The sequence below is a fragment of the Phocoena sinus genome, chromosome 12, assembly GCF_008692025.1.
Source record: "Phocoena sinus isolate mPhoSin1 chromosome 12, mPhoSin1.pri, whole genome shotgun sequence".
Classification (NCBI taxonomy): domain Eukaryota; kingdom Metazoa; phylum Chordata; class Mammalia; order Artiodactyla; family Phocoenidae; genus Phocoena; species Phocoena sinus.
Genome location: NC_045774.1, coordinates 61,187,293 through 61,259,381, shown reverse-complemented (window position 1 = coordinate 61,259,381; position 72,089 = coordinate 61,187,293). Strand labels below are relative to the sequence as shown.

Sequence of the window (72,089 nt, the reverse complement as noted above, 5' to 3'; positions counted from 1 at the left end):
GCAACACATTCCCACTTTTGAAAAATTTATTGGCAAAGGAGATGGATATTAGGTCAATCAGGGCTACTTAGAGTGAGGTGTGAGCATAGTCTACTGAGGAACATGGGCTGAGTTGGGGACAGGATAGACACCAGAATAGCGTTCTGTTAGCAAAGAGAGCAGAGAAATGATGACTATGGTCAAACAAGTGACACAGTCCTTACCCTAATGGATTTTACACTGTTGTAGAAGGCAAACAATAAACAAGCAATTATGACTGTGAACAGCATTAGAAAAAGGAAGTATACAGAGTTATGCTTTGGGAACAGATAGCAAAGGATCTGTCATTGACAAATGGGGTTGGAGAAGTTTACAGAAGACTACCCTGAGGAATGCTCATGACCTGAAGAAAGCAGAGAGAAGACAGAACATGGGAAGACAGGAAGGTCAGCAAGTGGTTTAAATATCCAAAAGCAGATGGCCAGAGGCAAGAGAAACTGATGCAAAGGCTATGTCTTCTGTACATTAGAAAAACTCTCACAAATTGCCAAGGCAATCACCCAGAGAGAAAAATGGGCAACATAGATCATATGTAAATAAATAGAAAAGGCAAATGAAGATATGATATATTATTTGGTCCAATATCAAAGAAATATATTTTGAAGTAAATATTCCATTTTTCATATAGCAAAATAAAAATAGAGGGGTCCCAAATTGAATTGGGGACACCTCTTAATAGAGATAACAAGAAGATGATTCAGTCATTCTGATGTCATTGCTCAAAATTTATTTTTTAATATTAATGTTTGGAATGTATAAAACATGAGATTTCAACATAGACACTTGTCATTTGTAATACTGCTAAATGTTTCTGTTTTGCAAACACAGGAATTCTGATAAATTCTCCTTCACATTATTCCCATCCCAAAAGAAACTTATATGTAAGCTGAATTTTTTATTGTATTATTTAATATGTTGCCAACAGAAAGAGAACTTCTGCTTTCACTAGGCTTCAATGAGAACTGAATTCTCTACTTATAATTTTACATATGTGAAGACTGAAAGAAATCTCCACAGATTAATTTCTGGCTCCAAATACTTCAAATATTGTTTCTCCTACACTATCCTCATACTTCCGGTGCCAGGCACCAAAAGATGCATTCGCACAGCACCTTCATATCACATTGCAGTTGTGAGCCAGCACAGTGAGGAGTGGGAGTATTCCTGGAAGCCATTCCTACCCTAGTCTTGCTAGCAATAACTTAACTGTATACTCATCCCACTAAATCTAAAATAAAATGTGTCCTCAATTCAATTTGGATCCCAAAATGCCTACTTCCCTCCAAAACACAAAGGAAATGTGACAGAAGGTGAATCAAAGTGGACACGGTGGTCCTAGAGTGAATGAGAAAGTATATACAGAAATATTACCATTAACATATCTTATTTTTGCACATTGTGCAAATACATATGATCATGTGACTACACCACTAAGTCCCACCCAGAGCCTTGAAAGGGGCTCAGGCAAATTAGAAGCCCTGAAGATTATTTAAGCTTCGTTCGCTTTCTGGTAGGTAGATCCAGCTCTGACTGTGAGAGGAATGCACATAGAGGAAGACTTTGCAAATATAGGAGAGAGGGTGCAATGATAACTGGAGGTTTCCTTTATAGGAGAGAAGGCTGAAGTAGAGGACACAGGAGCAGGAAAGGAGGTAAAACTGGTCTCAATATAGACAAATTTGTATATGTAGAAACAAGAAGTTGAGGGAGGTCTCAACTTTTATCCTACAATTTCCTGTAGGAAGTAAAAGACAAGGCAATCTGCTGAATGGGGAGCTGGGCCTAAGGAAGAATGGTGAGGTTAGGAATAATTATTTCTGGAACCTGTAAAAGACATGACCAGGGCAATGTGAAAAGTTCATTGAGTAGGACTGAAGTCAAAATAAAGTTGAAGAACATGAACTTGAAATGTCACTGATCTTTAGGGTTGTGTAATAGTCTCCAGCAGCATTCAGCAGCTCAGCTGAGAAACCAAATGTAATGAAAATGTGTTCATTTTTAACCACTCAATATTGATAGACCATCCTTTTAATCATTGTACCCCAATTTCTTTCTTAGAGAACCACTCATTCCTCCCCTCACTTTTAGCCCATGCACTTCTGGGCTCCAGAGTACAGCATGTTCCTTAGACCCAAGCCAGACTGTGTGGTTTTCTGTCACTTACAAGTGAAAAGAGTCCTCATAGAATTTAGAAAAAAAAATAGGAACTGGAAGTAGGATAGTGCAAGTAATGGGGAAAAAAATGGAATAGGCAAAGGTAGGGTAGAAAGTAGACTTTCCATCTTGGGCAGGAAAGTTGGTAATCCCGGATGAGGAGCAGAAAAATATTTACTCTTGTATCTTGGGATTGAGACCATGTGCCTCTTGAAGTTTCCCAGTAAAAGACTTGATAAGAAAAGAGATAAGAGTGTTATTTATTGTGCCTTTCTGTAAGGTCCTACAATGAAAAGATTCACTTAGGCTCAGCTGAAATTGGCCCATCTCAAAGCAGAAAGGAATGAAAATTATGAATATGCTGATGGAAATGATTTCTGCCTGTGGCCTGCAATCTGAGTTGGCTAAAAATCCAGTGAAATGAAACCAGGGGCTGGAAAAGATGAAATGCTTTGCTGTCAGTTAAGGTTCTTGCCAGAAAAGGCAGGGAAGAGTTATTCCAGGAGACAAAATTGGGATGTGTTCCCACTCAACTATCTGCTGTCATGCACTCTAGGAATGACTGACAATGGGAACAACGAACTTAATTGCAAAGTAGAAGCTGGGATGGAGCCTAGGATCAAGAGGCAAATTACTGGTGACTCATACCACAACTATTGTTTAATGTTTTCCCTAGGCAGAGACCAGAATGAAAGCCATTTAGTTGAGAGTCAAGTGCATACGCCTATGTCTGAGACTAACGCAACACCAGCTACTGAGGGACTGAAATTCCCATGCCCAGTTTCATCTTTCAAAAGCTACGCCTTGATATGATGTCTGACTTTGGGTTGCTAGCCCATGAAATCCAGGGAATGAAAGGGAGGTGGTGGGTGGGAAGTCTCCTAAGTTGTTAAGGAAGTTGCTTTGCTTGAACTCTAAATCAACTCCTAGGACCCTGAAACTCTACTAGCTCAAAGTAGAATGTGCCATGATGATATGAATAGATAGCTCATTCTCCCCAGTACCCACTAAGATGTAGCCACGGGAAGCAGTGGATGAGAGTACCTCCTAGAAAACAGAATAGGGACCAAACTGTTTACTAAACATTCTGACCCAGTAGGTCTTGTTTGGGGCTCTGTACTTTTAATAAGCTAAATGGGCTTTTCCCACATACACACAAATATTTGGAATACAGTAATTTAGAGGCAAAAGAATCGAGATACAGGCAAGTTAGGGCACTGACCTTCATTGAGGATTTGTCCTATCTGTTCAAATGGTCACATATGCCCATCTTCAGCTCCTGAGGCCCAGGAAGCCCCAGCAGGAGAGCTGCAGATTAAGGCTTAGGTGATCAACAGGAATCTTGGGGAAATCTTGGACCAGCCGAAATATTTTCCCAAGGAAGCTTGCAGCCACAATTCCAGGAGCATAATATGAATCATGATCAAGGAGCTAAAACAGGAATTTATGGCCAAGCATCAGATTCTAAAAGTACAGTGAATTCATAAATGGAAGAATTAAGAAATATGGTCAGAAGGTAGGAGAATCTAATTCATGAGTTTGCACAAATGCTAGGGTCATAGACACATGAGGTTAAGATCCACTTTTACATGTTATGCCTGTGTGGTCATATGGTTGACCTCTAGCACCAGGGGTTCTATGTGATTTACCACCCAGACATTCATGGGTCATGCGCCTTCCCCCAGTGTCCATCCCCCAGTGTCCATCCCCCAGTGGGAATCAGTGGTATATATTCACACTTGCACAAATTTGGGGCAGCTCAGCAGCTGAGCCTAGGCACCAGGATCCAGAAAAGAGGATTTTCTACAACTACCATTCTATGGGTTTGTGCCCAGTTCACCTCAGTCCCATGAGCACCCAGAATCCACTGGCTTAAGAGAGAAGAGGAGAACAAGCTAGAGGAAGAGAAGAGAAAACCCAGCAGTTGCACTTACTAGAGCAGGCTGCACATTTCCCATCACTGAGTAAAGGGCACCTTGAATAGAGGGAGGGTAATATTTACAGAAGTAGCTGGTTTCTCTAGGGTACAACTGTAGACATACCCATTGACTGCACTTTCATATGGCAACAACATGCATCCTCCACTCACATGGGTTATCTCCAGTCCTCAGCCAATGAGACTGTATGGTTGGCTTACCAGCTGACTTTCTATGCATAGACAACTGATTTTATGGCCCAGACTAATAAATCATGTAAGTATCATGTCAGTAAGTGTCCAGAAAGCATTCCTGAGACCTTCAGGTTCTCCTCGCTGTTAAATAAAATGTGTACCAACAACCAGAACTCCTTCCTATACACAGCAACACATTGCCTGATGTCCCCGTACAGATGACAGATTATGGAGACACTTGCTGTCAAGTCGGATGACCTGATGTGGCCTGAAACACTTCCAGAAATCCTGCATGGTGCTTCAGGAGGAGTCTGGCTGGTCATGAGTATGGGATTGTTCATCTATTTGTCTCTCTTCTCGGCCAGGATATCAAGATTTTTACTCACTCTGGCTCACCCATAAATTTCTCAGCCTCAGATACAGAGTTCATCAATAGCATAAGGAAATCTAGGTGCTAGACTATGTCAGGGGAAGTCTTTCAAAGGGAAGCTGGGCCTGCATATGGGGTAATTGCCCTGTGTCACTACCAAACAGTGAGGGAAGCCCATGGTCTCAGGTGGTTTCTTCTCTTTGGGATACTCTGGTCAGAAACAAAGAGGTCACTGCTGGCTCTACTGTGGCAGAAAACACCGTTTTCACCAAAACTCATTTCTACTTCATCAGGGGTTACACAACTAGACCACATTTCTCAGTCTCCATTGCAAGAAGGTGTATCCAATGTGGCCAAATTTTATCGAATGAAATATGGGGGAGAAGTGATGAATGCCACCTCCAGGCTTGGCCCATAAAATCTCCCAGGTGTCCAGGCATGGTACCTTTATCCAGTCTACTGACTGGATATTGGCACATTGGAATCCACATGCTGAAGATGTAGAGTTTCTATCATCCTGGATTCCTGAATGATTACTTGGAGCCAAACCAGGAACATGTAAATTGAATTGTTATATGAAAAAGAAATAAACTATTGTTGTTCAGATACTGATTTGAGGAGTTTGCTGTCAAAAAAGCTAGCGCTACTTTATTGAATATACCCACTGATGTTCATGTCACATTTGTCGGGCCAGGATAACAACACCCAGGGTTACGGTTAGACCAGGGGAGATGACTGTCCAGAGTGGCCTGAGGAAGCATAGATAAAGAATTTCAATTGTAGTATAAGAAGGAAGCAAAACCAAATGCTAGGAAAGCGTTCCCAAAAGTCAAGGAAGGAAGCCATTCACAACACAGTAAGTAATGGGGATTGAGTCAGGAGGCCTGTGAGCCAGTTGGGTTGCTGGGCATGAAGACAAATAGAGCACATGGTACAGGATTTGGGCAGAGATATGAGGGCAGCAAAGGTCCATTTTCTGTGCAAATCCAGACAACTTCAGCCCTCATCTTTAATAGCCAGCTCTTTATCCATTAGCTTCGTGAAGCCTCTACTCACTGGCCTCATTCCTGCAAACCCCATTTCTCAAGGTTCAATCATTTCCCAAATTCTTTTATTTAACTTTGGTCTGCACCTGCCACACATTGACAGTGTTCTCATGTTCTACTTCCTCACCGTATCCATGCCTTAGATTTCAGTTTTCTCATAAGCTAGTAATTAACTGCTGCGTATATTACTGGGGATAACTGACCCCTTTCTGGAAGAGAAAGGAACTGCTGTTTTCACTCTCATGTTATTCCTAACCCTTTAATGGCATAAATACTACTTTGTGTCAGCCTGGGATTAAGCTGAAAGCACCCAGATGAGCACCCAGGCTGCAGAAGAGGGTAAACATTCATGAAACCCTGCTTCTGAGACAATCAGGACCTCATGACAAGAGCCACATGCCTCTAGGCATTCCATGATCTCTTGGCCAACCTAACATTCCCGAGGAAGGAGGTATTCAGATCTGGGTTAAAAGTCTGAGTAGGAACTTCACCAAAGTTCCTTACTTTGGGAACTTTGCTACCAAAATCTTGCCTGCCTTTCTAGTGGTCACCACGTCTGAATCTCTTCCCAGGAAGAACCGCAACACAAAGAATCATTCTTTGTTAACTGTTTGGATTATTTAGATCTCAAAAGAGCTCTGCTGGTGCTGGCCTCCAGGAGCTGTGTGCCTTCCTGGCCTGATCGGATTTCTGCCCTATATTAAGAAGTTCTCTTAGGAAATTCTCTGAGGATATAAGGGTCAATAATGCTTCATAAGGATCTTTGGTTTTCTGTGCTTCTTGTCTGCAAATAAGAAGCACATGACTTCAGGCCATAATAAGGATATTCATCTTGTGGGGTGGCATCTATGTAAATTATCAGCACACAGGAGTTCTTAGCCTTAGCAATGCTGAACCTAGTATATACCAAAATGAGGATGTGAGGAATGTAGACAGATCACCAGAGCTTAGGGCTAGATCATAGAAGAGTTGAGGAAAAGCTGAGGGCAGGACGAGAGGCCACAGGATAAATCATGAAGTCCAAGCTAGGTTGAGTGGGACAATCAGGTTCTAAAGGAAAAGTCTTCATAAGTGAAGGAGAAATAAGGTGAAGGAAACAAGAATGCATAGGCAAAAGGTTGGATAGATAGTACTACAACATGAAAAAAACCCCTAAGTTTTGGTGTTCACATAGACGTGGGGTTGAATTCTTGTATCTCCACTTTGTAAGTCCTGTCGCCTCTTAAAATTCATCTAACTACTTAAAACCTTGAAGGATTTGTAAAACAGAATGATAATATCTACCTGCTAGAATTATTATAAGAATTAGAGATTATGTATTTATGTAGATATAGTACTTGCATCATTCAGCAGGCATCAAATAAACGACGGACGTCTCTAATGTGATTACTTGGTTGTGGACTTTCTATAGGCTTTAAACAGCAATCACAGTCTTAGCCAGGAGCCAATGACTGAAATCATTCTTTATAACACTGACCTAGCTTTGGCCAACAATGGATCTTTATTTAATACTTAAATCTTTTAGTATTTATTCATTGAACAGAGAAGTGAACTCCTTTTATATATAAAAGGCTGAGCTAGCTGCCAAAAACACAGTACTACCCATACACATACCATAATGTTACCTGTTTTTATGTGGTTATGCACCCTTGTTTTAAACTGCCAGTATTTTAAAGATATGTTACTAAATATAAGTTTTCTTCATTTCTACACAACACTGTACTGATCTGGCTGCCTTTTTTGTTTCCCAAATTATCTTTTTTATTGAATCAACCCTTTGTTCTGGCACCATGTTAATATACCTTTTGGTCTATTTATACATGTCACATCTTGGATTGACTTTTTATTCCAAGTTTCTTCCTGGCAAAGACAATGAGCACAGTGAGCATACTTAATAAATGTTACATAATAACACCTATTAAATGTTCCTTTAAAATCTCAAGCAGCTTTTTATCTTTAGCTTCTACTTTGAGATAATTATATACTTCCCCAAAGCTATTTATAGCACCCATCAGGAAGAACAGCTGAAAAAAAAATGTGTTCCCAGTCCTGCCAAAACTATGGTGAAAGTGCTTTAAACTCCAAATTTCTGTTGCAAGTGTTGAAATGGCATTCAACACATGGATGTCTAATGCTAGCAATTGAAAACTTTTCCCGACCAAAATTTCCCTGATGGAGGTGGTTATTGAATACATTTTGTCCATATCACCATCACCAGTCATTTACCAACAAACTGAGATTACACAAAACAGTTACAAAACACACCTTTTACTTCTGTTATCCGTCCATCTGTATCTGCTCCTCAGCTGCACCAGGAGTCACGTCCTCCTCTACCCCAGCATATTTAGTCAAGACCACAAGATGTAGTCACAGACCAGCCTCATAAACAAGAGGAACATGCCATGACTTGCACATTATAGGGTCAAAAAACTGTATACATATGTGCACTACTCTCAGGGTTGCCAGGTTTAACAAATAAAAATTTAGCATCTCATCCCACTATTAGCATATATCCTGAGAAAACCATAGTTCAAAAAGAGACATGCACCCCAATGTTCACTGCAGCACTATTTACAATAGCCAGGACATGGAAGCAACCGAAGTGTCCATTGACAGATGAATGGATAAAGAAGATGTGGCACATATATACAATGGAATATTACTCAGCCATAAAAAGAAATGAAACTGAGTTATTTGTAGTGAGGTGGATGGACCTAGAGTCTGTCCTACAGAGTGAAGTAAGTCAAAAAGAGAAAAATATCGTATGCTAACACATATATACAGAATCTAAAAAAAATCGTTCTGATGAACCTAGGGGCAGGACAGGAATAAAGACACAGACGTAGAGAATGGACTTGAGGACACGGGGAGGGGGAAGGGTAAGCTGGGATGAAGTGAGAGAGTGGCATGGACATATATACACTACCAAATGTAAAAGAGATAGCTAGAGGGAAGCAGCCGCATAGCACAGGGAGATCAGCTCAGTGCTTCGTGACCACCTAGAGGGGTGGGATGGGGAGGGTGGGAGGGAGACGCAACAGGGAGGGGATATGGGGATATATGTATACATATAGCTGACTCACTTTGTTATACAGCCGAAACTAACACAACATTGTAAAGCAATTATACTCCAATAAAGACGTTGAAAAAAAAATTTTAGCAGTTCTGTCCACTCCACACACTTGTCTCCTAAACTGGCCTAAACTCAGTGTCAGAAAACCTTCTGATTACTTTCTCCTCTAAGTCAAGGAAGCAGGTTTATATAGTAGTGGGCAGGTTACTGGACTTGGAGACTGAAGCCCTGTGTGCTGATCTTAGCACTTGCTACTTCGTTTGGGTAAGTCCATTTTGATTTTAACCATCAACATTCTATTATCAAAAGGTCCATTTCCAGACTTTTGAGAATCGCCCTTCTCTGTGAGCCACCATGCTAGGTGCCGGAGAAATGATAAACAAGCACAGGGCCCTGCCCTCAGGGAGTTTAGTGCCTAGTGGAAAAGAAAGATGAGAACTCCAGGGGGAAAGGTAGGGCTAGAAATCAAGACTGAGCTGATTTTTTTTTTTTTTTGGTTGTCATCACATCTCTGTCAGATTACATTTCTCTATTTGTCTATTTTTCCTTCAATGTGCATCTTGTTTTACTGTAAATGTTTTCACGAGAAGCCTTTTGCCCTGGAGAGAGATCTAACAGAACCTGTTACTTGGCAATAGTAGCCTTCACACAGATGAACATAAAATACTGTGATGTCTTGCAATCCAAGTTAATCACGGCATTTAAGACTACGAATACCTTTGGGTAAGTCATACAAGAAGACTCCATCTTTCTTCCTGTCAGAGGGAAATGTCTTCCGTGCCATTTGCAGTTACTTTGCTCATTAGATAAATCCTGGAAGAGGCGGTGAGAGAACAGTGAAATTCCCTAGGTACTAACAGTTTCCCAAGGAGTCCCCAGCATCCCTGAAGAAAAAGTTCTTCCAGTGTTAAGTCCAGAAAAGCAAAAGTGATAGCAATAGCAATAGTTACCAGAGAAGTTTGGGGTGTGTAGACCCAGCTTAGGCCCCCTCAGAGATTATGTCCGAAATGAGAATAAACTCCTTGCCCGCGCACTGGGAAGCAGTTGCTCCTGGCCTCCTCACATTGACCTGGCTGTGTGCCTTTCTCCACAAGCTCAGCTGTTTTCAGTGGTAAATCTTGAGTGATGAACTAAAAAAAAACTGTTTTCTTAAAAATGTAAACATTCGGCGCAGTGGTTGAGAGTCCGCCTGCCGATGCAGGGTACGAGGGTTCGTGCCCCGGTCCGGGAAGACCCCACGTGCTGCGGAGCGGCTGGGCCCGTGAGCCATGGCCGCTGAGCCTGCGCGTTCGGAGCCTGTGCTCCACAACGGGAGAGGCCACGGCAGTGAGAGGCCCGCGCACCGCAAAAAAAAAAAAAAAGTAAACATTCTATTTTTCTTCTTTCTACTAATAAAAATGTATCTATTTGATTAAGAGCCTTTCCAGGATCATTTATCTGACCTTTGTTTACTTGGTTACTGGTTTTTTCCAAAGCTCGCAAGCTCACTTTCCAGCCCTTCTCTCTGTGACAGTAAAATCCCACTGACTCGAAGTGGTTAAGAGCTCTAAAGCTGAGAGATGTCCAGCTGGGTTTGAATCCTGGTTCTGCCTCCTAACTGCTTCAAGAATTTGGGAAAGTCATTTAATTATTTAAACCTGTTTCCTCATCTGCTTATTAGGGAATACAGCTGACCCTTGAACAGGGGGTTTGGGATCTCCACCCTCCAGGAGGTGGGAAATCCTTGTAGAACTTACAGTCGGCCCTCCGGCTCCTCTGGCAAGAATCCAACCAACCACGGATCCTGTAGTTTCACCGTATTTACTATTACAAAATTTCAAATGTAAGTGTACCTGAACAGATGATCAATAAGATAAATTATACAATTAAATTTTTTTCATCATTTGCAAAAATGCATGACAAACTACGGTAACAAAGTTTTTTGGGTTTTTTTTTTTTTTGTACAAATGATGCAATCAACTAAGGAATTCTAATTACTATACCAATCATGAGTTTATAGGCATGTTAAAACCCTGCCATTTTATGTCAGGCTGAAGGAGTCCTGGTCGGCAGCACAGCAGGAGTGTCAAAGCTGGCAGGAGGACCCCAGGGCCCCTGACTTTATCACCTCCACCTTCTCTTCCAAAGTCTTGGCAACTATAGATAAAACCCGTAGTACTTCAGACAAATCGGTACATAATCGAACCCCAAATGTGCATCAGGGTGAAACTTTCCAAAAGGGGTTGTGAGATCTATGCAATCTAAGAAACTGTCTGGGTATCTAAGCATTCCCAAAATTTCTGCCACAGTCAGCAAGTTTTTGAAAGTTCTGTGACATCAGAATCCAAGTGGGCTTTGGTGTACCCAAGGCTCCCTGGGGCCCAGACAGCTTGACAGTCTCAATTCTGATTTAGCCAAATCTACTTAGTGACTTAAAATCAAGAATAAACTAACCTAGGTTTTGTGTTAATATCCACAACTTTATGTATAGGTTTTTCTGTTATGATTATTTACCTAATGCATAGAGAGGAATCATCATCTAGTATGATGCTTAGTAAGTTGGTCTCACTAGAAACTCAGTTCTGAAGAGGGAAGAGATATGGGAACATATGTATATGTATAACTGATTCACTTCGTTATAAAGCAGAAACTAACACACCATTGTAAAGCAATTATACTCCAATAAAGATGTTAAAAAGAAACTCAGTTCTGTTATCGGGGAATAACAGGGGAATGTGGTCTAGAAAACTCTGAACTGTGGCATTAGGCCTAGATTTGAATCTGAGCTATTACCTGAAAAAGTTACTCAATCTCTTGGGAGCATAGTTTCCTCAGTTGGAAAAAGGAGAAAATACTGTGGATTAAAATAGATAAAGGGTATTTTGACTACAATAATTGGACAAAAAATAGCACCCGTCATCATCATTATTATTTACTATTAGCATATTTTTATGCTGAGAGTTAATACTGTTTTAATTATGCTTTCAAATTTCTTAGAAGAAAGGCATCATCCTTGGCAAGTATCACAAAATTTACATAGAAAGAAAGTTAATTTACATAATCATCTAATCAGTTGATTATTACTTCCTTTTGAGAACTTTCACAATAGCTACAGTGAAATCCAGAGATAAATATTGTGCCCTGTGATTATGTGAATTTGAATATAAGGCAGTCAGAATATGTTTCCCATCCTCTTCAACAAACTTATCTTGGTCATTATATGAATCTCAACACTGAGATTTATGCGACTTAGTTTTTTATACTACCACTACAGCATCATAGAAGGATTTTATTATATTTTATTTTTTAAATTTATATTTTATTAATTATCATTTTTAAAAATTTTCTTGCCACATCATGCAACATGTAGGATCTTAGTTCCCCAACCGAGGATCGAACCTGCGCCCTCCAGCAGTGGAAGCTCAGAGTGTTAACCACTGGACTGCCAGGGAAGTCCCAATTTTATTATACTTTACATTTGGATGTCATCACTGTGACCGTCTTTGGATGTGTCCCTTTCGCCAGGCTACAGTCCCTAGTTATTCCATCAAACACTAATCTAGGTGCTGCTGTGAAGGTATTTCACAGATGTGATTAAAGTCTACAGTCAGTCCACATTAACTAAGAGATTATCCTAGATAATCTGAGTGGGTCTGATTCAACCAGTTGAAAGGTCAAAAGCAGAACTAAAGCTTTTCTGAGGGAAAAGAAATTCCACCTGTGGACAGCAAGCTTCAGTTTGTGCCTGTGATTCCCAGCCTGTCCTGCGTGACAGCCTGTCCTCTGGCCTTTAGATCTGCCCAGCCAGCCCCACAATCATGTAAGCCAATTCTTGCAATAAATCTCTTAATAAATATCTTCTAGTTCTGCTTCCCTGGGTTAAATGCTGAGATAGCCATGAAATTTTTGTTTCTTCTTGCATTAAATCTAATTGACTGCACCTTGACATAGAAGGTAGAAACTTCTCCTAAAGGTTCTCTTTATTATGAATAAGTTGATTGGGGTTAATTATTTTCATGATAGATGTGAAAATGTTTTTAGTTCAACAGGTTCCTCTATTTTGCTATTTCTGTCTCACCTTTCCATTTCAGAAAGAACTATCAGATGTATAATAGATTCAATAACAACCTTCCTTTGTAAATCAACCTTTTATAATTTAAAAATAAATATATTTAGCTATTGCATATAAGTGAAAAAGAAGAGAAAATAAAACCCTCATGTCTAATTGGCAAAAAAGTTGAAACTCACATAAAAATAAATGATATTTCCTTAAGATTTAAAAGTAGGTTTTAGAAAGGCCTTAGATTTTAGAAAAGGAAGTGCAATAAGAAATCATTTCATCAAAATAGAAGCAAACATTGTCACTGCTTTGCCAGTGACAATCTAATTTCAAATGACTTAGCAGGAAAATTTTTATAACTCTCCTAGACAGAATGTCTTAAAACTGTCTCTTAATACTGATAGTCTTTTGCCAAGTTTCATTTCATCCTTAATTACTCTGAGAATTTCTAAAACTAGAATACACATACAGGCTTTAAAAGCTAATTTGAAAATAAAAACCCAAAGGAAGCAAGATTTGAAACTAAACCCAGATTTTAATTTAACAGAAAGTATTATTCATGACAATTTTTTCTAAGATAAATGAAGCAGTCCTTTTAAAAAAACTTCACTTTTAGAAATGTTAAACATTTATTCATTTTCTTATTGGGAGCTCTTTTCCTGGTTGTAATAAGAATATGCACAAATAATCATACATTTTGATTTTGAATATTGCAACCCAAAATTCAAAGTGGTTTTTTCATATAGGTTAGGTACTATTGTAAAATAAATTAATTTAAATTACAAAGGACTAGTACCAATATATATCTAAGAACTGTATTACCATTTACTTGTAATAACAAACATGTGCTTTGACGTTTTCATTTATTATTATAAAAATCGAGTTTTCAATGAAGACTATGGTTGTGAAAATAAATTTGAATTAAACAGTCCTTTAAACATAAACTAAAAATCATGGAAGAGTAAAATGTCAAGCAAGTGAACATTTTTCCTGTGATATATACATAAATATTGTCATGTAAACAAAAGCAAAGATCAAGATTAAGTTAAATATCCTTGTCAGCAACTGAAATACATAGAGTAAAATGGTTATTTTATGTTCTTCATGCTTCCATTGAACACAGCTGGCATAAGCACAGCAATAGGAACTGGATGAATCTTTGCATTCCCCTCATACGCTTTAGGAGGATACATACAATAAAGATACCTCTCTATGAGAAAAGAAAATATTAGAGGAATCAGACTCCTGAAAATCATGACTTTCAAATATTAAGTCACCTTTTTTGCTCTTCTGTGAAACTACATGGTTTATCAGAATTTTGCCAGTTGAAAGACGGTAAAGCTGACACTGGCGTGATCCAGCACTAACACGAGTGGCAGCAAATTAGGCACAATGATACACAGGCTTTCCTCTCAATGCGGATTATCCATGCACCAGGAGATAATGGCTTCCAACACAAAACAAACATTTTTTGGATAAAACAGACAATATTTAAGTGGATATATTTTCCACAGGACTGTTTCTTTGAAGTATGCCCCAGAGACCACTTGAATCAGCATCAGGCCAAATACTCAACAAAATAAAAGTGTGCATTTGTGGGCCCAATCTCAGACCCCCTGGGGGACCTGGGGATCTGTACTGTTAACAAGCCCCCCGGGAATACTTAGACACAAATTCATATGAAAGTTTGAATGTCATTCTTGCAGACTATTGGGGATTTCTGTTGACTCTTTCTTTGACCACAAATATTTCATTATCTCTTTCCTCTTCTTACTTATTCGCCAGAAGGTAAAACAAAACCAAAAACATTTCTGATTTTGTCAGCCAGTGGTGATAACTAGTAGTGGTATTTTTTTTCCCTCAGATAAATATAGAAGAATAGGCAACATACGATACTGCACCTAAATTTTTCAAAGGTACACCACAGTACTTTTTTTTTTAAAGCTTTCAAAATGTATACATGATAAAAACGTTCAAAATGGTTTGTAAACTGTCATCTGATCAAGACGATCCAGTGTAAAGAGAACTGCTATTCAGTGTGGTTGCTGAATTCTCACAAAGGCCCCTCACGGTTGTCTTTCACAAACACTGAGCCTCTTAGCAGGCACCCCAGAGCTCTCACCAAACGATGCACTGCCTACCAGGCAGCACTAAAGTACCTAAGGATTGCTCATAAAAATAGGACAAAGAAAACAAAAGCTCAGTTTCAGCTCCAACCACAAAAGGAGTCTCAAGACCTACTGCCAATATGTAAGATGAATACAGATCATGCTGACTTTCCTCAGAGAAAGTCTAATTTCAAATATACTTATTAATATCTGCCTGAAATCTAGTTTATATTGAAAGTGGAAAGCATGATACACTTCAATGTGCTACTAATATCTACTACAGTGTTTATGTTCTATAAGATCCCTATGGATAAAAGCAATTTTGCCTGTGAATAATATAAATTAGAAACCAAAGAGGTAGGCGAGTATCATCAGAAGATGATCTCAAAACAACATGTTGAATAACATGCTTGAATCCCAAAAGAGAAGTTAGCTGGAAAATGAGTTCCAGTACCATGACAACTGCCTCAAGAGCAGGGTTTCCCAGGTCTTTCATGGTGACATCCACCTTCCAAAGTCCTGATTCCTGATATGGTGCCATATGCTCTTCAGATATTCAATTTTAAGAAACATCTAATGAAGTAAAATGTAAAAAAAATAATACTGGAGATAAAAGAGTGAAGTTGATATCAGCTGGGCTCTTTAAAAATCCCTACTCTCGGGCTTCCCTGGTGGCGCAGTGGTTGAGAGTCCACCTGCCGATGCAGGGGACACGGGTTCGTGCCCCGGTCTGGGAAGATCCCACATGCCGCGGAGTGGCTGGGCCCGTGAGCCATGGCCGCTGAGCCCGCGCGTCCGGAGCCTGTGCTCCGCAACGGGAGAGGCCACAACAGTGAGAGGCCCACGTACCACAAAAAAAAAAAAACTCACATTAGAGTTGGACAAGACCTTGAAGATTCATCTAGTCCAACTCTCTGGTTGTACAACTGAAGAAAAGTGGCTAATTTCCCACTGGTCACAAAGCACTATAATTCTGAAAACATGCTATAAATCCAAAAAGTGTTCAAGGTTAACTTGCCTATTTATAAAGCCCATGATGTAGCCAAGAGGCTACACTTTCAGCACTTATGGCCATAGTCTGAAGCTCCATCCCTGGGGGATGTTTTATAACGTGTTCCCATGATTAGAGAGAGAAGGGCACCAAAGGCCCTGGTTGCACCTGGGGTGGGGGAGAGGCAGAACATCATCAAGAGAAAAATAATTTGAAACCCCAGACCTGCCTTAATGAAAACTTGCTCTAGGCTCAGACCAGGGCTTATCTTCACCTCTTTACAGGAGACACACCTCTGAGCACATTCACATTCTTCAATAGCCAGCTCTGCTCTGGGCAAGCACTGGGGCAACAAAGCTGTTCTGCCCAGAACACTGAGAAACACATCCGGACAACTCGTAACATCTAAACCCACAGGGCAAAGACCTATATACAGCTGTATTTAACTTCTCAGTAATTGTCACTTGTTTTGCAAACCAAAAAATTGCCTTATTTCCTTATACGCTTACTTACCTAAGATTTTTAGTTCCGCTCTAAAAAGGTAGCTATAAATGATTTTATTTTTTCTTTTCTATTTTCCAGACTTTCTGTAATGGTTTCACATTTCTTTTGGTAATACAAAAAATGAAGCTATTTTTAAAAAGAAGGTTTTAGTCTAAAAGAAAATTAAAGGATACACATAGTTCCCTCTTGACTCTGAAACGTCCAAACCTGAACCTGAACAAGGTGTCCGTGTGGTACAGTAGAAATGCAGTCTCCGGACTCGGACAGAGTTTTGGATCCCAGCTCTACCACTAAACTTGGGCAGGGTTTTAGTCTCTCTGAGACTTGCCTTCTTCATCTGCAAAAAGGAAGAAATAATACTTCCCTCACAGGATGCTGTGAGGATAAAATGATGCACAGGGCCTGGCACATGGCAGACGTCTAGTAAATGGTGCCCTTCTTCCCACTGGACTCAGAGAATCCTTGGGTAAAAGGAATCGCCACAGCCCGCACCAGCCACAGCCTCACCGCATCCCATTTAAATTCGCAAGGGTGCTCTATCTCAACTCTGCCCTACCGCTCTAAAGAATCACTACTGTGCTTAGAAAAAGTTCTTCATTTTTATGTTCCCTCCTTTAAAACTGTACATACAGACAAAACATTTTTAAAAAACTATCTTCCTAGAAATAATGCAATGTTTCCTAAAGCACAACATGTCATATATAAAAACAATTCTGAAAAACATGACTGAATTAGTTTGTACATTGTTTCTTAAAGTGCACCAAAGTAAATATTCATGACCTTTAGAATGTCACTAACCCCCTTGGGTTATTTTTTTAAATAAAACTAAGTATTTATCTACTGAGATGTATGTGGCTTTTGGCTCCAATGTGATGGCAAAAAGCAGCAGTGTCTTCCAGAAAAAAATAATTGATAAACTCGACAAAGCATCTTAGCAGCATACAGAATACCTACAATTCACTGTAACTGCAGGCTCAATAAAGCACAATCCTGATTCCTACTAGAAAAACAAAATCAATCAAAGGAACAGAAAACCATCTCCCCACCCTAAATCAAGGATTTCTCTTGAACCCTGGAGGTAACACGTGTGATCACTTCCCTATTGTGTATCCTTGGTAACAGACTTATAACTAATCACCATTCTTTCTTCACACTGCACACACACACACACACACACCCTATGAAAAACAATATAGTTTAAGTGGAGAAGCCACGAGAAAAAAATTCGAAGTCAGATAAAGAACAACCATCACCCAAAACGTCAGGCAGTTCCAGTATTCACACCACAGTCCGATGTTCCCCACACACGTAGACAGCACTGGGGCGTATCCGTCGCCTTGTGTGGCCAGGGAGCCGCGGCAAAAACTTGAGGGACTTAGGCATCATGTCCAGGCAGGCGTCATGGAATTTCTTAATCCTCCAGTAGTAAATCAGTGGGTTCAATGCAGACTTGAGGTAGCAGAGCCAGAGTAGCCAGGTGCTAATCTCAAAAAAGTTGTGTTGATAGTAAAAGTGCTTGCTGAATGTTGCCACAAGGCTGTAAGTGGTGAACGGGGCCCAACAGAAAATGAAGACAGCAAAGAGAATCAAAATGGTTGTGAAGGCACGTGTTTTAAAGCCCATGTCAATGCTCATCTGGAAGGGTCTCTGTAGACTCATGAGACCCAGTTTGCTGGCCTGGCTGAGGCATATACCTTCAGGGTAGCTATGGATCCTCAAGGCATTGTGCCGAAGGGTATTGAGTATGCCCATAAACGAATACAGTATCACCAGGAAGGGTAGGAAGAAAGAAATGAGAGAAATCAAAATCACATAAGCCTGGTAACCTGGATTGGTTGTGTACCCAAACACACACTGTGGGGCTCGGGAAGGTATCTGCAGGTCAGGGTTTCCTACTGCCAAAGGAAAAGCTACACAAAAAGAAGTTGCCCAAGAAACTGCAATGAGAACCTTAGCCCTATATGGATTCAGCTTATCCTGCCTCTGGACTATAATAAGAAACCTATCGATGCTAATGATGAGCAGGATGGCTACTCCCTCTATCACAAACAACCAGAAAAACATGGCAGATACCCTACAGAAGAATTTCCCAAAAATCCATCTGGTGGTAAGAATGGTGACCAAGGCAAAGGGCATGTTCAGAACTGCAAGCAACATGTCTGCAAAAGCCAGGCTGGCCAGGAGGATGTTAATGGCGGAGCGCATGGCAGCTTTTTGGTAAACCATGAGGCACACAACCAAGTTCCCAAGAAAAGACACAAACAGAATAAATATCATTATAGCAGAAAGGATGATCTGGAGAGGCAAGTTTAGGCTCTTTAAAACTGCTGGTGTTGGGGGCACAGCTGTACTATTCAGTGTCAAGGAACTCATCCCGGTGGGAGCCATGGTTTCAAAACTGTATCTAAGCAGCGAACCAATGTCGAGATGCTGGAATGGTGGAGGGACTGTAATATTCGTGTTGGTGTTTTCATAAACTACGAATGTTGTGTTGGATGCCCCAGTATGGGACGCAGTCAACACTGCAGAGAATACCATGGTTTCAGCAGGATGGAAGGCGCCGGCAGAGATGTAGGTGTTCTTCAAGTATTTCAACACAGAGCAGCAGTATCATGTTTCACTGATGGGCTTGGAAACACACTCTGGAAAACGCACAAAGACTTCCATCTTCCATAGGAGTCCTTTTGCCTGAAAACAAGCCCAAAACACAAAAAAATGAATGGGAATGAGTTTTGTAAATAACATTTGACTTCTTACTTTTCATCATGAAGGACCAGTTTTCTGCTTTTTTTAACCCTTTAAAAATATTTAAGTCTCTAGCCTAGTCATCACTAAAGTACTGTTGTTCTGTTGTTTCATTTTTAGTCAACTACAATGGAAATTTCATGACATTCATGTATAAAGTGAAAGTGAAAAGAATGAAAATGTATTACTGCCTTAAAGGCAAAAATTATAACTTTACAGTTAATTTTTCTTTTAAATTTCCAGGAGCAGTATAGCCTTTCCACAGTCACTATTAATACAGATTTTATTAATAATGGTTCTCCTGAGAGTATTCTTGATAGCTCTTTGGTACAGGTTCATATTCCATTTTTACATTAGCACAAAACTAGGTGGCAAAGAACCTTGAAATCAGTATCCTATTTAACACATGATAATCAGACACTTTTGCTTTAACACTTTCACAAGTAGGCACTAGGTTATTTCCAATGAAGGGTCTGAAACAGTTTCCTGGCTTTCTATTTTATTTGTGTTTCTTCCCAGAAATCCCACCACATAACTACTGGAGGAGTTGTTCAAGAAGAGAAGAAAAATTATCTGTAAAATGTCTTGGTCATATTTTTAAGACTTCCTTTCTTTTCTAAAGCTCTCTTTGCTTCTCCTATTCTCTCTTCTTTCCCATGCACCCAATTCCACCCTTTATTTTCTGATACAAATACTTCTATCTTCTCAATTTCTCCTCCCTAAGCCTTGTATGTCAGCAACTTGATAGATGTCAACCAAGAAATAAAGATGGGGATTCTAAAGAAGATGACTAGGAAAATATTCAGGCGTGAATAATGTATTCTAGAAAACATTTCATTTTCTTGCTCCAAAAAGTTTATCACCTTTCTCTTATCCTAACCCCCAACTTCTTAATTTCTGTGACCCTGGAGTTTTCTGTAAAGGACTTCCTTTATCTACTATCTTCCTAACCCACTTCTGTTATGTAGGTTCTTACTTCTTTACTGGAGAGGTAGCTTTAATCTCTTTAATTAGAAATAACTCTCTTTGGATTTCTGGGTAGATTCCTTTAATAAATCCCTAAGATTGAAGGGGGGTGGTGCACAGTAGTTTAAGACAATGCTGTAATTTTCTCATTATCTGAATTTACAATTACTCATTGATCTTAGGGGTAAATGCTAAAAGTTCATTTATTCATTTCCTATAGTATTGAGGGTAGAAGCATCCCATTTACGAGACCCAAGATCCAGCACGGTAGCCAAATCATGGGCTCTCTACTATACTCGTATCTCTCTACAATCCCCAATTTGTGGTCCAGGGCTAACCTTATGAAGAAGGAGAATATTCATCTGTTTGTTCAAAATATTAACTGTACTATTAAATATTAACTCTTACAGTTAAATATTATCTGTAACACTTTCACTGTTATAGCTTAATTTCTTTGTCTCTACTATATGTTATCCATCCTCACATGTTGACTTTGGAATGCAAAACATACCTGGTTAAGATGCCCCACTAATCCAGTGACTCCCAAACTTTATTAACCACAAAGGGCCAATGGAAAAAGGGGCAGTGGTAGCTTTACACCATAATCACCACAAGTCTCTTTATAACTACGTAAATATACATACAAATAAGAATAAAGACTGTGCTTACTACATAAATCAGCCTCAATACGATTCTATCTCTAGAGAAAAATTATACATGTGTACCTTAGGCAAATGTGTATATTAAGCCTAAGGTAACAGCGATAACTGTGCTTGACCAAGTAAACAAACATATCCATCCTGAAGGTAGCGCACACTTTAAAACACGTAGTTTTCTCGACCATGTTGAGGAACTAAAACAAAAAATGGAACAGAGCCAAAACAAAACCATAATTTAAAAGATGCTTTTTAAGGTTGTTACATGTGTATATATAGTCACAACACTTTACTGCCATTGTAAAAACTTCTAACTCAAGTCACTCAATTATTCATCCATCAAATATTTATTTCAGAGCCTACTATGAGCCAGGCACTGGAGAGACAGTGACGAACAAACAGTTCCTGGATTTCTGGTTAAACAGGACCGAACCACCACCTCAAAATTACACTGAAATGACAGTAAAGGGATTGTTAAAAATAAAATGTACAACTCAAAAGGACAAGAAGTATGAATGAAAGATACATCAATAGATAAGAGATTTTTAAAAATGTTTCAAAGCAAAAGGCAGATGGTGGTGTGGTAACTGAACAGAGTAGAACAGAGAACTTTTTGTCTTCAATACTTACACAGAAATATGCTTAGAAGAAGCTGAAACACCCTGTAGATCCCCAGAGAAGCTCTGGATTAGGAGGTACCAGTTACCACAGTAAGTGTAGGTGTGGCTGAAAACTGGGAAATTGAAAAATCTATACACAGAGCCATCAGAACCCCACTCCAGGCTCGGGGGTCTTCTCCTCCAGCAACCACATGAAAGCACGTACTCCTGTGCCAGTAGCCCAAGTCGCTGGCACAACTGAACCTGATAAGCACTAAACTTTAGCATATTGGTGCAGGGCTGAACACAGCAGGACTGGATGAATGTCTGCACATTCAGCATGAGAACCTAGCCCCCATCTCCACCCTGTTCCCAGACAGCCAGCAGCCAGGCATATGCTACCACGCAGGACTGAAGGACTCGTCTTTTCCAGTAACTTAAAAAGCCTTAGAGGAAAAAATTCTAGATACTAACATTTGATGGTGTCCCAAGAAAAATGCCAGCTTGGTGACCAGTTATCCTGGATACTGAAGCCCACCCACTATCAAGGCCAACCCCCACACACACAGAGCTTCCAATCAGTTTTTCAGTGCTCATTAAATAGAAATGGTAAATTTCCCAAATATAAAAAGAATCTATAAAAGGATTAAACAAAAGCAATGTTATAGTTAAACATTAAGGAAAAGAACTGGAATTTCTAATAACAGGGAACGTAACATACATGAAGTTAATAATGCCTTTGCCCTGCTTTCTGTACATGCTCTTCATTCACTGTGCTCCTGGCTACCAGAATAGAAATATTCTCTGGCCTTTCTTTTCTCACTGCAAAGTGTAATAACCAAAGCAGAGCTTTTGAATACTCATTGTAACTATGTTGAAAGATTCTTTCCTCTTAGGTATTCTCATCAAATACCATTGTGACCTGCAGTTTCTTTGAATTTCACAGAAGACTAAATAAAAGTTTTATACTTAAAATTTGTACTTCCACAGGAAATGGGACAGTAGCAACATAAGAACGGTAGAAAATTAGCTCAGGTCAGTAATACTTGCTTAACAGTCCTTATATTTAATCTAGGCTAGTCTTTATTTGCCATTTGTCAGAAACTCTCATTACATATTCTAAGTAAGAAAAAATTAAAATTGTATGTGAAGGTTTATATATATGTGTATATATTCATACACACACATACATATATACACACACCTCACATGTATGTACACACGTAAAACTCACGTATGGCAGAAGTGATTGAATTTATGATTCTTTCTCTTATAGCATCTACAGAAACAACACTGGGGCAATCAGATTAATGACACAAGTAAGTGTTTTATGTTTGGGGTACGCCAGAATTTCACAATTACTGGGCCTTCACAGGCTGGAATGGGCAGTGGAGGTTGTAGAATTCCCCTGGTCTTCGTCCTTTAGTCTTATCTGCAATTCCAGTGCTTTAGATATTTGTTTCAATTCTCTGAAAAAAGTATATGCTCCTAAAAGGCAGAGACTGATTTTGTAAATCTCACTGTCACCTATGACTACTATGCTTTGCACACAGCCAATGCATATATGGTAAATTATATTTATTTGCATTATGCTTTGTCAGATCAGAGAATTTCTTCTTTACTCATTTTAATATTTATTTATACATTATATGTACATAATTTTGCTTAAAAAATTATCAAGAGTTTTTCAATGACAGTCAAATCCTGTACTACCCTTCACCATTCCACTTGTTTTTAGAGGTAGTCATTTTTAATTATTTTAAAGGCTTTTATCAAAAGTACTTATTCTTTATATATCTAAATAATATGAAGAAATTGCTTTTTGACTTGATTTATCAATATTGTATATTATGTCCTGATTTCCTATTAGGATAAGGGTTTAGCTGCCATAGCACCTCCTAACTTACTTCTCATCCCCTCATACTACCAAAATCTTCATTTGAAAATTTTGAATTACCGAAGTTAGTGTTTCTATTAATGTATTTAGGCTAATAGTATATTTACTGATAAGCTAAAATAATGTTTTCTTTCTTGTATAAATTCTGGATTTCCTAGAATAAATAATTTACTTTTTATTTTCAATTTTTAAAAATAACTATCAATATTTTTTTACCTGCTCCATCTGAGAGATTTTTTTTTTTTTTTTGCGGTACACAGGCCTCTCACTGCTGTGGCCTCTCCCGCTGCGGAGCACAGGTTCCGGACGCGCAGGCCCAGCAGCCATGGCTCACAGGCCCAGCCGCTCCGCGACATGTGGGATCTTCCCGGACCGGGGCATGAACCCGTGTCCCCTGCATCAGCAGGAGGACTCTCAACCACTGTGCCACCAGGGAAGCCTCACCTGAGAGATTTTTATACCTAGAAGTATTATACTTTGGAAGGTCAGATTTATCAACTACATTTTTATCTTGGAGTCATTCTTTTGGCCTCATGTCCCTCCCTGAAGTGATACACTTCTCTCTGTTACAAAGATGCCAGCCAGAAACATCTCTTTACTACCATCTTGGAAATCCTCCTTTCTGCCTTGGGCTCTTGGCTTCCGTATTTCCTAGGTCCTTTGTCTTCCACTTCACTGCTTCCTTTTTGTTCACTTCCTTCTTTTCCAGGAACCAATTGCTTTTGAAGGAAGAACACAAGGGAGGTAAATTTTGAGTCCTGTATGTTTGAATAAGTCTTTATTTGTTCATACTAATTGTCTCGGTTTAGAATTCTCAGCTGAAAATAATTTTCTCTGAGAATTTTGAAGGTGCTGTTCTACATCAGTGGTTCTCAAAGTTGAGGGTATGTAAGAATCACCTGGAGCATCTGTTAAACTACAGACTCCTGAGCCCCACCCCCTGAGTCTCTAAGTCTGTGGTCTGGGGTGGGGCCTGGAATTTGAATTTCTGGAGGAGAGAAAAACTTAAATTGAGAACTTTAAATTCCAAGCTCAAGGATTAGATGAAGATCCAGAAAGCTTCTTCAACAACAGTGAAAGAAAACTTTTATCTTCTATTGCCCCAGAAATGGAATTTCTGAAAACTAAATCAAAGTCTAATCCTCTGGGTGGCAATGTTACAATGCAAATTGAATTCCCAACCTTACAGAGTCTCTTCTGTTAAAGTTAGGGCCCGATTGGGAAGGAGTAGTGGCCTGAAAATTGGGATGAGGATATATGGGTATTTTGATGAAGCTGAGGCTTAGGACCTTGTGCTGCAGTCTTCTTTACCAATAGTAATAGCCTTTCCTCCCTTGCCTAATGAGGTTAGCTCTCTCTTTGCCTGAAAAATCAGTAAGGGCCTCACCTAAGATAGCATCTTGCAAGGGACTTTTGCCCTTCCTAAGGACCCTGCTCCATCTACCTCTTGCTTGTAGACCTACGACCAGAATCAAGTCCCAGCAGAATCCAGTGTGAGGTATAAATTGTGACCTAGAAAGAAGTACCATTTATATCAAAAGATATGCAAGATAATTCCAATTTACATAGACAGAAACCAGGGAGTATGTATGGAAATGGATGCTGAGGGTATTGAGTCAGCTTAGAAGGAATATAATGTTAGATCAGATCAAATTTATTGATATGGGCACACTAAACCAAGATTCTGGATTCTCTGTGCTAGCTCAAATGGCTGAAAATGCCTCTAATAGTACGTTCAGTTGGTTGGCAGAAGCCTGGTCCCCAAGGTAACCTACACTACATGCAACTGAGATGCCATAACTCCTTGGTGGAGAGGGAACTATCCAAAGACTTCAGCAGATAGGAATGCTGAACTGGATTTATCATGTACAACCTGCTCACCCACTTGTAACTACATCACTTGGTAGGACCCAGAGGGCACTGCCTTCACCAAGTCTTTGAGAGATACACTGGTTGAAAGGACCAGCAGCATCCTTGAAGAGCTCTATAGTAGCTACTCTCTGAAGACCAGGAATGACAATGGGCAATGTTGTCATCAAGAAATGGGTTCCTAAATTGAATGGGGATGATAGTATCTCAGAGTGGCAGGGGCTCAGTGACAGTACTTAACAAAAGATGAGATGAGCATGATTGTCAAAATGGGCAGCGAGCAAAAGCTGAAATCAGAATAGTCTGACCTGCAGAGATCACTGGTGTTTGATCACGGTGTTTCTAAGAGAGAAATAGTTAGAAAGCTACCAAGTGCTACTTGATCTGTATAAGCAGCAAAGCTATAAAATAGAAAAATGCAACTCCTCAATCAATTCCCAAACTTGAGCCAGGACACAGACCTAGAACCTCTTGTATTCAAGAAAGCCAAGCCCCTTTGAGGAAGGACCTTGCTACACAGCTATAAATTTATACTATAAGTCTTCCAGTCTTCCCCAAAAAACCTGCAACAAATTACCAGGGTATACACTGAGGAAGGGGAAATAATCAGAATTTTGTGGGATTGTTGGATATGGCTCTGAAATGACTCTCGTTCCTGGAGACCCAAAATGGTACTGTGTTCCACCATGCGGAGTAGGGGCTTATAGAAGTCACATGATTAATGGAGTCTGTGCTCACTTCCAGCTACCACTCACCCCAGAACTCATGCCATCATTATTTTCCCAGTTCTGAAATGTGGAGTTGGTACCGACACACTCAGCAGCTGGCAGACTCCCTCACTGGTTCCCAGACGTGTGGAGTTAGAGCTGTAATGTAAGAAAGGCCAGGTGAAATTCCTAGCACTACCTCTACCTATGAAAACCGGAGACCACTTTGTTCCTGTAGAGACTGCAGAGATTAGGGTCATCATCAAGGATTTAAAGGACAAAGGTGATCATTCCTAAAACATCCACATTCGACTTGCCTATCTGGCATTAGAGAAAACAGATGGATCTTGCAGAGTGTAGATGCTGTACCAGATGTGATTTCCTTGCTAGAATAAATAAACACACTCCCTGGCGTCTGGTACACAGCTATTGACTGGGCAAATTATTATTTTTTTCTTTATATGTGCTAGCAAAGAATGCCTGAGCAGTTTGGCTCCAGCTGGCATCCTACTACACTACCTCAGGGTTCTATCAGCTCTCCAGCACACTCTCATAATCTAGTCCACAGGGACCTTGACTTCTTCTCCATTCTGTAGAATGTCATGCTTTCCATTACGTGCTGACTGAGAAGTAATCAGTAACTACTCTATACTTGGTAAAACACATGTGTGCCAAAGGTGGGGAAAGATTACTACAAAAATTTGGCCTACCATCTTTGTAAACTTTCTAGGGATCTTGTAGTAGATCAAGATATCTCTTTCTACCACTAAAAAATAGGCACAGTACTTAGTAGGCTTTTTGGATTTTGATGGCTTCATATACTTATTTGGGTATGTTATTCTAACCCACTTATTAAGTAGCTTGCAAAGCTGCCAGGTTTGAGTGGGACATTTAATAAGAGAAGGCTCAGCAACAAGTCCAGAGTGCCATGACAGCTGCTTTGCCACTTGGGCTACATGACCCAACAGCTTCACTGGTGTTTTAAGTGTCTGTGGCAGATAGGGGCTGCTACATAGTATGGCATTTGGCAGTCCTTTTATAGGTGAACAGAGACCTTTGGGATTTTGAACAAAGCTACAGAGCGTGAGCATTTCACATGAACGGGGTTATCTGACCTTCCAAAGCCATAAAACTGGGTATGCACAGAGCTCTTCAACCTTAAACAGAAGAGGTGTATATGAAATCAGGCCTGGCAAGTCCTATGAGCACAGTTAGGTTAACATAAGCAAGTGGCTTATATTCCCATAGCTCTTATTCTTGCTACACTGATCCTCTCTTCAAACGTCACCTGTGGCCTCACTAAGACGAGTTCCTTATGACCAACCAGTTAACTAAAGAAGAAAAATTCAGGCGTGATTTAGAAATGGTTCTATACAATATATTGGTGCCACCCAAGAGTGAAGAGTTGTAACACAACAGCCCCACTCAGGAGCCCTTAAGGTCACGGCAGAGGGAAAACTTCCCAGAGGGCAAAGCTTTGAATGGTATATAGTCATTACTCGGTATCCCAGGGGATTGGTTCCAGTACCCCCACGGATATCAAAATCCAAGGATGCTCAAGTCCTTTACATAAAATGGCATAGTATTTGCATATAACTCATACACATTTTCCTGTGTACTTTAAATCATCTCTAGATTACTTTTAACACCTAATACAATGTAAATGCTATGTAAATAGTTGTAAATACAATGTAAAAGCTATATAAATAGTTGGTGTGCAGCAAACTCAAGTTTTGCTTTTTGAAACATTCTGAATGTTTTTCCAAGTGTTCTTGACTGGCCATTGGTTGAATCTGCAGATGCAGAACCAGCAAATACAGAGGGCCTACTGTATCTGGTTGTTCATTTTGAAAGAGACACGTCAGAAGTACTGATCTACACTCATTCACGGACAGTAGCTAATGGTTTGGCTGGCCATATACATGCTCACCAAATAGCAACTTCACAGATAAGGAGGTAAATAATCTGGTAGAGAAGATGATGCATTCTACAGGGGTCAACCAACCTTTTTCTCTACTCTTGTTCTTCTCAAAAGGGATTATGAACAAAGTGGCCATGGAAGTCCAGATGGAAGTTGTACACGGCTCAGCAACATGGGATTTCCACTCACCAAAATGAATCTGGCTACAGCCACTTAGTACTTAATCTGACAACACTGAGGCCAAAACTTGACTTAGTGAATATGGCATCATTGTCTGGGGCACCCGCCAGCCATCTGGTGGCAGGTTGATTACATGGACTACTTCCATCATGGAACACTTTGTTCTCATTGGAATACACTCATATCCTGGATAATTTTATCAAATTAAACTGTCAATCATAAGATCAGTATGTTTTAATAGCTGTACTTCCTTTCTTTCACAGAATATCCCATATGTATACAGAGAAAAATAATCAGAAAGCTAAAAATCTCTACCTTTTCAGTTACACATTTGGAATAAAACAGTGGAAATGCAAAAAGAGAACATTTAGAATTTTGTTTTTAAGTACTTAGAAGCACATCAAGATATTCAGTCCGTACTCAAAGCAGGAATTTGTATTCTTTTTTTTTTTTTTTTTTTTTTTTTTTTATGCGTTACGCGGGCCTCTCACTGTTGTGGCCTCTCCCGTTGCGGAGGACAGGCTCCGGACGCGCAGGCTCAGCGGCCATGGCTCACGGGCCCAGCCGCTCCGCGGCACGTGGGATCCTCCCAGACCGGGGCACGAACCCGCGTCCCCTGCATCGGCAGGCGGACTCTCAACCACTGCGCCACCAGGGAAGCCCAGGAATTTGTATTCTTAAAGAGGATAACTTCTTTCCTCCTGAGTTTTTCTAGAGAGTAGAGTGTGAAAGAATGTCTTAAGCTTTTTTAATATATATAAATTAGCTTTTTAAAAATTTCATAGCAACTCTGAGATTATTACTATTATAATCCCCATTCTAAGTATGAGGAATTAAATACCAACAAACTAGATAATTCAGAAGAAATGGACAAATTCCTAGAAACATACAAGTTACCAAGACTAAATCATAAAGTAATAGAAAATCTGAACAGACCAATAATAAGCAGGGAGATTGAATCAGAAATTTAAAATCTCCCAACAAATAAAAGCCAGGACCAGATGGCTTCACTGCTGAATTCTACCAAACATTTAAAGAATTAATATCAATCCTTCTCAAACTCTTCCAAAATACTGAAGAGGAAAGAATACTTCCAAACTCATTTTATAAGGCCAGCATTACCCTGATACCAAAGCCAGACAAGGATACTACAAGAAAATAAAATTTATAAACCAATATCCCTTATAAACATAGATGCAAAAATCCTCAACAAAATACTAGCAAACAGAATTCAAGAGCACATTAAAAGTATCACATACTATGATCAAGTGGGATTGATTCCTAGGATGCAAAAATGATTCAACATATGCAAACATTAACAGAATGAAGGATAAAAATCATATGATCATTTCAATAGATGCAGAAAAAGCATCTGACAAAATTCAAGATATTTTCATGATAAAAACTCAAAATAAATTAGGTATATAAGGAATGTACCTCAACATAATAAAGGGCATATATGACAAACCCACAGCTAATATTATACTCAAAAGTGAAAAGCCTTCCTTCTAAGATCAGGAACAAGACAAGGATGTCCACTCTTACTACTTTATTCAACATAGTACTAGAAAGTCCTAGCCACATCAAATAGACTAGAAAAAATAATAATAAAAGGCATCCAAATTGGAAAGAAAGAAGTAAAATCATTGCTCTTTGCAGATGACATGATCTTAGAGAATATCCTATTAGAACTAATAAATGAACTCAGTAAAGTTTCAGGATACAAAATCAACACACAAAATCAGTTGTGTTTCCATACACTAACAACAAACTACCTGCAAGAGAAATTAAGAAAGCAATCTCATTTACAATAGCAACAACTTTAACCAAGGAGGTGAAAGATTTGTACAATAAACACCATAAGATTTTGATGAAAGAAACTGTAAGAAGACACAGATAAATGGAAAGATATCCTGAGTTCATGGATGGAAGAGTGCTATTAAAATATCCATACTACCCAAAGCTATCCACAGATTCATTGCAATCCCTATAAATGCAGACATAAAACCATTCCACACAGTGGTTGTGGGAATTAAATAAGATAGGTTGCAAGAGGATTATAAAATACAAAGTGCCATCAAAATACAACATATTATAACCATGATCTTTCTACAGCACTTCAACTATTTTATGCAATTCATATCTTTATTGTACACCTTTGTGGGAGTATAAACTTGTTCAGCTTTTTGGAGGGTAAACAGGAAGTATTTTTCAATATCAAAAATACACAATTTAAACGCTGTCTGGAATTCCACATTATAGAAGTAAAAGCAGAAACATGAAGATAAGGATATTTATTGCAGGATTATTTAAGAGTGAAAAACTAGACCCTTTCTAAATGATCATCAATAAAATAGTAGTTAAATGAATTATAGTACACACAATCTATCACAAACAATAAGCTAATCCATAATAGTGACACCAGAGAATGTTCACGAACACTGAGTGAAAAAATCAACTTGCAGAATGACATACAACATATTCCCAGTTGTGTGTGTATGTAGATGCGTGTACATGTGTGTATGTACATGTAAATGTATATGTTTAAGCAGACCAATAGACAGAAGAACATACATCAAACTAACAAAAAGGATTTCCTCTCTAGTGTGAAAATAAGGGTGCAAAATATATTTTCCTTCTTTACTTCTGGCTTTTTAAAAGTTTTTTTCACGTTAAACCAATGCTGATCTTTATTATTCTGTGGAACTTTCCTCACTGTTTCCTATATGAAACAGGACGCAAGATGCAGCCTATCTTCTTTATAACCTATCAGCCCTAACACAAAGCTGTGTACTCTAGTGATGCTTAAAATGCAATAACCATTTAGAGCACCCTTTAACCATGGAGAAGAGAAGCAAGCCATCTAGTTTGTGGATCTTCTTGACAAACTGGGCCCAGTGAAGGCCCTGGGTTCAGACTTTTCAGGGCTCCCAGCAGACACCTCCCACCTCCCCGGGTCCTAGCTCCCTGTACACACTCTAAAGGGTGACCTTGAGTCCACTGAGCCCAGGCTGCTGGGAAGGTCGAGAAATTAAAACAACTGCTGCTGTTCTAGAACTCTTCTGTCCCTTAAGGAGTGAAGTATATACATATTTGGCCTCTAGTAAAGACCAGCAGAGGACTGATAAGATAACCGAAGTGTTCTAGCAAATTCATAACTGGCACAGTAAAATAAAAACAGGTGAGAATTTGAAATATTGGCCTTACTCAGACTGTCTGCTTTTGTCTTGAGCAAAGTAAAAATCTAAAGGAAAGGAAAATGCCTAAGAGAAGAAGCACTCGTATCCTGGGTTACTGAGCATCTCTGTCCCACTCTGGGCCACAGGCAATGCTGGAGGAGGAAAGGCATCACACCACTGTCCTTCTCTGATACTCACCACACTCTGACAAAAATTTCACTTGGTCTCAAAGGATTCCTCCCTTCACCCGTATCTTTCCTCTCATTCAGCAAAGAAATAAAATTAACACTAAGAGAGGAAAGAGACCATGCATCACACATAAATCCATCTTCTTTACCTATAGTAGGCCCTTAATACTTGTCTAGAGATTCTAACTAGAAAAGGGGAACAGTAGACAAGGAACATACCAGGATGGACGCAAATATACTCAGTCTACTCTTGAGTTCTCTACGGGGAGCCAGAAATAAAGAACCAGGCATTTCACCTCAGAAGTAGCCCAAACTTCAACTTGATTTCATTTTTACAAAAGCAATCATCTTGGGCTTCCCTGGTGGCGCAGTGGTTGAGAGTTTGCCTGCCGATGCAGGGGACACGGGTTCGTGCCTCGGTCTGGGAAGATTCCCACATGCCGCGGAGCAGCTGGGCCCGTGAGCCATGGCCGCTGAGCCTGCGCGTCTAGAGCCTGTGCTCCGCAACGGGAGAGGCCACAACAGTGAGAGGCCCGTGTACCGCAAAAAAAAAAAAAAAAAAAAAAAAAAAAAAAGTTATCATCTTTATTGGGCATTCTGCTTTAAAATTTAGAAGAACAGTCTACAAATAAAGTCATATCACTATAGCAATGTCTACTTTTTTGGGTTGAATTATTATTTTTTGTTTTATCTGTAGACAGAGTAAAAGGAAGCTCTGAACAAACTAACCAGAGGAAAATATTTAACAATCAAGTAGAGTGGATGGGATAGGGGAAACCTTATTTGAAGTCATTTTTATAAAGAGAAAATCATCTTTGCATCAAAATTTCACTTATTTTCAAGGTATATCTAACTTAAAACCTATATGCAATAAAGCTAAAGGGGAAAAAATGCTATGCGCACATTTTAAGTATGAATCATAGCAATGTTTTATTTATAACACTGTTCCATTCCTAATATATTTCTAATTCCAACCAGAATACTCACCACAAAAAAAGAAGCATTTTTCTCAAGAATGTTCAAAGGAACATTTAGTTCTTCCATGGACATTTAAAAAATTAGATTATTAAGCATGAGGATTCATTTGCATTCATGTTACTTTCCCCCACAATCACCAAGGAGAAATTAAACTAAATATCAGCAAGGGCTTTGCTTCAGAGGAAAATAGTCTAAGCGACTTCTGATGACAATTAAAACTGAAACTCAAGTGGCAAGAAAGATCAGCATTAAATCAGTAATTAATTAATGTAAATTAATTACAATTAAAAACTAGGAAAATGTATTTTTTAAGTGGCTAACAGAAGATTAACCTTCTGGAACCTTTCTAGGAATACAAAAACCAACAGAAATTATGAGCCCCATGGGTGATGGGTTTTGCTCATCTCCTTTTGTCTCCTATTTCTAATTCTTAGTCTTTGGCTCACATTCATTAGGTCGTTGTTGTGCTGAGAGATCTTTACCTGCCTTGAAACTATTATTGGGGAAAATTATTGGGGAAAATTTAATTTCATCAGCCTTTTTGAATAATTCAGACACATTATTTAACCTGCCATTGATGTTTCTCACAGTGGTGTTTGATTATAAATTCAAGGAAATACCAAGTCTTATTAGGTAATGAACCTGGAATCTTTTATCACAGCTTTGCCTAGAACTGTAACTGCTGTGTTAAAACTTGAATATCTCTTTTTTTTGCCTATAAACTACTTGCATAGAGCAAAGGGTGAAAACAAGTTTTGTTCTGTTTTGTTTTTTATACCTAAGGGAGTATATGGGTACTCAGATTGAAATCCACATGCTAATTAAAAGCAATATAATTTAGTCTGATTTTGAGAAACATAAAAAAGAAAAAAAGAAGATTTAAGCTTGGTTCTTTTCTTCTCATGCCATATGCAATCTCCTCCCTACCCACTCCTTCAATTACTGCCTGAATGCAGACACCTGACAAATATGTTCCAACGGCCCAAACCTTACTTCTAAGTTCCAGGCTCACATACCCAGCTGATCACTTCACATCTGCACTTGGATATCTCAAAGGCACCTCAAACCTTAAATGTCCAAATTAAACTTAGGGGGGTGGTCTCTCCCCCCCTCTAAGTGACCCCACACCAGAGTTCCCATGTTCACTGACTGGGCTGCCACCCATCTGGTTATACAAGCCAGAAACCTAAGAGTCACCTTGACAGCTTCCTCCCTCAGGTATAATTCATTCCTTCCCCCAAGAACTGTCCATTTTAACTCCTAAATGTTGTGCCTTTCAGGCCACTTCTCTTGAACCCCTCTGCCATCACTCTGGTCCAAACTACCAACAAGTCTCACGAGGCAGTAATTTTTTCCTGGGTTATTCACAACTGATTCCCAACACCTATGACTGTGCCTGCCGCATGGTCCACGTTCAGTAAACATTTGCTAAATGGGTAACAGCCTCCTGCTAACTATTCATCCATCCCCATTCCCCATTTGCTTTGTGAAGTCTTTCTCTTCTATTACTGTGGAAATCTTCTCTGGCCAAAACCTAGCCAACCCCCCACTCCTGTCCTATTGTCTCATTTCTACATGTATTTCTCTGTGATAAGACTCCATTGGCAGTCACTTCACAGTTATCCATGGCATCCCTAGATCCATACCTGTGCACAGGCCTGCCCCGCCCCTGCCCCAATTGGAGAACAGACTCTAGGAAGGCAGAGATGTGACATATTTTTTGCTCAGCACTGTGTCCTTAAACCCAGTTAAGAGCCTGGCATATAGTATACACTCCATAAAAAGCTAGTGAGTCATTAATCTTTTAAATTCTTTCATCATATTTATAACCCAGTGTCTCCTTTTATTCTCTGTTTGTGAAACCCTTAAAAAAAGAGTTTATTCTACAGCATTGCCTTTATACTTCTTTACTAAAACATTTGATCTATCTTGTCTCTTTGGGAAGCAAGCTACAGAGATTAGTATAGTAATACAGGGAATAGACGAAGTCAAGTACCCAGTGGGATCTGACCCTCAGGGCAGTTTTCTGTTCTCTAAGTAAAGAGCCAGAGAGCTACAGGATCTTAGTTCCCCAACCAGGGATTGAACCCGGGGCCCTGGCAGTGAAAGCATGGAGTCCCAACCACTGGACCGCCAGGGAATTCCCTCCAGGTACCTTTTTTAAGGCTGCAAATTGGACTAAGCACCTTGTCTCTGTGCTCCAAGTGCACTCTCTGCACACACACACACCCCCCGCAAGTTACCGCTGTGTTACAGTGACATTCTCTCCCCAGGAGCAAGGCATCTGGTAGGAAGTTTTTATTAGGTCTTTCACTAAGGCCAGATGGTGAGGAAAACTGATTTTTAAGAAGTAATGGGGATATATGTATGCATATGGCTGATTCACTTTGTTGTACAACAGAAACTAACACAGCCCTGTGAAGCCATTATACTCCAATAAAGATGTATTAAAAAAAATAAAAATAAAAAATTTTCAAATTTTTCAAAAATTAAAAAAAAAGTGATCTGGGATTCTCTTGGATTAAATACATTCTGTTACATATAACTACCCACCAAGTAAAATACCCACCTCTGTGAATCCTTGTAATAAAGTAACAGAACTACCTCACACTTCAGGATTTAGAGATAATTTTAAACTTAGAGGAAAAAAAAGCTACCCAAAAGAAAGAACATTTCCTTTTCCTAATCATCTGCTTCTAGTTCCCATTCCCACACATATACTCCAAATGCTGACAGCTCTTTAAGACTCTTTCAACCTAAATGACCAATATTTAGAGGCCTAGTTAACTCAGTAAGACATGATTCAGACACTTTAAGTGTTACTTAAGACTGTAGAAACATGGAGAAATGCTTATAATATAAAGTCATAAAACGCAGGATGGAACATTGTATTTTTATATACTTATAACTGTCTTACACACACACACACACACACACACACACACACACACACACACACAGCCTCAAAAGAAATAATCATTCAAATGCTGAAAGTAATATGTTAATGGTGGTAGGACTGTGGGCTTTTCCTTTTCTTTCTACTTTTTAATGTCTTTTTATTACTTTTATGAGAAAATAAAAATAACTCAAATCCTGAAGAATATTTTCAATATATCTGAAAGAAAGCATAAAGCCATGCCTCACTGAAATTCTAATATAGTAAAACCATAGTCTATAAGAATTATTCATTATAGCTGAGTGGCCCAGCTACCACTAAGGTGAGTGAATGAGCTTCTCCACCTTGATGACAGACGTATTTTGATGAACACTATTCACTTCCCCAGCCTCTCTAGTTATGTTGGGATGTCATTAAAGATACAGCTGTGCAGGACACAGGGCTCAGTTTCATGGCTGGTATGCTACCGTACATCTTGAGAGTTCGCAAAAGACTGCAGAAAGACAGGTTCTGAGTGGTGGCTTTCCTTAGCGTGACACATGGCTATCCCTGGGGGTGACGGAACCAACTGTATGTGAAGCCCACACCAGGGCACACATTTCAAGGAGGTTCCCAATGCCTGTGCTTTCAGCCAAAGCAGAGAAGAGCAATAGCTGTTCTGCCCCCCGACTCCACCACCACCCCAGCAGAGCTATTTCCACATCTGCTTTTGATGGCTCTTCTTGCTGTGTCTCCAGCCTCCATCCTCACCAGTGCTTCTACCTCCGGCAGGGCAGGCTGCTGCTGATGTTCTCGGAAGGCCTTCTCCATGGCCCTGGCTATCTGCTCCTCTTTCCTCCTTCTTCTCCTGTGTCATCTTCTATCTCCTATCATTCCACTCGTACTCTTTGAGTGAAAAGATAAGCCTTTAATATAAGCCAGTTGCTATCTTGTTGCTTTTGGAATGTCAAATGAAAAAGTAGCAAATCTGCACTATCATCGAATCCCCTGGGAGCTCCTTAGAAATGTGTAATATTAGGCTCCAGAGCTATGGAATCAGAATCTGCATTTTGAAAAGATCCTGAGGTGATTCCCAGATACATTAAACAGAAGTGCTGCTTTGGGAGTTGCTGGCTAGGTTGCTTTCAGTTGCCTAACCTCTGTAGCTCTACTTACACATTTAATACCGTTCTAACTTAAGGACAAGTGGAGAGAGTATGCCTGGCCTTCAACTTACCAGTGAATCAGGAAGCATACTCATTACTGATAGTCCAGCAGTAAGGATGGAGCCGTGAGGATGTGAAACTGTCCACATCTGTGCTCTGGGAACAGGGCTTTGTCCAGGGGCTGCTGAGCTTTCAAGTGAGGTTAAACAAGCTCAACTCTGCACTGGCCTGGACTTGTAGAAACATATAACAGTAGTTAACAGTTCCTAAAATGTTAGGTGCTTCAACATGTTTTCCAAAATCCATAAAAACTAAATTCTGTACTATGCTCCATACTGTATTTCTGAAGTGCTTAAATATATAAACTAAATATTTAAAAGAAACTTAAATTTAAACTGGAGAAATTTAAAGGAAAGAATGAGAGAAAAAAATACTTTCTCATCGATTTGTTCATGTCCTCACTAGTTTCTACGTGAGGTAAACACTGCGGAAATGCAAACAGCCTCTAATTCATGTTTTTATATGAACTGATTCTTTACAAATATCAAAAATTTACAGTGAACATATAAATCTTTAAATCAATTATGGAATTTTTTGCTCCAATTAAAAAAATCCTCTCCAGCATTTAGAATCACATCGATATTTATATATTAGAATCTTAACCCAACTCTAAACCAAGTAACATTTCTTTTTAATTAAACTTTTTTATTTTGAAATAATTGTAGATTCACATTCAATTGTAAGAAATAACGCAACGATCCCATTTAACCAGTTGCCCTGAGTTTCTTACAATATCACAAACAAGATATTGAAAGTGACACAGTCAACACACAGAACAGTTCCATCAGAAGGATCCCTCTTGCTGACTTTTATAGTCACGCCCTCTCCCTCCCACACTCCCACTGCTGTCCCTGCCCCTGGCAACCGCTAATCTATCCTCCATGTCTATAATGACACAATTTCAAGGATGTTACATGAATAGGATCATACAGTATGTCATCTTTGGGGAATGGCTTTTTTCACTCAGCATAATTCTCTGTAGATTCATCCAAGTCATTTCATACATCAATAGTTTGCTCCTATTTCCTGCTTAGTGGTATCCATCAATCTCCAGGTCTGTTTAACCACTCATCTGCTGAGAGATATGTGGGTTGTTTCCAGATTTTGCTTATAACATATAAAGTTTCTATGAATATTTGTAATACAGGTTTTTATGTGGACATAAGTTTTCATGTCTCTGGCATAAATGCCCAAGAGTATAATTACTGGGTCATATGGTAGTTGTATGTTTAATTTTATAAGAAACTGCTAAGCAGTTTTTCAAAGTAGCTGTACCATTTTATATTTCCACCAACAATGTATTTGTGATCCAATTTCTCTGCATCCTCACTAGCATTTAGTGTTGTCACTGTTTTTTATTTTAGCCATTCTAGTAGATGTGTAATAATATCTCACTGTAGTTTTACTTTGCATTTCCCTAATGACTAATGATGCTGACATCTTTTCATGGGCTTATTTACCATTTGCATATCATCTCCAGTGAAATGTCTCTTCATATCTTTTGCCCACTTTCTAACTGAATTTCTTTATTACCATTTTGAGAGTTCTTTATATATCTACATACTGTCTTATGGGATATGTAGTTTGCAGCTCGTTTCTTCTAATCTATAGCTTGTCTGGTCATCCTCTTAATAGTCTTGTCCAAAGCGGAAATTTTTAATTTTTGATGTGGTCCAATTTATCAGTTTTTCTTTTTATGGATGGTGCTTTTGGTGTCAAGTTTAAGAAACCTTTCCCTAGCCCGAGATCCTGAAGGTTTATTGTTTTATATTTTACATTCAAGTCCATGGTCCATTTGAATTCTTTTTTTTTTTTTTTTTTGTGGTACGCGGGCCTCTCACTGCTGTGGCCTCTCCCGTTGCGGAGCGCAGGCTCAGCAGCCATGGCTCACGGGCCCAGCCGCTCCGCGGCATGTGGGATCTTCCCGGACCGGGGCATGAACCCGTGTCCCCTGCATCGGCAGGCGGACTCTCAACCACTGCACCACCAGGGAAGCCCTGAATTCATTTTTATATAAGGCATGAGGTTTAAGGTGAGGTTCATTTTTTGTCTATGTATGTCCAATGGCTCCAGCACCATTTGTTGAAAAGCCTATCTTTCCTCCACTGAATTGCTTTTGCACCTTTGTCAAAAATCAGTTGAGCATATTTTGTGGATATAGTTCTGGGTTCCATTCTGTTCCACTGTTCTATATGTTCATTCTTCTACAAATATCAAACTATCTTGATAATATAACTATAAAGTACTGAGTAGAGTGATTCCTCCCACTTCTTTTTCAAGACTGTTTTTAACTATTTTAGGGCCTGTGCTTTTCCATCTAGATTTTAGAATAAGCTTGGCTATGTCTACAAAAAGATAGGAGCAAGGAGGTTTTTGACCAAAGGCGTTCCTGTTGTACAACCATTCTTTTCCCCATCCTTTGGCTAAGGGAAGCAGGCTTTTTTTTTTTTTCTGTCTGTTCCCAGATTGCAGCAGCCTGTCCAGGATGTATGAGAGGCAATAAGGACACCCACAGAACTCACTGCTGTATTGTTTCTCAAGTCCCAAGGGCCCTAGGCAGCCTGCCTTCTTCCCACTTTTCCAAGATGTCCTTTCTTGTTTGTTGTGCTACGTCCAAGCGGACCTGGAAAGAATGGAGCTATTACCTATTGATGGATGCAGAAATTCCAATGTGTATTTTTAATGTTATTTCTGGTGCAAAGAGAAGACAGAAGGAAACTAATCATGAAAATATGCAGAAATGAATTTCCAGACACCGTCCACTATTTATAAAATGCTACCTTGTGGTCATTTTATGACCACAGAGAAACAGTTAGAAGTGAAAAAAACGAAACAAAACAAGGACTGTGTCATTCAACCCTGTTCCCCCAGGCACCAGTGCAGGGACAGGCACACAACACAGTAAGTGCTCAGTGAATATTTGCTAATTTATTTACTGACTCTCCTCATATAAGAAATTTTTGAAATGTCCTAGGCTCTCTTTGGAAATTAACTCCATATTCCTAGAACACATGGGAGAACCAGAATAATGACACAAGGGTTTTGCTCAAAGAAGAATGTGGCTTTGATTCGATTATTTACTATTTGTCAACATCACAGTTTATTGCATAAGTGTAACAGGCCCCTGAAACTTTCCATTGTGTCTGCCATTAAAAAGAGTACCTGAGGAGAATACATAGTCCAGAAACAGACCCATATATATATATATACTGTCACCTGACTTACAACAAAGGTGTCACTGGGGGAAGGAAGAGTGTTTCAATAAATGGTGTTGAATCAATTAGAAATCCATAAAGAAAGAAAGAAGCGTTGACTCCTACCTTGCACCACAGGCATAAATCAATTTCAGATGGAATCTTAGGCCTAAATACGAAAGGTCTAGAAGATAATGTTGGAGAATATCAGGACCTTAGGTAAGCAAAACGTTCTGAATAGACACAAAAGATATTACCCTCAAGGAAAATATGGTTAAATAATATTTCATTAAAATTAACAACCTCTGGTCATCAAAAAAATGATCACGGAGAGTGAAAAGGCAAGCCACAAACAGGGAGAAGATAATTATAAAGAACTCATATCTGGAATTCATAGAGAACTTCTAGAATCAGTAAAGAAAAACCAGACACACCAGCTTTCTTTCTTTCTTTCTTTCTTTTTTGCGGTATGCGGGCCTCTCACTGTTGTGGCCTCTCCCATTGCGGAGCACAGGCTCCGGATGCGCAGGCTCAGCGGCCATGGCTCACGGGCCCAGACGCTCCGCGGCATGTGGGATCCTCCCGGACCGGGGCACAAACCCGCGTGCCCTGCATCGGCAGGCGGACTCTGCCGATGGGCGCCACCAGGGAAGCCCTTCTTTTTTTAAATGAGCAAAATACTTCGTAGGCTTTTCATAAAATGGGATATACAAATATACAGTTAAGCATATGAAAAAGTGACCAATATTATTATTCATTAGGGAAAGCAAGTTAAAATTACAATAAAATAATAATATGCACCCACTTGAATGGCTATCATTAAGGAGAAAATGACAATCTAAGTGTTGCTGAGGATCTGGATCAGCAGCACCACAGAGTGCTGGTGGGGTGTAGCTTGGTACAACCATTTCTCTTAGATTGTACTACTAACACTGAACATACACATAACTCTGAGTACAAAGGTACACCAAAACATACATAGAAGGATGTTCCCTGAGCCAAAGACCAGCAATGACCCAAATGTCCATTAACAGTAGAATGTTAAATTAAGTTCGGTATATTCATACAACAAAATATATACACCAATAATAGTTTTAAAAACCTACTACTACATACGACAACACAAAATACTATGTTTAACAGTTGAAGTAACCAGACATACTGTTTGGTTCCACTTTGTTAGGAGGTTCCAAAGCAGGAAAAACTAACCCATGATAATAAAGGTCAGATCAGTGGATACCTTTGCTGAGGATGAGAGAAGGTTTAGGGGGAGCTTCTGGGAACTGGTAATGTTCTCTCTATTGATCTGCTAGTGGTTACAACTTAAAAATGTACTGAGGTAGACACTTAACATTTGTGTACTTTATTCTATGAGCACATTACACATCAATAAGAAAGTTTACAAATGGAGTACCTACACAAGTGAAAAAATAAGAAGAAACAGGTAAAAGACATTGACAGTTCACAAGAAAGGACACAAACGGCCTCCAAACACGTGAAAAGATGTTTGGAGGTAAATAATACACTCTCAGAGATACTATTACTCACATATGAGACTCGTGAAAATTTTTAAATAGCCGATATTAGTAAATCTGTTAGCCAACTCCACATATTGTTGATGGGAGTGCAAAATGATACAACCTATTGGAAGGGGAATTTAGCAAACAAAACCATATGTGTGTTTACCCTTTGCCCCAGCAAGCTCAATTCCAAGAATTTACCCTAAAGAAGTATCTCCACAAATACAAAACAACATATGCACAGAACTACTCACTGCAATAGTGACTGTAAAAGCAAAATACTGAAAACAACCTAACTGCTTATCTAGATTTGGTGAATAAATTTTACTCATCCACATAACAGAATACTATGAAGTTGTCTAAAAGATTGAAGATTTCAATAAACTAACAGTGATTTCCAAGCACATTGTAAACAAAATAAAGCAAAGTACAAAAAAGTATATATAATGTGCTATTTTTGTGAAGTAAGGAAGGGCAAACAAATATATGCATATATTCGTTTATTTCTGAAAAAAGGATAAACCAAAAATAGGGTGTGGAACAGTATTTAAATAGAAAAGACAGAGATATTAGTGAGGCTTCTCTGAGTATATTTTTGATAGTTTTGACATTTGAACCACTTAAATATTTCACATATTCAAAAATTAAAGGGATAAAAATGTAAGCCCTCAAGATTTAATCAGTAAAAAAAAAATGAACCTAAACCTATTGATAATCACACTGAAGAAAGAATTTTATCTCTGAACATAGCACTCTGATTGTATGCCCTTATGACACCCTATATATTCTAAAGACAAAAAAAAAAAAAAAAGAGGCAGGGCTTCCCTGGTGGCGCAGTAGTTGAGAGTCTGCCTGCCAATGCAGGGCACACGGGTTCGTGCCCCGGTCCAGGAAGATCCCACATGCCGCGGAGCGGCTAGGGCCGTGAGCCATGGCCGCTGAGCCTGCGTGCCCGGAGCCTATGCTCCGCAACGGGAGAGGCCACAACAGTGACAGGCCCACGTACCGCAAAACAACAACAACAAAAAACAAACAAACAAAAAAAGGCAAAAAACCTCTCAACTTTACTTAGCTTATTTGCTATTAGTAGTGATACTGCTATTTGGTAAAACCATTTTGTATGCATCATGGGATAAAGCATATATACATTTATCCCCTCCCCACCCGGCTCTATCCACTGAAAAAGTCTAGAAGCCACAATACTGCACATACAGTGAATGCCTAGGGTATCTTTGTTTCTAAACACATTCACCATTATAAGAAACCAAAGCTCCTTAGAAAAAGGGCTGACTCCAGGCCTGGGGTAGGAAACATATGGGTAGAGGCTGAAGTACCTTACCATACCAGAAAGCAAAGAAGTGTTCAAAGACTTGACAAGCTCACTTTTCTCTCTAGAAGCTTTTAGGATCTTTTCTTTATACTTAGTGTTTTTAAATTTCACAAGAATCAGTTTGAATTTAAAATTGCCTTCATCCATTTTGCTGGGCCCTCAGAACTTGTCAATCTGAAGATTTGGATTATTTCCCAGAGCACAAGAGGAGGTTCTATTATTTATTTGATATTTTCAACTCTTCATTGACTCCGTTGTATCTTCTGGAATTCCAAGTATTTAGATATTAGACCAACTTGACTGAGCCTGTCTCTGCCTTTAAATTTTCTGCCTCTCTTTCTGCACTGTGTTCTAGGAAATTTCTAATATTCACCTTCCAAATTTTCCACTGATTATTTTAATTTCAGCAAACAATGCCTAATTTTCAAGAGTTCTTCCTTATTCTTTGATATTGCTATTTTAACGCATCCTGTTGTTTTCCAGATGTCATCTTCTTGAAACTCCCCTAAAGTTTTCACTTATACTCTCTTCTATTCCTTAATTAGTCTGTTTCTTCCAGGGACATTTGTTCTGTTTGTTTTATCACTCTTTTGTTTCTTGTCATATATCTCATGGATATTTCCGGTAGCTTTTCTCCCTATGGCCAGTGTGGGTTTCCTCTGCTTTTCTGGGAGTCTCTCCTATGTATTGTATAAGGCAGCAGTCAGGGAGCTCCATGTGGGGAAATGTTGGACTTAACAAAAGGCTTTATTTCAGGGTGAGCAGGGGGTGGGCCTCCAAACAGAAAGAAGATAAGGGCTTTACTGGCACATGTGCACTCCCCTTATCAGCTCCAATCCTCCACAGTCAGTTCCTTTGATTTCTTGAGAAAAGAAGTCTCTGGTTTTCAACGCAGGGGTAAAATGCTGGGCTGCTCTGTCCTACAGGGTAGGTTTGCAGGTAAAGGAAGAACAGTGCACATGTGGGGTGCAGCTTAGCTATTCATTCTCCCTCTTCCATTTACTGCAATTAGAGAGCTTTGTGAATCTTTATTCTTAACTTAAAATGCCTGCTATGAGCAATGGAGGTCTGCAGAAAATAAGAACTGGTGAACTTTCCAAAAATCCCCAGTCGTAAAAGTATTCTCAATGTTCACGCTAAGAAATTACTGAACCCATCTGTTTTTATTCTTTCTCTTTTTTAAAAAAAAACCTCTGTAGTATTTGAGATGGAGAGAAAATCACTCTGCAATAAAAAGCATTTCATTTTTCATTTTATAGACATGGACACATTCTTGGGTCTCCCCTATGAGTTTGTTTTACCTTTAAAATATGTTGTATTCTTTGACTTCTCTCTGAGCAGTACCTATGGTTTTTTAACATAAGGGTGAGCTGTGAAGGATGGCAACATATAAACATCTGCGTGAGTCTACCAGATACTCAAATTATATTAAAAGAAAGCCTTAAGTGAAGATTCATACTACCTGAAATGCAGGATATAAAGAAAATTATTATAAAAATTCAACAATAAAGAAGACAACACTGGTATTATTTATGCTAATTCAAAGCAACTGAAAAAAATAAAAATAAAACATTTTATGTACCATGATATTCAATGGTACTCAAAAAATAATCCATAGATTTGTTCAACCTCCAACTTCATATGTGAAACATACTATTTATATACATATAAATATATATATTTACCAACCAAAGGAGACAATGTCTGACATTATGGAGTGCCAGTGTCAGCTGAGTGTTGCCTGGAACTATTTTCTGCCTGAGTCATGTTCCTGTTCCTTTAGGTCTCTTTCCTGACAGTGGAGAACACAGCAGAAACCATTCTTGTGAAGACTTTTCTCTACAGGTTCTTATAAGAATGAGCTGAAAGTAAACACCTCCACCACTCTGATGTGCCTACTGACCAACAGCAGCCATCTGAATCTGTGACAGCTTTTGAGTTGCCAATTTTTATCTCACTAAACTTCTTCCAGTCTATTTCTCTTACCTGCGGGTCATTGCTTAGCACACAGCAATGGTGCCCCAGACCCATCCCTAATCCTATTACCCCTATTAATAACAATAACCAATTAATGTTGGCTTTGAGTGTCTACTTTTATATATCAAATACTTACCTAGTGCTTACATATTAGGCAGACACTATTCTGATACTTTATAAATATTAATATCTGTAACAACTTTAGGAGGTGGGCATCAAAACTATCCTCTTGTATAGATGAAGAGCCTGAGCTGCAAAGTAGGTAACTTGCCCAAGGTCACACAGTGAAAAAATAGCAGAGCTATTTATTAGCACCTAGGTAACCTGTCTCTAGTCCATGAATCACTATGACATTAGGGAGGGGAAAAAGCCTTATGCCTTTTTAAGAGAGAAAATTTAAGACGTGCAATTATAGCTACCATTTCTTAAACACCAACCATGTACCAGATGTACACATATGTTATTGCTATTCCTGACAAGTCACCCCAAAGATAGGAGTTATTTTGCCCATTTTGAATACAAGTAAACCAAGGCTCAGAACGTGATGTGTCTCTAAACACACAGCTGGTGGGAGAGCTGGAATTGGAACCCAGGGCAGCCTGGATCCAAAGTCCCTACTCCTTCCAAAATGGTTTGCTGCCTCCCTCATCACCTAAAAAAGAGAAAGGCTCTTTTATTCCATTTAATACAGCAATCTGCGATGTCAAAAATGCTGTCCCTAGATCTGGCCCACATCCTTGGCCTGACACCTTGAGGATTTTATTTTTACACCAGCCTTCTCCAAAGACTTCAATTTTTCTTCAGAACATCATTCCCCAAGGGCCAGAGGCAGCAGCATGAGAGCACATATTACAGTTTATGCAGAGTTGATGAAATAACCAAAAAAAAAAAAAGGTTGGGCAGTGACTAAAACAAGGACATTTCAAGGAGTAAAATTATATTTCCACAATTTAGAGAGGCAAAGTATGCCTAACATGATAAGGAAAATTCTACTATCCCTCATCCTCAGACATTATTTTCATAACGTGACTAAAAATTAAACTGTCTAGTTGATTTCTTGAAATCCAAACACTTGGTTAGAGCGTGAATGAAGAATGCTTTAGATTAAAAAAAATTTTATATGCATGCTTTAGAACCCTGAAGTCAGTCTGAAACTGTCTTACCCTTACACCCCCTCAAAATGCAACTGGCAAGGTTGCCATTCAGCATTTATATGATACTTCTAGGAATGACATTAATTCAACTTCATGTGAGGAAGGTAAGACATGTAATTCCCCTTTTACATTTGTGGAGATTTATGAAGCAGATACTTATCCCCAATAAATGTGGGACAGCACAAAGGAGAGTTTGATCCTACATTACTGATTTAGATGGATATGAGAAAGAAGATAATCACTCAAAAATGGGATTAGACTTGAGGCCATGCTCCTAAATGAAGTATCAATAACTAAAGAAACCTTTCACAGTGAACAAAGGGAACAATCTTCAAGAGCTTCTGGCCCCTATCTCTGCATTATTTATTTATTTTTTTTTTTTTTTGCGGTACGTGGGCCTCTCACCGTTGTGGCCTCTCCCATTGCGGAGCACAGGCTCCGGACGCGCAGGCTCAGCGGCCATGGCTCACGGGCCCAGCCGCTCCGCGGCATGTGGGATCTTCCCAGACCGGGGCACGAACCCCTGTCGCCTGCATTGGCAGGCGGACTCAACCACTGCGCCACCAGGGAAGCCCTGCATTATTTTTTAATGCAGTCTGCTTCATGGTAACCTGGACTATACCGCTTACCAGGTACCAAGAAAGAACACAAAAGAGGAGATACAACCCTTGCCTTCGAAAGTCTTGAAACATTATAAAGATCAATGGAAATGCCAATTATTTTTAAGTTCATTAAGGTAACAATCCTTTATCTTCAGATGTACAAATTCTTATTAATACAAGCAATATTACACCATTCTTAAATATCAATGAAAAATCAGGGAGATTAATAGGTAAATCATAAATGGAAGATGCAAAAGACCAACCAGTGTTTGAAACAATGTTCAGTCTCATTAGAAGAAAAAGAAAAACACAAGATTATTTTTTGCTTGGTCAATTTTCAAAGGTTTATAAAAGATGAAAAGAATTCTGGCAAACTAATACTCTATCAACGGAAATGCAACCTTATAATAATTCAACAAGCTTTATCAACAGCTTTAAAAAACATTCCTAGGGATTTCCTTTCCTGGCAAAGAAAGACAAGCTTGTGGCAGACCAATGCACCAACCAAGAACAACCAAAATAGCCTAAATAATTTTTTTAAACCTCTTTGAAGGCACCTAAGAGCTACCAAAGCAGGGAGAACTTGAGAGGCCAAGATCTCAGAAAGAAGGAAGTATGTAAAAGTGAGGTAGCTCACCATTCAGATACTTTTCCCCTGGAGGCATGGGCCAATTCTAAAATGCCAGCTCAGAGGTTTTCTCAAAGGAGTTGAGAAGTTGAGAGTCTGAAAACTGGCAGCTGAAAGGCTTAAAAACAGCTGAGAAGCTTAAAGTTGAGTAAGAGAGGCAGCTGGGAGCCTGAGAAGCTGAGCAGAGCAGAGTCTGTATCAGTCTCAAAGGGCCGGAAGCTGTGTTCAGGGCCATGGAAGGTGGGAAAAATAACCTCTGAAGAACCCCCCCTGGAACAGGCATGGACAGGACACTGGACAGCCCTCGTAACACCAAACATCAGCTTCTAATTAGCTCCAGTTTAAGTTTCTTTATCTTAATGAAGTCTCCAAACCAAGTTTACTTTTAAGACACAAGACACCAAAAGCGCTAGCTATAAAGGAACGACTGAAAAGCTGACCAAAAGGCATCATCGTAAGAAAAGGCAGGGCAAACAATAGAAGACACTTGCAAAAGATGAGCAAAAGAATTGAACAAAAACCTCACAAAGGAAGATAACCAAATAGCTACACACACCAAAAAAAACCTTTTTTTAATAAAAATAAAGGTGCTCTCCCTCATTACTCACCAGGAAAATGCAAATAAAAACCACAGTAAGACACAAATCCAACAGAATGGCTAAAATTAAAAAAAGAAAATCAGCAAGTGTTGGTCAGGATGTGGTACAAATGACACTTTCATACACTACTGCTGGGAGTAGAAATTGTAACTGGCTATGGAAAACAGTTTGCCATTTACGGTAAATTTGTAGTTATGCCAGCTCTATAACCCAGGAATCCCACTCTTGAGTATACACTGAATAGAAATGCTCACACTTGTGCACCAAAAACCAAGTACAAGTATTTTGCTAGCACTATTAAAAATAGCCAAAACTAGCCACTATTTTGCACTATTAAAAATAGCTAAAAATAGAACAGTAAAAATATCTATAATAGTAGAACTGATAAATAAATGTGATATATTCATAAAATGAAATACTACACAGACATGAAACGGAACAAACCACTGTATAACACACCACGTGGATGAATCTCATAAATACAATACTGAGCAAAAGACACAGACATAAAAATGTATATACAGGGGCTTCCCTGGTGGCGCAGTGGTTGAGAGTATGCCTGCCGATGCAGGGGACACGGGTTTGTGCCCTGGTCCGGGAAGATCCCACATGCCGCGGAGCGGCTAGGCCCGTGAGCCATGGCTGCTGAGCCTGCACGTCCGGAGCCTGTGCTCCGCAACGGCAGAGGCCACAACAGTGAGAGGCCCGCGTACTGCAAAAAAAAAAAAAATGTATATACAATATTATTCCATTTATATAAAATTCAAAAACAGGCAAAATCAATTTATGGTGTTAGTAATTATTGATTAACTTTGGGGAAGAGTAGGAGTAAAGACTGGGAAGGGGCTTCTGGAGGTTCTAGGGGGTTCCTGGGATGCTGGTAACATTCTTATCTGTGTGGTAGTTACAACATACATATTCACCTTTTCAAATTTAACTGAGCTTTGCCCTTAGGATTTGTACAACCTCCTGTTGTATGTAATACTTCAAAAAAAACTTTACTGAAAATATATAGTCATCCCTCGGTATCTGTCGGGGATTGGTTCCCATACCACCCACATGGATACCAAAATTTGAGAATGCTCAAGTCCTTTATATAAAATGGCATAGTATTTGCATATAAGTAAGATACATATCCTCCCATATGCTTTAAATCACCTCTAGATTACTTATAACACCTAACACAACGTAAATGCTACATATAAATAGTTGCTAGTGCATGGCAAATTCAAGTTTTGCTTTTTGGAACTTTCTGTAATTTTTTTTCAAATATTTTCAATCTGCAGATGGTTGACTCTGTGGATGCAGAACCTGCGGATACGAAAGGCTGACTGTACTACAAGTTTCTAGAACTTTTACTTCTCGGATCCATCCTTTAGAAATATTTTTAAATGTCCTTTAAAGTATGTATCTTCCAGACCTCGGGTTAGGCAAAGACTTCATACACATGACACAGTCCATAAAAGAAAAAAATTAACAACATGGACTTCATCAAAATTCATATTTTTGCACTTCAGATGACATATTTAAGAAAATTAAAAGCCAGGCAACAGACTCAAAGTACTTGCAAAACAGATAACAAATATAAGACTTGTACCCAGAATTTGCACAGAATACTTATAACAATAACATTCAAATCAAATCGAAAAATGGACAAAAGACGAATAGACATTACCTCAAAGAAGATATACAAATGCTTAATAAGCACACGAAAAGATGTTCAACATCATTGCCATTAGGAAAATGCATATTAAAATCACAATAAGATATTTCTCACCCGCTAGAATGGCTATAATAAGTAAGACAGATAATAACAAATGTTGGTGAGGATAGAAAGAAATAAGAACCCTCATATATTGCTGGTGGGAATATAAAATGATAGAACCACCTTGGAAAACAGTTTGGCAGTTTCTCAAATAGTGAAAAATAAGTCTCCTACAGAGCTTGCCAATTCCACTTTTAGGTACTGACTCAAGAGAAACAAAAATGTATGTCCACACAAAGACTTGCACATGAATGTTCATAGCATCATTATTCCTTAGAGGACAAAGCTGGAAACAACCTAAATGTCCCTCAACTGGTGAATGGATAGAAAAAAATTATTACAGGCATACCTCGGAGATATCATGGGTTTGGTTTCAGACCACCACAATAAATTTTAGTGAGTATCACAGTAAAGAGAGTCACGTAAACTTTTTCGTTTCCCAGTGCATACAAAACTTATGTTTACACTATACTGTAGTCTCTTAAGTGAGGAAGGGCATTATGTCTAAGGAACAATGTACATACATTAACTAAAAAATGCCTTATTGCTAAAAAATACTAACCATCATCTGACAGTTCAGGGTTGCCACAAAACTTCAATTTGTAAAAAACGGTAAAAAAGAAATATTTGCGAAGCTCAATAGAGTGAAGTGCAATAAAACAAGGTGTGCCTGTATATCCTTACAATGAAATACTGTTCAGCAATAAAAAGTAATAATGTACTGATACATGCCACATCATGGATGAACCTCAAACTATTATGAAACAAAAGAAATCAGTCAGAAGAAACCACGTATTATGTAATTCCACTTGAATGAAATGTTCAGAAAAGGCAATCAAAGAGACAGAAAGTAGATCAATGGTTGCCTGGGACTAGGGATGAGATGAAGAATTAACTATAAATGGCCATAAGTGATCTTACTGGATGGGGCGGGGGAGAAAATGCTCTAAAACTGATATGGTGATAGCTGTACCACTTGGTAAAATTATACCAGTAAACTATACACTTGAAATGGCTGAATTTTATGATATATGAAATACATCTCTTAATAAAGCTCATAAAAAATTCATGTACATAGTAAGAAAATGGAACTAATCTAAAGGTTCACATTAAGGAAACAGATTGAGTTAACTATGTGATTTATATAATAGAATGCTATGCAGCCATTAAAGCTGTATTTGAACAGTATTTAATAGAGACACAGGAGGGGAGGTGCCATGGGCAGCCAGGATGCCTGGCTTGGCCATAACCTGGTCTGGGGCCAGGTGGGACTGCGAGGGCCCATGGCCGAGCTGGCTCCATTACCTCTGACTTTTGAGGATGTAGCCGTCTATTTCTCTGAGCAAGATTGGCAGAATCTAGAGGCATGGCACAAGGAGCTTTACAAGCAAGTAATGAGAACCAGTTATGAGATTCTTGTTTCTCTAGGGGACACAGGTTCGAGCCCTGGTCTGGGAAGATTCCACATGCTGCGAAACAACCAAGCCCGTGGGCCACAACTACTAAGCCTGTGCTCTAGAGCCCACGAGCCACAACTACTGAGCCCGTGTGCCACAACTACTGAAGCCCACACACCAACAGCCCGTGCTCCACAACAAGAGAAGCCACCGTAATGAGAAGCCCTCGCACCACCGTGAAGAGTAGCCCCTGCTCGAGGCAACTAGAGAAAGCCCACGCGCAGCAATGAAGACCCAACAAAAGATCAAATGGATGTGAAGTGGTGTATCAATGTGGGTTTGGTTTGCATTTCCTTAACGGCTAATTATGTTGAGCATCTTTTCATTTGTGTATCTTCTTTGGAGAAATGTCTATTCAAATACTTTGCCCATTTTTGAAGTGGGCTATTTGTCTTTTTATTGTTGGGTTATAAGTGTTCTCTATTTGTTCTGAATACTGAACCCTTAACAGATATACGATTTGCAGATATTTCCTCCATTTCTTGGGTTGTCTGTTCCCTTTTTGATGGCATCCTTTGAAGCACAAAAGTTTTAAGTTTTGATGAATTCCCGTTTATTTTTTCTTTTGTTGCTTGGGGTTTTGGTGGTATATCTAAGAAGTCATTGCCTAATCCAGAGTAACAAAGATCCACTCCTATGTTTTCTTCTAAGAGTTTTATAGTTTTAGTGTGTATATTTAGGTCTTTGATCCTTTTTTTTCCTTCTTTGATCCATTTTGAGTTAATTTTTTTACACTGTGTGATATAGGGATCCAGCCTCTTTTGCACATGGATATCCAGTTGTCCCTACACGATTGTTGAAAAGACTATTCTTTCCCCCATTGAATTATCTTGGCACCCTTTTGGAAAACCAATTAACCATAAATGTCAGTTTATTTCTGGATTCTCGATTCTGTTTCATGGATCTATGTGTCTAGCCTTATGCCAGTACCACACTGTTTTAATTATCATTGCTTTAGGATTAGTTTGTCAATTTCTGCCAAAAAAAAAGGCAGATGGGGTTTGGGGAATATTGTCATCTTAACAGTACTAAGCCTTCCAGTTCATGAACACGGGATATCATTTCATTTATTTAGTACATTTTTTTAGGACTTTTAAAATTACTTTCAACAACATTTTATGATTTTTATTGTGCAAGTTTATGTTTCTTTTATTAAATTTATTCCTAAGTATTTTACTCTTTTTGATGTTCTCGTAAATAGACTTGTTTTCTGAATTTTTTTTTTGAAAAATAGTTTTATTTTAAAAGATGCTGAGAGTTCGACCCAGAGGAAGACTGAGAATAGGTGTATTGATTTGTTTTTTTAATTCATTTTTGTTGGAGTGTGGTTTGTTTGCAATGTTGTGTTAGTTTCTGCCATACTGCAAGGTGAATCAGTTATACAAATACATATATCCTCTCTTTTTAGATTTCCTTCCCATTTACGTCACCACAGAGCATTGAGTAGAGTTCCCTGTGTTATGCAGTAGGTTCTCATTAGTTATCTGTTTTATATATAGTAGTGTATATATGTCAATCCCAATCTCCCAATTCATCTCACCCCCTTCCCCCGTTGGTATCCACACGTTTGTTTTCTACAGCTGTGTCTCTGTTTCTGCTTTGCAAATAAGTTCATCTGTACCATTTTTCTAGATTCCACATACAAGCGATATTATATGATATCTGTTTTAGGTGTATGGATTTAAATAAAAGATAGTGATTCCTTTAAAAAAAAATAAATAAAGACACAAGAAAATATTATGTGAGCATGCTGAGTGAAGAAAACAGACTACAAAGCCATATATAAAGCATGCTCTTGATATGTTTTTTCAAGTTCTTAAAAAGAATTGGAAGGAAACACATCAAGATATTAACAGATGTTTCTGACCAGTAGGATTATCGGTGACATATTTTTTCTTACTTTTCTGTATTTTCCAAATCTTGTAAAATGAGTAGTTTTCTTATATTTAAGAAAGACTTCTTCTTGAAGAATATTTTCATATATTATAAATATAAACATTAATCTTTCTTTTTAATAAGACACATTCCTTAAAAAAAAACTCTACTCCTTAGGAGGAGACAGGAAGGAAGCAAAATAAGCATTCTCTCAACATGCTTATTGCCCATGGGTAGAACAGACGACAGTGTTTAAAAATTTGGAAAATGGGGCTTCCCTGGTGGCGCAGTAGTTGAGAACCTGCCTGCTAATGCAGGGGACACGGGTTTGAGCCCTGGTCTGGGAGGATCCCACATGCTGCGGAGCAACTAGGCCCATGAGCCACAACTACTGAACCTGCGCATCTGGAGCCTGTGCTCCGCAACAAGAGAGGTCACGACAGTGAGAGGTCCGCGCACCACGATGAAGAGTGGCCCCCGCTTGCCACAACTAGAGAAAGCCCTCACACAGAAACAAAGACCCAACACAGCAAAAATTAATTAATTAACACCTACCCCCAACATCTACTTAAAAAAAAAAAAATTTGGAAAATGGTGACAAGAAGAGTTACTCAAATATCCCTTATCCTTTAGGAATCCTTCTACATGGTTGGTGGGAATGTAAACTGGTGCAGCCACTACAGAAAACAACAGTATGGAGGCTCCTCAAAAAACTAAAAATAGAGTTGCCATATGATCCAGCAATCCCACTCCTGGGCAAATATCCAGACAAAACTATAATTCAAAAAGATACATGCACCCCTATGTTCATAGCACTATTCACAGTAGTCAAGACATGGAAACAACCTAAATGTCCATCAACAGATGAATGGATAAAGAAGATGTAGTACATATACACAACAAAATACATTAAAAAGAATGAAATAATGCCATTTGCAGCAACATGGACCTAGAGATTATCATGCTGAGTAAAGTAAGTCAGAGAAAGACAAATACATATGATATCACTGTATGTGGAATCTAAAATATGACTCAAATGAACTTATCTATGGAACAGAAACAGACACACAGACATAGAGAACAGACTTGTGGTTGCCAAGGGGGAGCGAGGTAGGGGAGGGTTGGATTGGGAGTTTGGGATTAGCAGATGCAAACTATTATATATATGATGCATAAACAACAAGGTCCTACTGTATAGCACAGGAAACTATATTCAACATCCTGTGTAAACCATAATGGAAAAGAATATGAAAAAGAATGTATATATGTGCATAGCTGAATCACTTTGCTGTACAGCAGAAATTAACACAACATTTTAAATCCACTATACTTCAATAAAATAAATTTTTAGAAACGTCCCTTATCCTTTAGGCAAGTCTTACTATTACTATGCAAGAAATGTACTCTCATCAGTAAAGGGCATAAGAAACTTATGAGAAGATTTTTTTTTTTCTCACAAAGCACAAAATTTATATATGGTAACTTATCTAGTCACTACTTGTAAATTACCCCATATTTCTTCCAATTATTTACCTACTAATTTTAAAAAACAGTACCTACCTTTACACATTATTCTCTAGATCACCTTTCTGGTTTCCACAAACATCTCTTGGGAATCAATGCAATTTTAAAAAGAAAAAAAAAGTGCTAATTTTTGTTTGCTTTCATGCTATTCTGCAAAAGTTTTATTTTTTTAATGCAGCTGAATTTCTGGGTACAGCTTGGCTTGCCATTCTACTTTTTAAAACTGTTTCCTTAAGCAACTCTGTAACCCATCTGACCCCATACACCTATCTATGTGAAATAAGACATTTAATTTTTCTTTAATAGTCACACAGTACAAAGTGAAAGTTTCCAAGGCCTTAAGTTTATCTTATCAAAACTAAATGTTTCCAGGACTTTGCTGGAAGTCCAGTGGTTAAGACTCCAAGCTTCCAGTGCAGAGGGTGTGGGTTCGATCCCTAGTTGGGGAACTAGGATCCCACATGCTGTGTGGCGTGGCCAAAAAATTTTAAAAAAAATTTTTAATAAAATAAAATAAAAAATAAATGTTTCCACCGTCATATATATTTCTTCTAAAAATGCTGCTACTCTCTTCTCCACTGCCCCTTTTTTTGTTTTTTTTTAAAATTTATTTATTTTATTTATTTTATTTTCAGCTGCATTGGGTCTTTGTTTCTCTGCACAGGCTTTCTCTAGTTGTGGGGAGCAGGGACTACTCTTCATTGTGGGCACAGGCTTCTCATTGTGGTGGCTTCTCTTGTTGTAGAGCACGGGCTCTAGGCACGTGGGCTTCACTAGTTGTGGCACACGGGCTCAGAAGTTGTGGCTCGTGGGCTCTAGAGCACAGGCTCAGTAGTTGTGGCGCATGGGCTTAGTTGCTCCGCAGCATGTGGGATCTTCCTGGACCAGGGCTCAAACCCATGTCCCCTGCATGGGCAGGAGGATTCTTAACTACTGTGCCACTAGGGGAAGCCCCTCAACTGCCTCTTAACAACAAAAGATTTTGGCATATCCTTTGGAGGGAATCAAAACTCAATCAGGGTGAAAATAAGCTTTTTATTGAGCACTTCCATGCCCTTCCTCCAGATGCCCACTGTGTCCACCTCAGCAAGGGTCAGAGTGCCTGGTTACCATTTACTTACTAAGTGTCATTGTGCAGGCTACTTAATCTCTCATGTCCTCAGGTTCTTCCTCAGAAAAATGGAGATGACCACGGTACACCTTGGTTCCTGAAGCTGCGGTGGGGCCGTGTTAAATGAGACAGCACGTGTAAGGTACTGGCACACAGTCAATGCCCAGTACTTACGAGCTAGCAGTTCTACTCAAAAAAGAAAACCAGCGTTCTACCCATCACCCTTGGAAATGATTATTTTCCACATCTCACCCAACTGAATTTAAACCTGTTTTTCACCTCAAGATTCTGCACTGTGATTTTGACATGATACTATTGTTTCTCTTCCTCTGACCTTCTCCACTCCAGCTTCCACCCCATTTATTTCAGAAAAGTGACCCTCAATAGTCTCTTTTCAGAACAAAAGAGATGCAGCTTCTTTTGTTGTGTCATTGCTTCAAACCTGGTGGAAGTCTGTATATTCCTTCCTACACCTAGAAACAGTCCACTACAACCATGCCCAGTTTATTCCTCGACTTCCAGGTGCAAAACTGTAGTACAGCTTCCTTGTTTTTCAGAACAACACTTGTTGTTGCTGACTGTGACTGCCCCTGAGAGTTGCAACCAAGTCAATCAAACAAAAATGTTTAGGGCATCGACCATGTGCCAGGTAGTGTGCTAGTTGTTGGAGATTCATGGACATCCTATCCAAAACAAATGGGGGACATATATGCTACACCATGGTCTCCTCTCTCTTGCTACATATCTGGGCAATGATACTGTCTGAGACGATTCAAGCATCATCTCTTGGTATAAGACAGTGTGTAAGATTCCCTACCCCTACCACCTTACTACCCCACCCCACCGGCATCAACCAGATACATCTTCTCTGATGGTAGAATAGAAATGTTACAGAATGTGGAATTGGAAGACCTTAATGACATCACCAGATACTTCAAATAACCTCTTGAGTGTATATTTGAATATACAATAGTCAAAAATATATATATTTATGTATGTATATATATACCTTAATTTTATATATATCTTTAAAAAGATGCTAAAATCCTTGGTCCCTTGGCTCTGTAAATATAAATTCATTACCATAGCAAATTCCAATAATCAATATAAGGGAAAATATGTAATTACTAAACATTTTCATAAGTGGGAAGCTAAAAAATAGTGCAAGGGAAACAGCCTAGAATGAAATATCATTCTGCTCTTGGTGTGCAATTTCAAAACAGGATTGCTGAAGAGCAGCATTGAATCATCTCAGAAATAATGGCAATTCTGTTTTGACCTTGATTCACTGCCATGATCAAAGTAATATGTTTAACTTGGGAAGATTCTGAAAAATCTAAAGGCCACACTTAAAATCCTTGCAGTTCAAAAATCTAAGAAGTAGGGCTTCCCTGGTGGCGCAATGGTTGAGAGTCCGCCTGCCGATGCAGGGGACACGGGTTCGTGCCCCGGTCCGGGAAGATCCCACATGCTGCGGAGCGGCTGGACCCGTGAGCCATGGCCGCTGAGCCTGCGCGTCCGGAGCCTGTGCTCCGCAATGGGAGAGGCCACAACAGCGAGAGGCCCGTGTACCACAAAACCAAAAAACAAACAAACAAAAAAATCTAAGAATACTTTAGTTTTAATATTCAAAGTGGCCACCAAATAAAGACAAAGGAAATGTCAACAGAATCATCATATGCCAACTAAAATTACCTCACTTGCATATCTTGATATTCACCTGATACTCAGTCTTTCACCATGCTATTCATGTTCTAAATCTTTGATATATACTTTTCAACTTAACTTATACACTTATTTAAACTCATTCTCTTCCTTTAACAAATAGTTATTAAGCACCTGCTCTACGCCAGCTTCTGACTAAGCATGGCATACAATGAAAAAACAGGTATATCTCCTGACCTCAGGTAACTCTCAAGTCTAGTGGGGATACTCACTGTGATGGTTAATTTTACGTGTCAACTTCACTGGCACACAGGGTGCCTGGATTAAACATTATTTCTGGGTGTGTCTGTGGTTTTGTTTCTGGATGAGATTAGCATTTGAATTAGTAGACTGAGGAAAGCAGACTGCCATCCCCAAAGTGAGTGGATATCACCCAATCCATTGAAAGCCTGAATAAATCAAAAAAGTCAAGAAGGGGGAATTCGAAGTCTGCCTGTTTGAGCTGGGACTTTAATCATCTACCTTCAACTGGTACTTATACCAACAGCCCTCCAGTTCCCACCAACACCATCAGCTTTCTTGGGTTGCCAGCTTGCAGGTGGCCAACTGTGGGACTCATCAGCCTCCATCATCACATGAGCTAATTCCTTATAATAAATCATATATATCTCCTATCGGTTCTATTTCTCTGGAGAACCCTGACTCACGTCAAACAGACATAGAAACACAAAGTAACCACTGCATTACACCTTGTTGCCTGTGCTGTGAAGAAAAACTCAGGATGCCCCAAGAGTAGAAAACAGAGAAAATATAATTCCTCATTTACTTGTCCATATTTTCTTACAACATTCTCTAAATGTCACGCTCTATGATAGTATATTATCCACTAAGATAAACGCAAAAGTACTAGGCTAAAGACTAGCATAGGCATACCTTGTTTCGTTGTGCTTTGCTTCATTGTGCTTCTCAGATTTTGCACTTTTTACAAATTGAAGATTTGTGGCAACTCTGCATCTAGCAAGTCTATTGGCACCATTTTTCCAACAGTATTTGCTCACTTCATGTCTCTGTCACATTTTGGTAATTTTCACAATATTTCAAACTTTTTATTATTGTATTTTATATAATTATAGTATATATTTTATTATATATGTTATATTTGTTATGGTGATCTATGATCAGTGATCTTTGTTGCTACTACTATGACTTGCTGAAGGCTCAGATGATGGTTAGCATTTTTTAGCAAAAAGTATTTTTTAATTAAGTTATGTACATTGTTTTTTCAGACTGTTATTGCACACTTAATAGACTACAGTATAGTGTAAACTTTTATATGCACTGGGAAACCAAAAATTCCGTGGCTCAATTTATTGTAATATTCACTTAACTGCAGCGGTCTAGAACCAAACCTGCAATATCTCTGAGGCATGGCCTATATATTTTGATTTTGAAGTTATAGTTTATTTTGTATTCTGTTTTATTTATTTTTAGATGGGAGAAGGGTGAGAGAAAGTAGGTCATAGGGAATAAGAGGTAAAATAAAATAAATAAATGAAGACTAAAAGCAGGAAGTTTTCACTGCAAGAATAAATAAAGTTTTACTAAATGCATGTGGTCCTAAAAAAGTCTTCTAAAACCAAATTGTTGACAAATAATTTTAAATTCAAAAAACTGTTTCTTGAAACCTCACTTGCTGAAGGACTCTCTGCTAAATCCTGCCATAAAACAAAGTTCATGAATAAAAATAATTATTTCCTTTAACACAACCTTATTTCCATTTCTATTATTTCCAAATTTTAATATTCAATTAAGTTTGCTGTGTAGCCAACAATGGGGAAGGACTGCTCTAAGTAAAAAGGGTTACATAATTGCCATTCTAAATTCAAAGTACTGCATATCACCTCCCAACACCTACCATGCTCCCTCCCCACCAAAAAATCATGCCTTAGCAAAGAAAATATTTAAAGAAAATCTGGAATATTCATTTTGAACCTTTAGAAATGAAAAAAAATAAATAAAGTTGATAAAATGGCTGTATTCTGAACACCAAAGAACAATTCTTCATCATGCACCACAAACCACAAAGAAGAAGGAACTTGGGGTGAGGCTGTGATGTTTGTTTGTTGCTGGGCTCCCCACTGGTAGTGCCCCAATGACGCTGCCATTCAGTAAGATGCCTGCTGCTAGTCTCTGGTCCTCTGCTCAAAAATCAAAGTGTCAGTGAAGCTTTGCAAGTTCACGAAGTGCTGATTCAACTGACATATGGGTGGTAAGACCCAGGAACTAGAGGGAATTCACTCACCCAATGTCAACTGTACACATAATAGTCGGAATTTCAATTTCAAGGCGGAAAGAACACTATATACTACTGTATACACATCACTGTTTATACTTATGGGGAGTTCTTCCAGTTTTGTTATACTTCATTCATGTTGGTTCTCATTTGATTTCTCCTAGTAGATGCGGCCTATGAAAGTGATACCAGAAAGAGGTGCATGAGTGTGTATACATGTGGGTGGACTCAATATAGATTCTATAATGGCAAGAAGCATTGCACTGGAATGGCCCAAATATAGAGTTTGTCTAATGGCTGATGAAACAAATGTGAAAATTCTTCTTATATGCAGAATATTTATTATGCTGGAATTGAATAGAATAAGCATTTAACATAGATTCTGGGAGGGACAGCATTCAGTGAAATGATCACTCCAAGTCTCAAGTTTATATTAGACAAATAGAAAATTCCCTTTCTGCAAGGGCCGCAAACTAAATGGATGCTATGTTATGTAATGAGGTTTTTCATAGGAGTCTTCCCTGGCTATCCACTAAAAAAAAAATTACCTGAAGGATCTTTTCCTGAAACTTTATTCCAACCTAGAATCTAGATATGAGCAAAGAACTTACCAGAATAAAATTCTATTATGTGAGCCTCGGAGATCATTTCTATTCTGGTGATTCCTTATGCAAGATAAGGAAAATTAGTAGGACAAAAAGATTTTAAAACTCAGAATGCAAAAGAAAAATTATTCCATAAAAAGAGCAGAGAAAATATTAAAAGCTTAGCTTTATGACTTGATGAATGAAATAATTACCCAAAGGTAATCAAGTTAATTACTTCAGTCTGTTTTTGTATTTGACTTCATTTTACCACTGTATCTAAGTCTTTATAGCTAATCCATAGTAACTGAGTACTAAGAAATATAAATGCTGAGGTTCTCAAACTCTTTGCATTTTAACTGATCATTACAACCAAGGCTGCATCCACATATCTATACTACATAGGGTTAAAGGAAAAATATTGAGTATAACAAAGAGAAAAACTAAACATTTCTTAAATGTTTACCAAGATGTAACCATTTGAAATAAACATGGAATAATTACTCCTTTTCAAAAGTGAACTACCCAGAAGAATCCTGCAGTCTGCCATCTTTAACTTGCTTTGGAGATTATAAATAAGGGCAATGCAGACCAAAGGTGGCTTTTTAACTTTCCCTACTACCATTTAAAGGCAAAACCCAGAAATCTGAAGCAATAGAAAAATAAATGTATCTGGCAGTGTCTTTCAAGCTTGCCAATATAACTAGATGTAACCGAATAATTTAAAATAAGATGCCTACACTAACTTCCTAAAGAACAAAATATAAAACGAAATATTAAATGACTATAAACAAGATGAAGTTTAGGCTTTAGGAAAGTGCTGATACCAATATACTATACAGAAATTCAAAATGTATCAGTAGAGGAAAATGATAAATTGCAAAATTGGAGTTAAAAGAAAAAAAGAAAAGTAAGCATTTTTCAATCTTAGCTTGACACATTACTGTCTGCTTTTTTAGAAGACCCCAACAGCAACCAGGACTTCAAAGGGCTAATTCACTATGTGAAAAGTGAACAAGAAATAAACTCCTCCATGCCAAAAGAGACAGCAAAGAAAACTGTAAGTCTTGAATCTAGTGCTAGACAGATGAGGGAAAATAATCTCTCCAAGGAATTCATATCCACAAACTAGTCCTGAGATTAAAAAAACAAACAAACCCTCAAGCAGAAATCTTCATTTAAATGTCCCTGAGCCAATAGTGTCCAAGCTAGTAGTAGAATCAAAATATATTTCCCCTCTGGAGGAACTCACCTTCAACCTAGGTCTGAAAAAATTACCACCAATAAAGTTCTGGGGAAAGTGAGCAGCTCATAGTCAAAAATAACAAAACCTTAAAATGATAAAGGCAACATGAGCAATCAAGAGCAGCCACCTTCTCACTGTGTCCTCACTTGGCCTTTCCTCTGTGCATAGGTAAAAGGAAGAAAGATATCTCTGGTGTCTCTTCCTCTTCTTATATGGACACCAGTCTTATTAGATTAGGGCCTCACCCATATGACCTCATTTAACCTTAATTACATCCTTATAAGCTTCATCTCCAAATACAATCACATTGGGGCATAGGGCTTCAACATATGAATCTGGAGGAACACAATTCAGTCTATGGCAGAAGGCAAAGATACTGATTAAACTAGATTAAGATGAGTATGCCTAGTAAAACTCTCTGGGTATCCACTAAAAGAATAGATATGGAGCTTATAGCCAGTGCCCTAACCCTCAAAATAAAAAGGACAGTAAAAGGGGATGGGAGAGAATCAACCTATTCAAAACAAGGCAACAAAGGAGAGTAGAAAGAGATAAAGCAGAACAGAAAATACCTCATAATGTGATAATAAACCCAAATATGTCAGTCTTCATTCTAAACATAAAAAGACTAAACTCTCCAGTTAAAAGCAAAGATCCAGCTATATGCTATTTACAAAAGACACATCTAAAAACATAAGAACATAAATCCAACTTGAAAGTCAAAGAGTAGAGAAAGATATATCAAGCCAATCAAAATCTATAGGGGACCCTAAATTGTTTTATTAATATCAATGAAAAAGTTAAGTCAAACAGCACGATTAGAGACTTAGGTCATTACATATGAAAAAAGGTTTAATTTACCATAAGAATATTAAAAAATCTAATTGTAAAGGTACTTAATAACAAATCTCAAAATATTCAAAGCAGAAGGTGAATTATGGAGATGAAATTGATAAAGCCATTGTTACAATTTCTCAGTAACTGAATAATCAAGCAGACAAAATCATTTATAAGGAATAAGAAGATTTAAACAGCACAATTAAAATTTTCATCTTTTGGATACACATTGAACACTGCACCCAGAAACTGGAGAATATACATGATTTTCAAGCTACACATGGGACATTTATTAAAAAGAGAACATTTGCCCTAGCCCATGAAGATAACCTCAAAGAGCATCAGAAGACTGGTATGATAGAGACCACATACTGTGACCATATTACAAGTAGGCTGGAAATCAGCAACAGCAACAACAAACTAGCAATTAGAAAACACCATTCTCAAGATGGATCTTGGATCTATGAATCAAAGAAACCATAGCAAATTATTTAGAACTGTATGATAACAAAAGCACTACATAAAAATTCTGATAAGCAGCTAATGTGATGATTCAAGGACAACTCCTTGTCCTCTGATGAAGCAAGTTCACAATTAATGAGCTAAGCATCCAACTTAAGAAATTAGAATAATGACAGAATAAACCTAAAAACATGGGAGAAAGAAAATAAAATAGCAAAAAATGAAGGATTTAGGAAAAAAAAACAGGTAATAATGATGATCGGCAAAGGCAAAAGTTGGTTCTTTGAAAAGATATATCTCAAGATTGAAGAAGGAGAGGGACTTCCCTAGTGGTCCAGTGGTTAAGACTCCACGCTTCCACTTCAGGGGCCAAGCGTTTGATCTCCGGTCAGGGAACTAAGATCCCACGTGCCCAGTGGCGTGGCCAAAAAATTTTTTAAATTTAAAAAAAGATTGAAGGAGAGACAGAGAGTGAAAGAGCAATGGACAGAGACAGACAGACAGAAATCAGCAGGATCAGGAGTAAAAAAGAAATGGGACATATCAGAGATGTGGCAGTGATTAAACAGATAAAAGGGTATCACGGAAAACTTTATGCTTATACTTTATGCTTTTGAAAACCTAGTTACAATGACAAATTCCCCTTAAGAGTGAAATGAATAAATTATAGAATTCATAAAATAAAACAGAAACAAAAACAAATTACAGCTATGAAATTGATGAATTTCAAAAACATAACAGTGAACAAATGAAGCAAACATAAAAGTATATAATACATATATGATAATTCCCTTTACGTAAAGTCCAAAAATAACCAAAACTAAAGAATATGTTGCTTTAGAGATAAAGCAAGGGTTGCCTTTAGGTGGGGAATGGGTAAACTGAGGGATTCTAGGTATATCATACTTTTTAACCTTGGTAGTAGGTGCAAAGGTACTCTATTTTTTTAACTTACAAATACGTTTTATGCACCTTTATATGTACAAGGTACTTCACAACAAATATTCTCTTAAAAATATGTAGTAAAATTAGTTTCAAAAGCATTTTCTAGGGCTTCCCTGGTGGCGCAGTGGTTGAGAGTCCGCCTGCCGATGCAGCGGACACGGGTTCGTGCCCCAGTCCGGAAAGATCCCACATGCCGTGGAGCGGCTGGGCCGGTGAGCCATGGCCGCTGAGCCCGCGCTCCGCAACGGGAGAGACCACAACACTGAGAGGCCCATGTACTGCAAAAAAAAAAAGCATTTTCTAAACCTCTCCATGTAAACAATGAACATCCAGACAATCTCATGAAAAAATGTACCTGTTCAATCCTTATATGCCTGTTAAATTCCATGCCAAAATACAAAGATACGATTCCTGTTGTTTGAGATATTAAAGAGGGACATTATACTCATCTAAACAAAAAATTCATTCTGAAGTGCTAGAACAGGAAAACACCAGGTACTAGGGCACAGAGAAGCTCAGCCTGACTTAGAGAAAGGAGGAAAGGACATGGTCTCCAGACAATGGAGAACATACTGTCTGAAAAAAGAATAGCTGGCCCAGAAAATATGTTTATGTTTGTGTTTGTGTGTGTGTGCGTGCTTACTTTCTGTTTCTTTTTGTTGTTGTTGTTGTTGTGGTACACAGGCCTCTCACTGTTGTGGCCTCTCCCATCGTGGAGCACAGGCTCCGGACGCGCAGGCTCAGCGGCCATGGTTCACGGGCCCAGCCGCTCCGTGGCATGTGGGATCCTCCTGGACCAGGGCATGAACCCTTGTCCCCTGCATCGGCAGGCGGTCTCTCAACCACTGCGCCACCAGGGAAGCCCTCCTTTTCCTTTTTTTTTCTTGTTTTTTTGTTTTTTAACTTGTCTGGATTTTCTAAATTTTCCATGCGTATGAATAAAGATTTGAAACCTCACAATAGCAACTGTACATGAAATATAGGTACAAAAATGAGAAGTGACCAACATCACTGCACCTTTAAGTAGGAGCAAATTAACCAAGGCCTAATATGGAAGATGGAGGAATCTTAAATTCAAAACTCATAACGTATCATTAAAGAACTCAATAATTCAAAATAAGAGGAACACATTTGAAAAGTACTGCTGGGAACAAGCTCAAAGGCTTAAAGAACAGACTTTCTGCTAGTGCTGAACAGTGTGAAACTTTAGAAGTGCAAGGTTAATCAAAAATGGAGCAGGGGGCTTCCCTGGTGGCGCAGTGGTTGAGAGTCCGCCTGCCGATGCAGGGGACACGGGTTCGTGCCCTGGTCCGGGAAGATCCCACATGCCGCGGAGCGGCTGGGCCCGTGAGCCATGGCCGCTGAGCCTGCGCTCCGCAACGGGAGAGGCCACAACAGTGAGAGGCCCGCGTACAGCAAAAAAAAAAAAAAAAATGGAGCAGGAAGACACTATACACTTCATATATAGCATGGAGTAAACAGAAAAAATAAGCTACAATGATAAAAAGTGGATTTTATAGAAGTACACACTTAGGCAAACATTTTTCCCTCTGGAAGGCAATAGATGCTATGCCTGGAATTAGCCCCTTTCCATTCCAACTCCCTTTGAATCTGTATCTTCCCAGGATCAACTTGGATCAGCAGCAGACACCCTCAACCAAAAACTGTAACCAACACCTGGCACAAACGTTCACTGATTCTTAGGTAACTTTGAGCTGAAACCCTTATTTTGATTGAAACTTCAAGCATCTTTAAATGCCTGCAAATGTTCTTTCTCTAAAATTACCTATGCATTTGTTTTTGTTTAAAAAAAAGACAGGAAGAGATGAAGGTACCTTCCTTTGGAAGGTAAGGGCTACAATAAAGAATCATGTCCCTTCTGCACTCCCTTCCCAAGGCAAATCCTTAGAAATTTTCACATAAAAAAATGTACCTAAAATAATTTTAAACGCTGTAGTGATATAGATTGGGCTTCATCAATTGATAGAAAAGAAGTTAACCAAGAAACTTTGGTCAAAAACCCCAAAGGTACATAAAGCTTATGACTACAATGACGCATAAGGGTTTCAACTTAAAATTATTTAAGAAACAATTAACATATTTGCTAGGTGATTGGTACAGTGTCTGGCTGGGGATGTTTTTTAATCAAAGTTGGGCCTGGGAGGATTATCACTCAAAGGAAATACTATTAATAATAGTGTTATTATTAATTTCAAGAGATGACCACTAGATTACCCTACTAACTGCAAATATACACTCTTTTGCCCATGACCTGAAAGCTGTGTTACAATCCAACATTCTCAACTCTTCATTACATTTTTAATGAATATGAATAAGTTTTCCAGTATATTAAGCTAGTTTCATGCTTGAGTTCTCTGAATCTTCTGACATACAGAAATGTGAACAAATTACTTTTTCCAATCCTGTCCATATTTACTGGCACAGAGGCTAAAAAGGCACTTCATCCTATGTGTCAAACTCAAAGAGTGAAACAGCTTGCTGTCAGCTTCAAAAACCATTTTTTACAAGCATGGCACACTGCCTCAAGCCAACTAAACACTAAAGCATGCCCACACTGCAAATTATTTGGAATGTTCTCCATGTTTTGTGGTTGCAAAAGTACCTATTTGTGCATCATCCAGTTCAAATCAGGGCCACATCTGACCTTAAATAGAAAATTCCCAGGAAACTGAAACTATAATTGACCAAGATCCCATCAGTTCTGAAAGTCTGTCATCTCATGTTCATAGTCAAACATTTCAAATGTTATTTTTTTAAGCTGAAGAGACACAACATAAACTCTGTGAAACATGGTACTGTCTGTTTCAAGTAAACACTAAGAACTCACCCTAAATATACACATCATAGTAGCAAAAAAAAAAAAAGGAAAAGGAAAAAATTGCCATATGCAATAAAGTAAAGGGCATTTGTAGCAAATATAAATATATTTCTGGTAAATGTCTAGCAAATGAAAAAAAAGTCTAAAAAATCATTTCATTTCTAACTTTCATACATATGCTAAAATGAAGCAGCTTCAGCTGTGGAACATGATAAGAAATATTCCAAAGCTTTGCCTATAGATTGGAGCACTGTATCATAGGTATTATTTTCCCAAGTATAAATGAGTATCTCTCTCAAATCAAATACTCAAGACATCATTTCACAAATTGGAGTACCAAAACTTACCCAAGGTTTGCCTCCCATGCCTTTGATGTCTACTCTCTAAGACCCAGACCTATGGGGAATGCCCTGAAGGTAATTATTGAAGTGTTAAAAGAAGAAAACACTATATTAACAAGCTAAATTTTACCAGGGATTCTTCTACTGGAGTTAAATTGCTGAAGCTTAAGAAATGCCTGATTCAATCATCCATTGGTGTGATAATTCAGTTCATTTAAAAAATATGCGGTTAGGATCACTGGCATATGGCTCCCTGGTCCAAGCCTTGTGTGAGAACAAGAACATGCTTGAAAATACAGTATTTTTTTTAACTTAACTGATAGTGATGAAATTGCTGAAGAAATGACAAGCCGTAGCAAGAAATGTTTTTAGCTTTTGATCTTTCAGACATGCTCTTCTTAGTGAAGGAGTATTATTGAGTCCCTGAACAGTTTTCCCTTCTATAGATATATAGAGATACATAAATATATGTATACCCCTATCTATAAATAGATATGGATTTTGTGATATATATTTGTGATATGTATATGTGATATACATATGAATATATATCTTTAGTTTCAAAAAGGATTATTCACAAAACAATCATCTCAATCAAATAAGTCACATACCAAATCTCAAGGTACTCATATTAATCCACACAGTTCTAGGAAATAAGTCACATCCACATTAGAACCCCAAATTCTTACTGAATGCGGTACTTTCTGGCCCAGACTCCAGCAAACTTAAGATAAAATAGTAACTGCAGTTAGGGCTTTAAGTATGCGACTTTTTCTAGGCAAATTTTTTTCCAAAAATACTCAATTTGCTACAAATTTTCAGAAAATGCTTGAGATGGAGAGTGCTTTTTTTAAAGTTTCAATTCTGGTATATTTGACAACAGAGTGACAAAACCATGCTCAGAGATGAAAACCTATATCCCAAACAAAATGTTATTATATTAATGTTTATTCTGGAATGATTTTCTTTCAAAACTTCCCCACTGCACGTAAGTTGTCTCTTACAGTATTCCCCGTCTATTTTGGTAATATATCTTTCTACACACAAATTATATGTAAAGCATACATTTGAGAATTTAAATACTTCATGACACTCTTTTCTTTAAACAACCTCCCACATTCTATTTTTATTTTTCAAAATAATCTGGACGATTATAATCAATTACATCACTACGATTCTGGCTATGCAACACTTCACAAAATATAGGGACTTGCCATCAGCACCTCTGATTTGTCCCTGTCATCAGATGTATACGATGTGAGTGACGAAGACAGAAACAAGAACAGACATTTGTGGTAGAGACCTGGGGGTGTGAGAAAATGGGCTTCCTTCACCCACAGGATATATGAAAAAAGAAAACTTAGCCACTTGGGCAATAAATGTACTTATATATTAGGTTTCATCAAATAATTACACCTACTACATACCTCATCCAGGAGTAAAACTGTCTGAAGCAATGTCGGATTATGCAAGAAACATCAGGTTTTATTTATGATTCTAGAAATATTACTCCTAAAATCAATGGGAGCCTTCTTAATCTAAGCTATAATGAAAACCAATAAACAAAGAGAAAAATCTTTTAAAAACATGATTGAAATTTTTAAAAAACATGACTGAAACCTCATCTCACCTCACTGAAAGAAGGAAAAAAAAAAACCCTACATCCTACTACAGTGATCTTTGCCTTTCATTAAGTGTTAAGACCAACACTAAATATTTCATGGGGACTAAACGATCACTTGGAATACTTAGGTCAGCCCCGGGGGGTAAATTTCACAAAAATGCATTGTTGGGTTTTGTTGTAGTGGTGGTTGGTTGGTTTGTTTTAGCACCCGAATCCTCAAAGATATTTTTTTTCTTAAAAAAAAAAAAAAAATGTTTCCCAAAAGGGGAGGAGGAGGGCGGACGAAAATCAGTGCAACGCTGAAAACCGACCAAGGCTGAAAGAGCCACAGCGCGGAAAGCTCACCCACAAGTAAAAGGCAACCTCTCAGAACTGGTGGAGCTCGAAGGAGCCCTCGGACTTTGGCAAACGAGGTGAATTTCACCCCTGAAGAGTGAGGAGCCCACAGTGTAAAAGTTCAGGAGGATTCCATCCCCTGCCTCTCACTCCCAGCGCTTAGCATCTCGACGGGAGAGCCCGGCAGAGAGAAACCCGGCACCGGGGTCCGGCCAGCAGCGGAGCGGATTCTTCGAAGGCCTCACCGCTCGGGCGGGCATGGGACGGGGCAGGGGGCGTCGGGAGGTGAGGCGAGGCGGGACCTGGGGACACCGAGTCCCGGCCGGGCCCCACCGTGTGGCGCTGGCTGCCGAAATCCCTCTAGTCCAGCTGCAAAAACCTTCCCGAAAACCCGGAGCTTCTCCGGCACAACTTCGGTCTCACCAGCCTCGTCCCCACCGCACACTCCGCCCAACCGCACACCCTTCCCACCGCGACGAATCAAAGCGCTCCCCGCGGGCGGCTACCTGTCCCTGGGGCCAGGGACCCCAAGTCTCACCTCATACAAAGGGCTGCGCGCGGGCGCCTGCGGGAGAGCCCGGGGAGCATGGCCCCAGCCAGTCCCTCCCGGAACTTTCCTGACATAGCACTTCTCTCCTCTGCTGCAGAAAACGACGCTTCGAGGCAGAGGAGGAGGAGGAGGAAGAGGAGGCGGGGATGGCGGTGGCGATCCAGGCGGCGGCGGCGGCGACGGCAGCTGGAGCAGAAAGTGAGGAGCATCGCGGCCGAGCGCCGCCGCCTCGCGATCTGCCGAGGGGTTCCCGCCCCCAGGGTAACCGAGCTGCCTCTTAAAGGCGCCGCGTTTTAGGACGGGCGGCGAGGGGGGAGGAAGCAAGAAAATAGGGAGCCTGCAGACTCGGAGAGATTCCAGGGGCCAGAACCCGGGCTGCCCCAGCCCTCCGCCTGGGCCAAAACAGGGCAAGTGCTGGGACCCGGCACCGGCGGGCCACCCTCGCCGTTGGCTTGTGCCCACGACGGTGTTGGAACTTCGCCCCTTCTCCTAATCGCCCCATCCCCCTTAGGGGCTTGTCTTCCCGCCTCCACAGAGGCACCGCCCACACCTACGCCCCCGAAGCCCGTACGCGCCGCTGGAGACTGCCCAGTGGAATTGCGTTTCCTCCCATGTTTCCTGCTTTTTCTTCCTGTCTCCAACACAGTGTTGAGAGTCCACCACCACCACCAGCAGTGCAGGAGACCGAAAAAACTAAAGACCAGCTGGGGTCCCTAGACTGACCCCTGAAGGTGTCACTGGTGTGTCAGGGGAGACTTACCAAATGCCCTGCTTTACCATGTGCTCTGTTCTCTTCCAATGGCCAATGGCCAGGTGGCCTCCAACTGGACGTCTTGAACTATTGACTTGCATCAGCAAAGACTGGCTGTAAAGATCACCAAACTGAATTCAGGAAGGCCCTTAAGAAAAGATATCAACCTTAAGATCTAAATGATACTGGGAAATACTGCTTTCAAGTGACAAGTGATACTATTTTTCCAGCTATCATCAACATTTGTGATCACTGCACAGCGGGATATGCCCAGTGTGGCGATGCCCAGAGACACAGCATCAGCAGCTATCAACACCCTAGGAAGTGACCACAGTAACAGTGAGTGTGGGTGTGGGCTTGTTTTTCTACCTCTTGACTCCAGCTCTTGCTTCTTCTTAGTACTGTGGGACCTCAGCACAGTCTTTGTGTCATTTGTACCCTGTCCAGCGTCCTCTGGCTGAGGTGGAGGTGGACAGGCAATTGAAGATTAAAATCCAGCCTGGGCTCCAAAGAATGGGGCTGCTGGGCGGGTGGGGACTCTGAGGGAGAGGTATTTTGTAATAGACACAAAGGCAGTCACATCACTTGCCTAAGACTGGACCTCATTTTTTTCCTCTCCTGCCACTTGCTGTTGTGAAACAAGCACATGTTAACTTGTGGAGGAAGACATCTGGAAGACCATGCGCAGAAGGTTGGAGAAACCTTTCTTACCAGGTGGAGAGGAAACGAATGTTGGGCTCTATAAAGCAGGAGACATGGCCCTGTTTAACCAAAGGACAAGATGAGAGAGGAGGTTAGCAGTGAGCAAGAGTGAAGCTATACTGGTTTTATGATAAACTCCTGTATAGTCAGGATAGTTGGATGTAATAGGTACCCTACTCAAACTGACTTTTGAAAGCCTACAGCAAATGAGGTTGAAATGTATTGACTCATATGCTTATAAATCCCAGTAGAACTGGCAGAAAAAAACAATGCTTTTTAAAATCCTTGATTTTCTAGAGGGGTGGGATAGGGAGGATGGAAGGGAGGCTCAAGAGGGAGGGGATATGGGGATATATGTATACTTATAGCTGATTCACTTTGTTGTACAACAGAAACTAACACAACATTGTAAAGCAATTATATTCCAATAAAGATATGAAAATAAATAAATTAATAAAATGTTGCTTTTAAAAAAAAAAGGTAAAAAAAATAAAAATCCTTGCTTTTCTCCAGGTGTTCAAAGAGTGTTAGGACTCTGTTTCTCTTCAAATCGTGGTTGTGCTTTCATTACACTGGCTTTATTTTCTCTAATCAGGGCCTAGACCTACAGCCCCAGGTTTTCCCCCTTGTCCTACCTCCTTAGCAAATGGTCCCATTAACAAGAAAGCAGGCCAAGGAATGAGTCTCATTGGACTTGCTTAGATTCTATGCCCGTCTCTGAACTAATCATTATAACCATGGATTGGTATAATTGGTATAATAATAATCAGGTAAAGTCCATAGATGGTCTATTCCCCACACCTCCCATTCCTTAACACACACACATACACGCAGCACCTACCTCTCTGGCTACTCTGCCTATAGCCTCTGGTTCAGAAGAATGCAAGTAACTGACCCAGCCAGCCACGTCCTTTCACCTCAGAAGCCACTCGGAAGGGCCTCAGTGATGTTAACAAACCACTTGCAAACAAACAATACCTAAACTGTAATTGTATTCAATAATTTTTTCCCTAAATCATGCTACCTCTGCCTCCACACGCCCCCGCCCAACCCCACATTGTTAAGCCTTGTGTTATTATGTGATCAACTCATAATAATATAAAGAGTCCATGGATATTTCTTGCTACCCATATATTCATTCAACTTGAAAAAGAAATGCGGCCTATGAATAATCACATATCAGAATCCAAATGACCCAGGGCCCAATTCCATTTCCAAACTCCAGTAAGTTCTTTATCTTTTCAGAGATAGCACAGAGGAGTTTATATTTTGCCTACCAAAACTGCCGAATAATTTCAGACTTTTTTCTTCCCACGTGAGAACTTTCCTTTGGTTGCTCATAAAAATGTTTAATGTATTCTTCACTTCTGTATTTATAGAAGAAGTTCATAGATATTATACACAAATAGACTTAAAAACCTGGAGGAAACTTTAGGATTAACCTAAAACAGCCCCCTTTGTTTTAAGGAGGAAGAAATAAAACGTAAGAGATTGACTTGCCTAGGGTCACAAGACAGTTTTTAGCTTTTGTGATCTGCCCTGCTCTGTGCTAGGCATCTCGAAAAGTATAGAAGCAAAAGCATGCAACATGATCACTGCCCTCAGAGCGGTTAAATTTAGTCAAGGAGACATAACCATCTAAGATATAGGACAATTACAGAGCATCACAGTATATCACATGATTTAGTGTAAAAAAAATAAAAGTGTGATGAGCTCTGCATGTTAGCTATAGGCACTGAAATAAGAGACACAATGAGC

At 39.2% G+C, this 72,089-nt stretch overlaps 1 protein-coding gene across 2 annotated transcripts; it reads right to left on the bottom strand.

Annotated features, from left to right (window-relative positions):
• Positions 1–13,349: 13,349 nt before the first annotated feature.
• On the bottom strand, positions 13,350–70,603 carry GPR63 (G protein-coupled receptor 63). 2 transcript variants are annotated; one of them, XM_032651733.1, is made up of 2 exons: positions 68,867–70,603; positions 13,350–19,122 (listed from the first exon to the last, which is right to left on the bottom strand). In XM_032651733.1, exon 2 carries the CDS (start codon positions 18,970–18,972, stop codon positions 17,713–17,715), a length of 1,260 nt encoding a protein of 419 aa, XP_032507624.1. In that variant the 5' UTR covers positions 18,973–19,122; positions 68,867–70,603; the 3' UTR covers positions 13,350–17,712. The 2 variants fall into 2 exon arrangements, with proteins under 2 accessions (XP_032507624.1, XP_032507625.1); XM_032651734.1 differs by lacking the exon at positions 68,867–70,603 and adding an exon at positions 20,871–21,130.
• Between the last annotated feature and the right edge of the window lie 1,486 nt (positions 70,604–72,089).

Bases quoted from the DNA above. Each gene is read 5' to 3' on its own strand.
- GPR63 (XM_032651733.1), bottom strand. From the start codon at position 18,972: ATGGTATTCTCTGCAGTGTTGACTGCGTCCCATACTGGGGCATCCAAC.